Source organism: Electrona antarctica (genome assembly GCF_951216825.1).
Source record: "Electrona antarctica genome assembly, chromosome: 14".
In the NCBI taxonomy this organism is placed as follows: Eukaryota; Metazoa; Chordata; class Actinopteri; order Myctophiformes; family Myctophidae; genus Electrona; species Electrona antarctica.
The window spans coordinates 12973104-13035416 of record NC_136795.1 but is presented as its reverse complement, the minus strand read 5'-3'; the positions used below and the strand labels follow the sequence as shown (position 1 = coordinate 13035416).

Genomic DNA, 62313 nt, shown 5'->3' with positions numbered 1-62313 from the left:
TTATAAGTCAGCTTACTGTGGAGACACATGCTGGAACTTTTTACTTTGAAATGTTTTGTAGTTTCGGAGTTATTAAATTAAACGCCCAATGCATTCTCAATGGCAATAGCACAAACTTTGGCATGCTACTAGTCCTACATACTTACACCTAGAAACCCCATTCAAACCTATTTAGGTTCATCTTATGGTGGCCATGTTTGCCTGAAAAGGAATCTTTGAAATGTTTCATAGTTTTAGAAATATAGTGCTTTCAAATTTGAGAAATGTACAATGGGGCTCAATGGCAGATATTGGCACGTCAAAAAAGCACTTTCACCTAGAAACTCCATTCACACTTTTTATAAATCAGCTTACTGTGGAGACACATGCTGGAACTTTTTACTTTGAAATGTTTTGTAGTTTCGGAGTTATTTAACTTAAACGCCCAATGCATTCTCAATGGCAATAGCACACACTTTGGCATGCTACTAGTCCTACTTACTTACACCTAGAAACCCCATTCAAACCTATTTAGGTTCATCTCATAGTGGCCATGTTTGCCTGAAAAGGAATCTTTGAAATGTTTCATAGTTTTAGAAATATAGTGCTTTCAAATTTGAGAAATGTACAATGGGGCTCAATGGCAGATATTGGCACGTCAAAAAAGCACTTTCACCTAGAAACTCCATTCACACTTTTTATAAATCAGCTTACTGTGGAGACACATGCTGGAACTTTTTACTTTGAAATGTTTTGTAGTTTCGGAGTTATTTAACTTAAACGCCCAATGCATTCTCAATGGCAATAGCACAAACTTTGGCATGCTACTAGTCCTACATACTTACACCTAGAAACCCCATTCAAACCTATTTAGGTTCATCTTATGGTGGCCATGTTTGCCTGAAAAGGAATCTTTGAAATGTTTCATAGTTTTAGAAATATAGTGCTTTCAAATTTGAGAAGTTTACAATGGGGCTCAATGGCAGATATTGGCACGTCAAAAAAGCACTTTCACCTAGAAACTTCATTCACACTTTTTATAAGTCAGCTTACTGTGGAGACACATGCTGGAACTTTTTACTTTGAAATGTTTTGGAGTTTCGGAGTTATTTAACTTAAACGCCCAATGCATTCTCAATGGCAATAGCACAAACTTTGGCATGCTACTAGTCCTACATACTTACACCTAGAAACCCCATTCAAACCTATTTAGGTTCATCTTATGGTGGCCATGTTTGCCTGAAAAGGAATTTTTGAAATGTTTCATAGTTTTAGAAATATAGTGCTTTAAAATTTGAGAAATGTACAATGGGGCTCAATGGCAGATATTGGCACGTCAAAAAAGCACTTTCACCTAGAAACTCCATTCACACTTTTTATAAGTCAGCTTACTGTGGAGACACATGCTGGAACTTTTTACTTTGAAATGTTTTGTAGTTTCGGAGTTATTTAACTTAAACGCCCAATGCATTCTCAATGGCAATAGCACAAACTTTGGCATGCTACTAGTCCTACATACTTACACCTAGAAACCCCATTCAAACCTATTTAGGTTCATCTTATGGTGGCCATGTTTGCCTGAAAAGGAATCTTTGAAATGTTTCATAGTTTTAGAAATATAGTGCTTTCAAATTTGAGAAATGTACAATGGGGCTCAATGGCAGATATTGGCACGTCAAAAAAGCACTTTCACCTAGAAATTCCATTCACACTTTTTATAAGTCAGCTTACTGTGGAGACACATGCTGGAACTTTTTACTTTGAAATGTTTTGTAGTTTCGGAGTTATTAAATTAAACGCCCAATGCATTCTCAATGGCAATAGCACAAACTTTGGCATGCTACTAGTCCTACATACTTACACCTAGAAACCCCATTCAAACCTATTTAGGTTCATCTTATGGTGGCCATGTTTGCCTGAAAAGGAATCTTTGAAATGTTTCATAGTTTTAGAAATATAGTGCTTTCAAATTTGAGAAATGTACAATGGGGCTCAATGGCAGATATTGGCACGTCAAAAAAGCACTTTCACCTAGAAACTCCATTCACACTTTTTATAAATCAGCTTACCGTGGAGACACATGCTGGAACTTTTTACTTTGAAATGTTTTGTAGTTTCGGAGTTATTTAACTTAAACGCCCAATGCATTCTCAATGGCAATAGCACACACTTTGGCATGCTACTAGTCCTACATACTTACACCTAGAAACCCCATTCAAACCTATTTAGGTTCATCTTATAGTGGCCATGTTTGCCTGAAAAGGAATCTTTGAAATGTTTCATAGTTTTAGAAATATAGTGCTTTCAAATTTGAGAAATGTACAATGGGGCTCAATGGCAGATATTGGCACGTCAAAAAAGCACTTTCACCTAGAAACTCCATTCACACTTTTTATAAGTCAGCTTACTGTGGAGACACATGCTGGAACTTTTTACTTTGAAATGTTTTGTAGTTTCGGAGTTATTAAATTAAACGCCCAATGCATTCTCAATGGCAATAGCACAAACTTTGGCATGCTACTAGTCCTACATACTTACACCTAGAAACCCCATTCAAACCTATTTAGGTTCATCTTATGGTGGCCATGTTTGCCTGAAAAGGAATCTTTGAAATGTTTCATAGTTTTAGAAATATAGTGCTTTCAAATTTGAGAAATGTACAATGGGGCTCAATGGCAGATATTGGCACGTCAAAAAAGCACTTTCACCTAGAAACTCCATTCACACTTTTTATAAGTCAGCTTACTGTGGAGACACATGCTGGAACTTTTTACTTTGAAATGTTTTGTAGTTTCGGAGTTATTTAACTTAAACGCCCAATGCATTCTCAATGGCAATAGCACAAACTTTGGCATGCTACTAGTCCTACATACTTACACCTAGAAACCCCATTCAAACCTATTTAGGTTCATCTTATGGTGGCCATGTTTGCCTGAAAAGGAATCTTTGAAATGTTTCATAGTTTTAGAAATATAGTGCTTTCAAATTTGAGAAATGTACAATGGGGCTCAATGGCAGATATTGGCACGTCAAAAAAGCACTTTCACCTAGAAACTCCATTCACACTTTTTATAAGTCAGCTTACTGTGGAGACACATGCTGGAACTTTTTACTTTGAAATGTTTTGTAGTTTCGGAGTTATTTAACTTAAACGCCCAATGCATTCTCAATGGCAATAGCACAAACTTTGGCATGCTACTAGTCCTACATACTTACACCTAGAAACCCCATTCAAACCTATTTAGGTTCATCTTACGGTGGACATGTTTGCCTGAAAAGGAATCTTTGAAATGTTTCATAGTTTTAGAAATATAGTGCTTTCAAATTTGAGAAATGTACAATGGGGCTCAATGGCAGATATTGGCACGTCAAAAAAGCACTTTCACCTAGAAACTCCATTCACACTTTTTATAAGTCAGCTTACTGTGGAGACACATGCTGGAACTTTTTACTTTGAAATGTTTTGTAGTTTCGGAGTTATTAAATTAAACGCCCAATGCATTCTCAATGGCAATAGCACAAACTTTGGCATGCTACTAGTCCTACATACTTACACCTAGAAACCCCATTCAAACCTATTTAGGTTCATCTTATGGTGGCCATGTTTGCCTGAAAAGGAATCTTTGAAATGTTTCATAGTTTTAGAAATATAGTGCTTTCAAATTTGAGAAATGTACAATGGGGCTCAATGGCAGATATTGGCACGTCAAAAAAGCACTTTCACCTAGAAACTCCATTCACACTTTTTATAAATCAGCTTACTGTGGAGACACATGCTGGAACTTTTTACTTTGAAATGTTTTGTAGTTTCGGAGTTATTTAACTTAAACGCCCAATGCATTCTCAATGGCAATAGCACAAACTTTGGCATGCTACTAGTCCTACATACTTACACCTAGAAACCCCATTCAAACCTATTTAGGTTCATCTTATGGTGGCCATGTTTGCCTGAAAAGGAATCTTTGAAATGTTTCATAGTTTTAGAAATATAGTGCTTTCAAATTTGAGAAGTTTACAATGGGGCTCAATGGCAGATATTGGCACGTCAAAAAAGCACTTTCACCTAGAAACTTCATTCACACTTTTTATAAGTCAGCTTACTGTGGAGACACATGCTGGAACTTTTTACTTTGAAATGTTTTGGAGTTTCGGAGTTATTTAACTTAAACGCCCAATGCATTCTCAATGGCAATAGCACAAACTTTGGCATGCTACTAGTCCTACATACTTACACCTAGAAACCCCATTCAAACCTATTTAGGTTCATCTTATGGTGGCCATGTTTGCCTGAAAAGGAATTTTTGAAATGTTTCATAGTTTTAGAAATATAGTGCTTTAAAATTTGAGAAATGTACAATGGGGCTCAATGGCAGATATTGGCACGTCAAAAAAGCACTTTCACCTAGAAACTCCATTCACACTTTTTATAAGTCAGCTTACTGTGGAGACACATGCTGGAACTTTTTACTTTGAAATGTTTTGTAGTTTCGGAGTTATTTAACTTAAACGCCCAATGCATTCTCAATGGTAATAGCACAAACTTTGGCATGCTACTAGTCCTACATACTTACACCTAGAAACCCCATTCAAACCTATTTAGGTTCATCTTATGGTGGCCATGTTTGCCTGAAAAGGAATCTTTGAAATGTTTCATAGTTTTAGAAATATAGTGCTTTCAAATTTGAGAAATGTACAATGGGGCTCAATGGCAGATATTGGCACGTCAAAAAAGCACTTTCACCTAGAAATTCCATTCACACTTTTTATAAGTCAGCTTACTGTGGAGACACATGCTGGAACTTTTTACTTTGAAATGTTTTGTAGTTTCGGAGTTATTAAATTAAACGCCCAATGCATTCTCAATGGCAATAGCACAAACTTTGGCATGCTACTAGTCCTACATACTTACACCTAGAAACCCCATTCAAACCTATTTAGGTTCATCTTATGGTGGCCATGTTTGCCTGAAAAGGAATCTTTGAAATGTTTCATAGTTTTAGAAATATAGTGCTTTCAAATTTGAGAAATGTACAATGGGGCTCAATGGCAGATATTGGCACGTCAAAAAAGCACTTTCACCTAGAAACTCCATTCACACTTTTTATAAATCAGCTTACCGTGGAGACACATGCTGGAACTTTTTACTTTGAAATGTTTTGTAGTTTCGGAGTTATTTAACTTAAACGCCCAATGCATTCTCAATGGCAATAGCACACACTTTGGCATGCTACTAGTCCTACATACTTACACCTAGAAACCCCATTCAAACCTATTTAGGTTCATCTTATAGTGGCCATGTTTGCCTGAAAAGGAATCTTTGAAATGTTTCATAGTTTTAGAAATATAGTGCTTTCAAATTTGAGAAATGTACAATGGGGCTCAATGGCAGATATTGGCACGTCAAAAAAGCACTTTCACCTAGAAACTCCATTCACACTTTTTAAAAATCAGCTTACTGTGGAGACACATGCTGGAACTTTTTACTTTGAAATGTTTTGTAGTTTCGGAGTTATTTAACTTAAACGCCCAATGCATTCTCAATGGCAATAGCACAAACTTTGGCATGCTACTAGTCCTACATACTTACACCTAGAAACCCCATTCAAACCTATTTAGGTTCATCTTATGGTGGCCATGTTTGCCTGAAAAGGAATCTTTGAAATGTTTCATAGTTTTAGAAATATAGTGCTTTCAAATTTGAGAAATGTACAATGGGGCTCAATGGCAGATATTGGCACGTCAAAAAAGCACTTTCACCTAGAAACTCCATTCACACTTTTTATAAGTCAGCTTACTGTGGAGACACATGCTGGAACTTTTTACTTTGAAATGTTTTGGAGTTTCGGAGTTATTTAACTTAAACGCCCAATGCATTCTCAATGGCAATAGCACAAACTTTGGCATGCTACTAGTCCTACATACTTACACCTAGAAACCCCATTCAAACCTATTTAGGTTCATCTTATGGTGGCCATGTTTGCCTGAAAAGGAATCTTTGAAATGTTTCATAGTTTTAGAAATATAGTGCTTTCAAATTTGAGAAATGTACAATGGGGCTCAATGGCAGATATTGGCACGTCAAAAAAGCACTTTCACCTAGAAACTCCATTCACACTTTTTATAAGTCAGCTTACTGTGGAGACACATGCTGGAACTTTTTACTTTGAAATATTTTGTAGTTTCGGAGTTATTTAACTTAAACGCCCAATGCATTCTCAATGGCAATAGCACAAACTTTGGCATGCTACTAGTCCTACATACTTACACCTAGAAACCCCATACAAACCTATTTAGGTTCATCTTACGGTGGACATGTTTGCCTGAAAAGGAATCTTTGAAATGTTTCATAGTTTTAGAAATATAGTGCTTTCAAATTTGAGAAATGTACAATGGGGCTCAATGGCAGATATTGGCACGTCAAAAAAGCACTTTCACCTAGAAACTCCATTCACACTTTTTATAAGTCAGCTTACTGTGGAGACACATGCTGGAACTTTTTACTTTGAAATGTTTTGTAGTTTCGGAGTTATTAAATTAAACGCCCAATGCATTCTCAATGGCAATAGCACAAACTTTGGCATGCTACTAGTCCTACATACTTACACCTAGAAACCCCATTCAAACCTATTTAGGTTCATCTTATGGTGGCCATGTTTGCCTGAAAAGGAATCTTTGAAATGTTTCATAGTTTTAGAAATATAGTGCTTTCAAATTTGAGAAATGTACAATGGGGCTCAATGGCAGATATTGGCACGTCAAAAAAGCACTTTCACCTAGAAACTCCATTCACACTTTTTATAAGTCAGCTTACTGTGGAGACACATGCTGGAACTTTTTACTTTGAAATGTTTTGTAGTTTCGGAGTTATTTAACTTAAACGCCCAATGCATTCTCAATGGCAATAGCACAAACTTTGGCATGCTACTAGTCCTACATACTTACACCTAGAAACCCCATTCAAACATATTTAGGTTCATCTTATGGTGGCCATGTTTGCCTGAAAAGGAATCTTTGAAATGTTTCATAGTTTTAGAAATATAGTGCTTTCAAATTTGAGAAATGTACAATGGGGCTCAATGGCAGATATTGGCACGTCAAAAAAGCACTTTCACCTAGAAACTCCATTCACACTTTTTATAAGTCAGCTTACTGTGGAGACACATGCTGGAACTTTTTACTTTGAAATGTTTTGTAGTTTCGGAGTTATTTAACTTAAACGCCCAATGCATTCTCAATGGCAATAGCACAAACTTTGGCATGCTACTAGTCCTACATACTTACACCTAGAAACCCCATTCAAACCTATTTAGGTTCATCTTACGGTGGACATGTTTGCCTGAAAAGGAATCTTTGAAATGTTTCATAGTTTTAGAAATATAGTGCTTTCAAATTTGAGAAATGTACAATGGGGCTCAATGGCAGATATTGGCACGTCAAAAAAGCACTTTCACCTAGAAACTCCATTCACACTTTTTATAAGTCAGCTTACTGTGGAGACACATGCTGGAACTTTTTACTTTGAAATGTTTTGTAGTTTCGGAGTTATTAAATTAAACGCCCAATGCATTCTCAATGGCAATAGCACAAACTTTGGCATGCTACTAGTCCTACATACTTACACCTAGAAACCCCATTCAAACCTATTTAGGTTCATCTTATGGTGGCCATGTTTGCCTGAAAAGGAATCTTTGAAATGTTTCATAGTTTTAGAAATATAGTGCTTTCAAATTTGAGAAATGTACAATGGGGCTCAATGGCAGATATTGGCACGTCAAAAAAGCACTTTCACCTAGAAACTCCATTCACACTTTTTATAAATCAGCTTACTGTGGAGACACATGCTGGAACTTTTTACTTTGAAATGTTTTGTAGTTTCGGAGTTATTTAACTTAAACGCCCAATGCATTCTCAATGGCAATAGCACACACTTTGGCATGCTACTAGTCCTACTTACTTACACCTAGAAACCCCATTCAAACCTATTTAGGTTCATCTCATAGTGGCCATGTTTGCCTGAAAAGGAATCTTTGAAATGTTTCATAGTTTTAGAAATATAGTGCTTTCAAATTTGAGAAATGTACAATGGGGCTCAATGGCAGATATTGGCACGTCAAAAAAGCACTTTCACCTAGAAACTCCATTCACACTTTTTATAAATCAGCTTACTGTGGAGACACATGCTGGAACTTTTTACTTTGAAATGTTTTGTAGTTTCTGAGTTATTTAACTTAAACGCCCAATGCATTCTCAATGGCAATAGCACAAACTTTGGCATGCTACTAGTCCTACATACTTACACCTAGAAACCCCATTCAAACCTATTTAGGTTCATCTTATGGTGGCCATGTTTGCCTGAAAAGGAATCTTTGAAATGTTTCATAGTTTCGGAGTTATTTAACTTAAACCCCCAATGCATTCTCAATGGCAATAGCACAAACTTTGGCATGCTACTAGTCCTACATACTTACACCTAGAAACCCTATTCAAACCTATTTAGGTTCATCTTATGGTGGCCATGTTTGCCTGAAAAGGAATCTTTGAAATGTTTCATAGTTTTAGAAATATAGTGCTTTCAAATTTGAGAAATGTACAATGGGGCTCAATGGCAGATATTGGCACGTCAAAAAAGCACTTTCACCTAGAAACTCCATTCACACTTTTTATAAATCAGCTTACTGTGGAGACACATGCTGGAACCTTTTACTTTGAAATGTTTTGTAGTTTCGGAGTTATTTAACTTAAACGCCCAATGCATTCTCAATGGCAATAGCACAAACTTTGGCATGCTACTAGTCCTACATACTTACACCTAGAAACCCCATTCAAACCTATTTAGGTTCATCTTATGGTGGCCATGTTTGCCTGAAAAGGAATTTTTGAAATGTTTCATAGTTTTAGAAATATAGTGCTTTCAAATCTGATAAATTTACAATGGGGCTCAATGGCAGATATTGGCACGTCAAAAAAGCACTTTCACCTAGAAACTCCATTCACACTTTTTATAATTCAGCTTACTGTGGGCACACATGCTGGAACTTTTTACTTTGAAATGTTTTGTAGTTTCGGAGTTATTTAACTTAAACGCCCAATGCATTCTCAATGGAAATAGCACAAACTTTGGCATGCTACTAGTCCTACATACTTACACCTATAGAAACCGGTGGACAAGTTTGCCTGAAAAGGAATCTTTGAAATGTTTTAGAAATATAGTGCTTTCAAATTTGAGAAATTTATAATGGAGCTTCAATGGCAGATTTTGGCACATCAAATAACCACACTACTAATGCTCATTGCTCACACATCGATGGTTTATTTACAAACCCAACACGTTGTTTGAACTGTCAAGGTATCCTGTGGTGTCCCGTTTGACTAGCCCACTGCGCCATTGGTACCAGTCAATTCATACTGCATTTTTTTTGTTTTGAAGTTGTTCATCTAGAAATCGGTCTTGAAAGTAAAGACTTGAGTGGGGTTTGAACCCACAACCTCCAGATCATGTAGCCAATGACCTAACTCACTGACCTATGTGCTACCTGCAACAGCACCAGAGACGAAATGTTTTTATAATCGTCATGGGGGCCCCCTCAACAACTTGCATATGTTGAGCAATTTTCATTATTTGCATAATATGTGACAATACCATTAACAACCTATAGAAGACAAAACATTCAAAATGTCATCATGCTTTATGTAGCATGTGACGTGTCAAACTAGGGGGTTTTCATGATGCTGAATATATTCCAAGCATTAGTTACAAAAAAGGGTTAGTTACAAAAAAAAACACTCATTGGGCTCATTTTCAAATAATTGTAGTGGGGGAAAAGTACCAAATCATGTAATGGAAGTACTGACATTTTGAAATACTAAAGTAAAAAATAAATAAATAAACTCCTCAAAATTGTACTTAAGTACAGTACGTGAGTAAATGTACTTAGTTACTTTACACCACTGATGGTGAATCATACCCCTCTGCAGGGAAACTGTACGGAGGTGATCCATCTTACCACCAAGCCCAAAACTCCACATCTTGTTTGATGCTGTAAATTCCAGACAACAGTAAGACACAGGACATGCCCAGAAGGTCTTGAATGAGTGTTTTTACTTGTTATAAGCAAGCAAGAACATGTTATGCATCGTGGAGGACATTTTAGGATACAATCACCACCAGCATATTACCGGTATAGCATCGTTCTGAAAAAGCATACCATTATACACAGAAATCCTGAGTGTTTCAAGGGCAAGTTTTGCTATGTGAGCAACATATTTCTGGTTAAAATAGGAAACTGTTGCCAGTTGTTGGCAACCGTGTCCTAAAATCAATAATAAACACTGAAATGATATTGCAATAATATACCACAACTACACCACCTGCATCCATGATATAATCACAATATAACATATCCTCTCGTGTACTGTTGCTTAAATACTGTCCTTTTCTAGTAATCTATGTACTTACTTTTAAATACTACATATTAAGCAGACATACATAAATCCAAGTTCAGATTCAGCCCCCAAAAATAGACTGATTTGATTCCGACAGCTGATCTCTGAATACAGTCGGGATGGAGTTTTACCCCAGTGGAGTGAGCAGCACACTCAGCCACAGAAACAGAAAAAATATTGCAGATGAGGTATGTCCAAGATAATTTGGCTCGGATCTCTAAATAGCCAATGCCCTGATATCTGAGGTCTTGCACAGTTACAATAGAAAAGTGTATTGATTGAGATGACTAAAGTCACCATTTTGCTCTCTGACAACATATTTTCTGATAAGAGTCATCTGAAGAGATTATAAGAATGACATATTACTCACAATCTCGATTGTTCTTTAGTACTGTATTTGCATTCACCAAGTCTAGCCTGAGAAATATATGGATTTCTACATTGTTATGCTCTTTAGGGAAAGAAACATTTTAAGTCAGGGAGAAATCTTCTGAAAAGCCTTTTACGATTACAGTTATATACAGACTGAGGCATTGGTGCAATGTTTTTTTTGTGTGTACTTTTCGTATACTTGTCATAACTGCAGTGAAAGCATTCTGATTAAAATGTCAATGTCATAAATATTATCTGAACCAGTACTTGACCATAATAATTACATATAGATCTGGGATACAGTGACAAAAAACTAATATCAAAATAAATAGCAACAAATAATCTCTAAACATATATCAAAATAAATAAAACAAACAATTGGAACTGTGATTCAGTCATATAAAAGTGCAACACCCATACTCTAACCCTAACCCATGTCCCACTGGCACATGGCTAGTACTAAGCTGTATTGTCGATAAGACTTGAAACACATGAAAACACCAAATATTCAGTGTTCATCTTTTGTCTGGTAGCTAATTACCTTTGACTGTTGAACCAATTATTGCCATCCAACACAAAGAAATACATTCCAGCTCTTGAGGAATTACGGTTAAAGAACGACTAGTTTATGCCCCATCGTGCAATGGTGTTGCCTGCCGAGTGAACGGCTGAGTATTGCAGACCTACAAGACCACAACGCATCGAACGCGAGACGTTGCAAGCTTGTAGGTCAGATATTCTCAGTGCTAGACACCGTCACGCGGCAAAGTATGAATCAGGCTTAACGCTTCAGTCTTTAGCATACCAAGTTACTAAATAGCTCTGGTCTTTCAGTGTATTAACTTGACAAAGCGGTCCATTCATTTCTGTTTGCATAACATACAAACAACATGCAATGTGGATTTTTTCTTTCCCCATAAGCAAGCACCAAGTGGTCCGAGTTTTAACTGTTTAGAAAAATCTGAACACTTGTACTCCGGCTGAGCCTGTGACATGACATGAATAATCTGAACACATATAGTACATACAGTATATACACATCTTACTGTATAACTATCCTTTTTAGAATACTGCACATAAATACACAATACGAGTCATTGGGTCTGAGGCATTTTAGGATTTCTAATTACCAATAATTAGTACCTCTTAGCTGCATGGTAATATACTGTAGATTAGAAGGACTTACACATACTACCTTAGGTCCATCAATCCTCGAGTCTGCATTTCTGCCTAAACAATAACCCCTGGCCTGGACATGTATTTTGTAGAGGTTTTGTGCACTGCAGACATTAACACTGGGACATACGTTTTATCTCTCAACTCATGAGGAGAGACTATCAAATTACTGCTGAAACTTTACAGGACTACACGTTGAGTAGTTTTACCAGAACACCCAGCTAGCTCTGTACTTCCTGTACAACGCATGATAAACAAGTTGTAGAGACTCTAGAATTTGGCTGATTTAAACCATTCAGCTGACTCTAATAACAGAGTTTGAACAACACTAATGTTTGGATTAAGGTAGATAAAGAATATAACGGAAGGAAATTAGGAAGAGCTCAATGATGAAAGCAATGATGTAAGCATTTGAGCTTCTCAAGATGATGAGAGATAACAAGTGGACTGCATTATGTATAAGGGGCACAGACATAAAGATCACTGCACCGTCTGGATTCTATGTTTGGATCCAAGTAACCTCCAAATGATCTTTGGTCAAAACATTTGGTCAAGGAAGGACCAAAAGCAGAGCAAACCCCATACCAGCTCATGCAGTCCTTTGGCAGAGCCCTCAAATTCAATGTCCCTGAGTGGAGTGCGAGTTCTCACTCAGGTCGTCTTTGGTCTTCTGGATGCAGGTAAAGATTTCCTTGAAGAGAGCTTTGTATTCTGGCTGCTGCCCATCCTCCACGACACCCAAGCCTCTGCGGCGGATTCGATTGCCAACGTAGGGACTGATGGCCGTCTGAACGGCCTTGTGGTTCATCTCATCTCCTCCCTGCTGGCACCGCCGCAGAAGCTCCTCGTATTTTACCTGAAACATGACAAAAATGTACATATAAGCCTGTTGTATGTTTAACTGATAAGGATAATTCATGGAATAAGTACAAAGTAAAGAGTAATACGATGTCAAGCCTATAGCTTGAATGTCCTTTTCGTAATAAAGATATATATATATATATATATATATATATATATATATATATAGTTTTATGTTCAAATTAAGTCTTATGAAAGTAAGCTCTAGATTGCAGCTTTAACTAACCACTACACAAGCTAAGAATACACCACCTGCAGTGCGCTGTACTGGGCATCCACTTCATTGAGCAGAGAGATTCCCCTTTGTTTTACCGCCTCTGCTCGTCTGATGCACATCTGCTCGTGGCCACGCCGAAGGTCATCTGTATAGGTCCTCCTCACAGGGATGTCACTGCTACGCCTCTGCTGGATGTACGTCCCTGACTCCACTGCTTCTTTCTCCACCTTCTCCTCCTCCTCCTCCTCCTCCACACTCTGCTTGAGTTTCTCCTCAGAGGAAAAGAAGACCGTATCAGGTAGCAGAAGCTTGTCCGGCCTCCTGGCACTGTGGGGTGGGGGGAGGACAGCAGCATGTTACTTTGATGGCCAATAACTATTACATAATACATGTTATGGGTGCATTCTAAATGATGTTACCAGTAGAGGGTATGCGCATGCATAAAGTGAGTGGAAAATCGAGTGACAAAGTGAGTGGCAAAGTAGCGTTGTTTAATGTTGTTTAATGCAATCAGATAAGACATTAATGTTTGGATGTCAAGGCCAGAAAGTAGGTTTTTTTGCCACTCAGTAGGCATTCCTGCATAACTTCTGGGTATGATGATGATGTCATGCGCATAGTCGCATACCCTCTATTGGAAAAAAATAAAATCAACTAAATTATCACAAATAAAATAGAAAAAGATGTCTGTAGTACTAGCTCAGGTGTCACCTGCTCGTAAAATCGGCATGCCACAGAAGACGGAGTTCCTCCACTTCGGCCTCCAGCTCCCTCTGCCTGGCCTGGCAGCCCTCCAGAGCGTCCAGCCTCTGCTCCAGAGTCCCGTTCTCACTGGCAGTCAACTCCGTCTCGCGCTCCGCCGCCTCCCTGCGACTCCGTTCTGCAGCCACCTGCTTCTGAAGGGTCTGGATGGAGCGCTGAAGGATGGCATGCACCTCCTCTGGGTCTTGGTGTTCCTCTCGGTCGTAGGAAGACACCTGCGGAGACCAGGGTCGATCCACTCGCAGGCTTTCATAGTCTAGGTACCTGAGACGAGGAAGGTGGACAGAAATGTGTCACTTCAGAAAGGGGTGACACTATATGGCTATAATTGGGACTTTAATGACCATCAGTCCTTGACTTTGATTGTGTCCTTGACACAACCCATCTCATCGGGCGGGGTAAGATATTGATCCTTCCCATCCATTTTAATGAAACTCTGCCCATACATTCTCTATTTTCGTCACCACGACCTTGGACCATTTCTCGGTAGAATCATTCCCACCAAGTCTCATGAAAAGCCACCTCTCCATTTGCAATAACAACCAATCAATAATAATAATCAATAAAATAAATAATCAATCAATTTATTTGACAATGGTGGCTTACTTTACTTTGTTTAATAATAATAATAATAATAATAATAAAACTTTATTTGTATAGCACCTTTCATGACATGAAATGCAGCTCAAAGTGCTTTACAGAGCAATTGAGAAAGAAAGAAAAGAAAAGCAAGGCATAAACATTAAAAAAACAAGAGCAGTAATGCAATACAGTGAGGACATGAATAACAAAAAATTAAAAGATCAATTAAAAGCAAGAGTGTAGAAGTGGGTCTTGAGCTGTGCTTAAAAATGTCTACAGAGGCTGCCTGTCGAAGGTACAGTGGGAGTTTGTTCCACGCCGTCGGCCCATAGAAGCAAAATGCTGCTTCCCCCGTATTTTTTTGTTGCCATTTTTTAGGCAAAGCGAGCAGGCCAGCAGTGGAAGACCTTAGGGGGCGGTTTGGGACATATTTAGGCAGGAAGGTGCGAGACCATTGAGAGCTTTATAAACTACCCGTTGTGAGATATTGCCCTGAGCGCATTTTTAATTCACTAATAAATTCATTATTAATCATTAATGTGTAAAATCGAAAATTATTACGGCGGTGTTTCTGACAGACACACATTCAGACATTCAGACATTGTCAGAATTATAGTATGATGATGATTATAGTATGATATAGTATGATGATGATGATGATTATAGTATGATGATGATGATTATAGTATGATGATGATGATAGTATGATAAGTCAAATAATTTTAAAATCAATCCTAAAAACAACCGGAAGCCAGGGCAGAGAAGCTAAAACTGGAGTAATATGTTCTCTCATCTTAGTTTTAGTTAAAACTCTGGCTGCTGCATTTTGGACAAGTTGTAATCTGTCAGTTGTTTTCTTAGGCAGTCCAGAAAAAAGTGCATTGCGGTAATCAAGCTGAGAAAAAACAAAGGCGTGGATTAGCGTTTTTGCATTGTCCAATGGCTCTGATTCGTGCAATATTTCTAAGGTGAAAAAAGGCAATCTTGGTAACATGATTAATGTGTGAATTAAAATTCAATTCAGAATCACCAATGTCTATCTCACTTCACACTGCAACACGGTTTCAGAATAAATAGAGGTAGACTGAAACCACAACTTTTAAATATGTTTTAACACTGACTATAAGGGACTAGGGAGGATTAATCCACTCTTCGCTGTGGATTATATCTAAAATCTCTAAATCAGAATATGTTGGCTAGCTTTGGGTACCGTAACCAGAGGATGTCCAATATAATATGGGACCTAAGTCACCAGTGCACCGTCTATAGATAGGTATGTATAGGTATCAGGTGCTACCAACAGAGGAGTTGGCCCAGACAACCATTAGTTGCGACCGTAGGCAAACCCTGGATAGCCATACAGCATACATGGAGAAGAGTGGATCATCACGTAGATCTGCATACATGGAGCCGGCCAGCAACTCTACATCTGACCTCAAATCTCAAACCCTTAGATCTCCATATATGGAGCTGACCTGTTCTGACATTCCATATGTTGATCCTACCCCACCCGTCCTTCCTCTTCGATGTCTCCCTTTTGACTGATACCTGTCCATTCAAACTCTAGCCGGGCCCGCCCCAATGTTATTAGTGCAGCCACTCCCGGCACCGGCGAAAACTAGAGTTCTCAACAAGCCAGAAAATTAAGGCCCGGCCCTATACCTGGGCCCTCATCAAACCCTGTACACTCAAGACACTGCCCCCGCTGCCACCCTTAGATCTTCATATATGGAGCTGACCTGTTTTGACATTCCATATGTTGATCTGACCTCATCAAACCCTGTACACTCTCCATATATGGTCAGTACAGAATTCATTCCATATGTTGATCTGACCCCCCCATGCCAAAGCACCAACGCTCACCCAGCAGTCTGCCGTCACACGGGCGGATGCGTGCATGCGACCTCGCCCTAAATGATGTATGTCATTTTTATGATTTAATTATAGGTGAAAATGTTAAAGACTAGGGTGAAGTGTCAAGGGGACATTACCATGTTACTTCTGGCACAAGACAAAATTACATTCAAATTCAAATGAACGTTGGGTCTTCATTAGTGCAACAAACAAACTATGAAAAGCAGCCGCATGTAAAAGCCACATTCCCATCCGAGAAACACAGGGTTACAAAACTTTCAGGGCAACTTCCTGTGTTTATCTGTTGCTATTGTTTTGGCATGCCATGTCATTTCCTTCTGGAGAATAGTGTCCCTTTACACATACTTGAAATTAGTATCTGCGAGGACACAATGGTATTTTTACTGCATACAAACACAAACCTGTCATGGTTTAAGTCATAGAGCTCCTTGAGACAAGACACACTCTGTGCTCCGAGGCTGCGTCTCTGCTCGACCAGTTCTCGTCTGTTCCGCTCTTTCTGGGCACTCTTCAGTTCCTCCACCTGGGTCTGCAGGTCCTCCATGTGGGTCTGCAGTGCATCAATGGTCTCTGTCAGACTAGAACCATGAGAAGAGAATAATGAATGTGGTGTAGAAGCCAGTGCATAAAATGTGGTGTGGAAGTAGAGCATTAAAACATACGTGAACATAGTAGGATCACAGGAATATAGGGCTGCAACTATTGATTATTTTCTCAAAGATTATTCTATCGATTAATCTTGAGATTAATTGAAAAGATTTTTTTTCTCCAAAATATATTTTATATATCAACAAATCTACATGAAGAAATTGCAATTAATCTTCTAAATCTATTGACTTATTTTTCATATAACTAATAGCAAAACTAGCTGGTCTACAACCTCACAATGTGTCACATCACAACATGTTTGTACTTTTACAGCAAGAAATCATAATTTATAATTTGATTGATAAGATGCATATTGACCAATAGATTTGAGCAAAAATAAACTGACCTATGGATTTTCTGCTGGGAAAGGCGGTTGTCCTGAACCAGTCTGTGGTTGCCCTGCTCTAAATCCCTGGCTGCCATATCCAGCTGCTCATACACCTTGGCATGCTGGTCATTCATCTGCCGTAGCAAGTCCACCTGCTTTGTCAGGTACTGTTGGAGAGGAGAGACACGAAGTGAAGGTAGAGTTAAATATGCGCTCAAGATGGGTAAAGGAAACAAGAGCCATTTCTCACCAAAACCTGACCATCCATGGAATTTCCAGTGTTGAGGGCCTTTTGAACTTCTGAGAACACTAGGAATTACCAGAAGATTACACTATGTCCTGTGAGATATTCCCCTTCCCTCCCTCCATATAAAGCTTATCAATGCTGTGAATTATTCACAGCATTTAGCTTTAATATTAACTATAACTGTTAGAGTACGCTTCAAGAAAAACTGTTGGCTATAATTTGAGGAACATTATTTGAAGTTGTAAATTTAACTTTGAACACCAAGCTCTCACCATTAACATTAAGAGAATATTGATTCTTGCTCAAGACAAGTACAGAGACAAAATGAAAAGTCTTGATGGGACGATAATAGCAATATGATCACAGTGGCTAGAGCAGAGCCTGACTAGACCTTGAAATTGAGATAATAACGTATCATGTGCTAAGCATGCTTTTTCATTTCTGGCAGACATTGTATTTGTTATCCATGGTCAAGGCCAGGGCACTTTATTTATTTATTTATGAAGCACAGCCATACGTCAATCATTGCATCAAGAATTACATCTACCGTACATTTGCGGAAAGTGTGTAATATTATACTTTGTTGTACAACCATGTTGCTTGCTGAAAATAATTGATTTTCAACTGAAAAGCATGCTGCACTTTTCATTGGAAAATCAGTTACTTACTACTTTCGGGAACTGTCACAGTTCAATTGTACATGAAAGTATAAATTAGCCTTAGTCAGAGACTGACAGCAGACACTATAGACAAGCGGTCAGCAGAATACAGGGGATTAGCTTATTAAGTACTCAAGCCACTGGAAGACACACTGTAGTGTCAACAGATAAGGCTCTTATATGCTGACCTGAATGTATGCGTGTCCTGCAACTGTAATAGGCAATGTCGGTCTGTTTATATGCCAAATGACATATGCAGACATCATAATGTCAAGGCACACTGTATGGTGGGGTCTAATGAGTCAAAGCTAAATATCTATACACACTTTATGATGGTGTCTGATGAGTCAACACAAAATAATATGGTGGTTGGTGTTACTACATTTAGCTTGTTTGTACAGTATGTTTCTCTAAATAAAAAAACACTGGTAAACTCTGTAAGTGAACCACGATCATATTAAAACCTTGAATTAGGTTCCACATGAATATGGTAATACTTTATTATGTGAAAAAAGTAATGGGACTTGAAATGTATTAAAGTTTTTCAACATTTAGCAGTCCCTGTGAGGCAAAATTGGTTTAACCAGACGAACTGTGCTAGACTGATTAAATCACAGTGTCTTCGTGATTGCATTCACTTAATTTCTTAAAAACAAAAAGTCGCTGCCGGTGTCGGGAGTAAGACTTTCAAATTATTCCATTTGGACTATTCTAAGTGGGGCTCTCATTTTAAACTCAAGTAAGTCATATTTAAAAAATAACAGTAATTTAAGTGTCTATGGTCAGCGGTTGGTCCGATAACAGTAATTTACTTACAGACCGAGCTGTGAGTGTGAGTAAAGAGTACAGTATGTTATGTCAGGCACACAAGACCAGTGGGTTGTTTCCACAAATGTGGTGGATTGGAACAGTAAATAGTATCTAAATACCCTTCACTCAGTCGTCATTAAGAATAGTTTTAGTACTGTTTTAACCTCTATCTCCTGCAGCTGTTCCTGGTTAGTGCCATACAGCCCCTGCAGAGCCTGCTCCAACTCATGGTTTCTGTCCAGGAGAGTTTTCCCCAGCTCAGCTGCGAGATGGAGATCTGTAAACACACAGGAAATCAATGTGCACACATTGCAGCGATATAACCACATGCTTGTAAACAGTAGGTCACAGACATGTTTGCCTGTTCTTTACACATTAACTGTATGTGACACACACACACACACACACACACACACACACACACACACACACACACACACACACACACACACACACACACACACACACACACACACACACACACACACACACACACACACACACACACACACACACACACACACACACACACACACACACACACACACACACACACACACACACACTTCTCTGTCCAACCTAATCTGTTACTTGTCAAACAAGTTGCGTTTGCTGAGTGTTTAAAACAGGAAGGAACAAAGTCATGTTATATCAAGTTAATTTATGGCCCAGTGGGCATACTGAGTGAGAACGTCAGATCTAAAGTTGCCAGTAGTGTTACTGTGCAGTGTGCATGAATATCTCCTTATCCAGGACACAATCAACACATGGGAAAATTACAGCCTCAGGAAATCCTGGAAACAGCTGAGACTTCTCTGGATTATGTCTTTCCTTAACCCATGACCGGTCTGTTTATCAAAGTATGTGTGTCAGTGTCACAAGAGTAGGCTACAGAATCGTGTATGTATTCTAGTTGTGTGGTGTATCTTTTTTTTTTGTCATACGTTTTAAATGTACTAAAAAAAGCAAAAGAACACTAAATATAATAGTTGACTGGCTCAATGAGTGGTTCAACGGGACGCCCATCTAAATTATTGATATTTTGGAATCATTTGGTCCAATTTGTATATTATATTTTTAAAATATTATATATTCTTTTACACATAGTGTAGAATAGATTGGGGTCCCAGATATTTAAAAAATAAAAAGAGGATCAAAAGGGCGCCTGATGCCCAAGACAGTGTCACAGACTCACAGACAGTGTCCCTAAAATGTAAAAGGTAGAGAATCTCTGCTATACAACAAGAGCCTCTTAACATACATAATCCAGCTCTATCTATCCCCACATCCTCCTGGCATCCACCCTACTCCAATTACCAATTCATAAATAATAGTTTTTGAAGTGATCATAAATAATAGTTTTTGAGGTGATAAATGACCGTTTTGATTTGCTAGTTAATACACACAGTTACACTACAATGCCAGTGGGTACAAACCACACCAGCTGACAAGTGTTTAGGGCGCGACCAACCCATACGCGGCAGCCCTTACCACGTTCAAGGTCCTGTTTCCCATACCAAGACTCTTCCCCATCAAAGCCTTCCTCCACAATCATGTCCGTTAGCATCGTTATTATCTATGATCCCGCTGGAGAGGAGACTGCAGCCGTCATGAAGTAAAACAACGGGTTACGGCCGGGACCCACAGACAGGTTGAACTAGTTGTTGTCCCGCGGCGTCCCACTCCCAGAGCGCTCAGCATAATGCTGCTCAACGCTCATCCATCCTCCGGCGGTGTGTTCTGTTCCCTTCTGCAGCAACGTGGCAAATACTGTCATCCACCCAGCCAGGGCACAACCAATATGACGTAGTCAAAACAGCTTGACCAATCACGGTGAAGTAGGCGGAACAAACGTTTTGTTTTTGTTTTAGTATTCTTAGAAACACCAAGGCAATACATTACAGTGCATGCATCTTTACAGTACAGTCAGAGTACATTATAAAAAAATATTTATATAAGCATAAAATGATCAGCACAGCCTGAGGAACTTCAGTGTACGATAATACATTAATAATAATATAACATAAATGACAGAAAATGAAAATAATTCCAAAATAAATAGAGTGGCTACAATGACAAAAATCCAGTCCATAGTTAAACTCGAGAGCTCATTAAATATTTCAAGTTCTTAATAAAAAGCCTAGTTTTATTCAATGTTAACCAGTGCAACCCGGTCTAGGGCCCGCCTACTGCACTGCTGTATCCGTTCATTTCCACTCACACATATATGCACGCACACAGACCTATTCCGTATCCGCTGATTAGCTGATATGTAACCTGGCAAAGCGAATTGAAAATGTTTATGTCCTGTAGTTCCGCCTATTTCCGCATATACACAGAGGAATGGAGTTTGACTGGACGCGGCGCTGCTAACTGATGTTAGACCTGATTATTGTAAGTTATTACACATTTAAAACCTGATTTGTGACAGCAGTCGTCATGAAGGTCTTATGTGGTTATGCCATTGTAATTGTAATTGTAATTATGCTATTGTAATTATGCGAAATGAACCGATACTGAAGATGCAACAGCTGAAAGTACGCGACTACTGTTAATGTGTATTCTAGTTGTCCAGCAGTCCTATACATAATATTGTACTTCGATTTTGGCGCTGGTATGTCACTGCCATCTGGGATTTCTCAACTAATTTAATTCATTTTGTTGCAGCCGTGTGGAATCGTTCCAGTATAGTCTACATAATTCTACTTTGGTGTAACCGATTCGGACCATCACCATGACCGTGGAGAAACCAGGCCCAGGTGCACGCACCTACGGACGGCTTCAGCATCACCTGGTGAACTTCGGAATCCACCCTGCAGCAGTGTCCTACTCAATGACCACTCTTGGAGCTGGCATGATTAACAGTATCTTCAGCTTCTATTATGTCAAACTCTTCCTCAACAAATACAAAATATCAGAGGGAGCATTTCAACAGTCACAAGTGAGTACACACACATTCATATGTTCATTTAACACAGAGTGCACAAATGGATAAATTAACACACATGTGTGCATATTAGGGAAATACTATGTGTGCTCATTCTCAAAATGTCTTGAAATACAAATATGGACACACCTGGATGCTTCATTTTGGTATCTCACAGATCGTATACATGGTGTGGAATGCAGTGAATGACCCTCTGTTCGGTTACCTGCAAGACAACTCCCGTGTTCCCTGCTGCTCACAGCGACGCCTCTCCATCCTATACGGAGCTCCCCTCTACTCCCTGGCCTTTCTGCTGGCCTGGTTCCCATGGCGGACATACGCCCCCAATGACTGGATGAGCGGCCTCCACTTGACGGTGGCGCTCTGCGCGTTTGATGGCATGTTGACATTTGTGCTGTTGGCACAGTGCGCCCTGTTCGCTGAAATCTCCAGCCACCACCAGAGTCGCCTACGACTCATCAAGTACAACCAAGTAAGCAAGCGAGCAAAGCCCCCTCCTTGTTTTCTTGCACCAAATGTCTTTGCCCAAAAGAGGCAATCTGCAAGCTCACAAGATGTTGTGTTGCGACACGTTGTAAGCTTGTAGATCTTTTTTTTTACTGAATGTTTGCCTATCATGCCACGCCCCGAATAGGAATGCTAGAGTTCAAGTGGTTAAAGATGTCATTAACTCTGCTTGATATTTCTCTGTACATTTTAGAATCTAGTGTCTAGCCCATGCATTCTCCTTCTGTTCTTCATTCTCAGGTGGCATCCCTCATTGGTTCCTCCAGTGTGCTATTCTGTGGTCTCCTCTCCAACAACATGGATGATTTCCCAGCCTTCCAATGGTTTACTGTGCTGGTAGCCATCCTGGCCTGTGGCTGCATGCTCTATACAGGCGTCCACAGTGAAAGTCGCTTTGATAACAAAGGATCCACTGGGTCTGATGACAAGGCTTCTGGTGAATCAGCGCTCTCCTTCTCTGCCGTAATGTCTATGTCGAAGCAAATCTTGACCAACAGGGACTTCCAGCTCTTTGTGGTCATGAACTTTTTCCAGGTCTTCATGGTGGCTTTCTGCAATAACTTCACCATGATATATGCTGAGCATCTAATTCCCCATGATGCACTGCCATCTTTGGCTAAGAGTATTATGTATGGAGCTGGATTCATTTGCCCACAGGTATTGTGCAGCATAGCCCTACTGTAGTTTTTCGATGATATTATTAAATGTTGTTCAAGTGCTATTTGAAATGTACAGATTTGTCACTGGGCATGCATTTGGAAATATCTGTGACTCACTTCATCATGTAACCCTTTTCTCAACCCTAGATATTAGTCCTCTCTCTCCAAAATCTTCTCCATAGTGTTGGCTACTACAAGATGATTCTTTTCACCTTCTACGTGGAGGCAGGAATGGCTGTGGTAATGCTGGCTCTGGGTCCTCACTACTATTATATACTAGCATTCTTCCTCATTGCTAACATGTAAGAGACTACACCATTTCTACTGAATGGTATATTGCAGTGTTTTACCTATTACAGTTACAATTTATAATTCAGTGTTTAATTTTTCTTTAATGACTATGCCATGAGGTTTACTTTATATCACATGTTGTAAGAAATCAATATATCTGCTCTCCCTTGTATTCTCTATACAGGGTCATTACTCAGGCGACCTTCAGTCTATTCTGTCTACCTCTGGCTGACATAATTGACTCAGACCTGCAGAGGAACAAGCGCAGGTAAAAAAAAACAAAAACAAGAGGGGGAAAAAGACAGATAATGTCCTTGGTATGTCAGTACACTGTGTAGTCCAGTGCTGATTTTCACTCGAATCCGCTGAGTCATCCAACACAAATGGAGCATACCGTTTGGTTTGACCCCTTATTGGCAAAGGTATTACTCCAGGGGCACCTAAAGCTTGAAGTTGTGTGGGCTGGGCACCTCTGGTGCATGACAAATACAGTATCTATCTATCTATCTATACTTGCGTGCCTGTGTGACGTGCCAAAAAAAGTTGATCTACAAGCTCGTAGCTTGTAGATCTGTGTATTTTCAGTGTGTGACACCAGCGAGCAGTTAAGTATAAATTAAGCATAAAATACAAAAGGTCAATAGGCTGCACTAAATTTGTTTAGATGTCAACATGAAATCCAAAGGTCTGAGGAAGATCCTTGGTGTATCAAACTGAATAAAGTTCTAGTTCTTTGTTCCTTCATGGTTTCTTTCCAATGTACCCTGCAAAAACCTTTTTTAGGCAAGTGTGCAGTGTTATTTTTTAAACATCAAATCACTTAAAATACAGTAATGATCATATTTGGCAGTCATTGGTAATTTAATTGAACTGTTATTTAAATAGCAATATTTTAATGTGATTATTTTGGTTTCGTCTCTGTAGTTCTCCCCTCTCCTCTATGGTGTTTGGAACAAATGCACTTTTCACTAAACCTGCCCAATCTCTGGCACCTATGATGGTGGTTAGTATTCTCAACCAGTATGGCTATGAAGAGCTAAAGGATGCAAGCAGCAATTCAAATCAAAGGTAAAGACTACATCTCAATGGCAGTCTGCTGAACTAACTGGTCTAACTGCTGTTTGGGAGACTATACAATTGAGAATATTGGGCGCAAACATCCAGGATTAGTGTCACCTCATTCTATATGTAACTGTATTGTTAGCCTATTTATATAGATCCTAAGTCGACTTTGTCCAGCTGTTTAGTTGTTTTTGCCTCCTATTGTTGGAAAAATAAACATTTGAGCACTGAGGAAATAATTCTTGAAAATAGCAACACGGCATGATCAGGTTTATAAATGATATTATTGGGTGTGTTTAATTTATAAAAAATAGAAGGGAACCCCCCTCATCTGCTCTAAAAGTTTATTATTGACGACGTTTCGAGCCAAGGCTCGAAACGTCGTCAATGAGTGTGCGATTTCCCTTCTCGTTGTCACTTTTGAACCCAGCACCTCCACTAAGTTATGTGCGTATTTTACTATAGTTTCTGTGTGTTCAATCTATATAAATGAACATTTGAATTTTGAATGAGAAAATAATAAAACAGTGGATTGGATGAATATAAATTTAACTGCCATAGGAAAAACAAAAAGGGTTGACCAGAAATTAAATATTGACAACCACAAAAATGTGTTTATCGCTAAATAAAAATATAACTACACTTTCACCACTGCATGTTGATATTCAACATACAAATATTTGGTCCACATCAATTAAGTACACATTCATATTATTCATTCTCCTTCTCAGTGCACTGGAAGACCTGCATGGGGCCATGTTCTACTTGGTGTGTCTGGTGCCCATGTGTGTTGCTGTTCTACAAGCCCTGGCCTGGAAGCCATTCTCCATACGCAACAGTCATACAGTTGACACAAAGTATATGGACGGCTAACTTTGACAACCTGTCAGTCCAACATTCCAAGGAATGATTCTGTTGGGTTTGGTGTTGGGGTTTGTTAGTTTAGTGTTGAACACAAAGATAAGATGGACAGTTCTTTGTGTGTTGTTTTGAGGACTGAGAAAAACTGTCAAGTGAAAGTTGAAGTTTTCTTTTAATGAGTAATAGCTCATCAACCTGTCATGCCTCTTAACAATCAGTGCACTGACAACTGAACTACTGTAGGTGATTTGATTGTAAAAGTGTGACTCACCAAGATGTCTTAACAGGCAGACAGATTGAAGTCTGATTGCCTCACGTTACTTTAAAGTGTGCCAGTTTGCATAATGGTAGTCGTACAGAGCCAGACGATTAGATATCTCAGACTACTAACACGTCTGTCAATATGGGCCAACAGCGGCTGCTAACAAACCTATACCCACTGATTTGGAAAGCAAATCATAGCACTGTCCCTGTATGAAGAACCACCATACATTGAATTTAACCCATAAACACCTGAGGCTGATTCTGCGAATGTCTTGTAAATCCTAAAGGCCAAACCGCACCAATGCAATCCTTGCAACTACCATTGTAATGGTTGCAAGGAGTTGCATGGTGAATCATTGGTGTGGTCTGGGTTTTCTGAAAGAACTTATGTTGCTATATCAGTGGTGCTTAAACCTTTTCATGTCAAGGACCGCTGAAATGATTTATGAATTTGGTCCCGGACCCAGTAACAAAAACAATTATGAAGATAAAGTACGTATACATAGATCCAAAGATGTGCACAAATGTTTCAAAAATAGCAGATTTGTAAATGTACTATTTTTGAATAGCCAAAGTATAAAATAAGCTGAAGTGGTTAAAAGATTGTGATGCAAAATGAGGTAAAATGACAGATTCTTTCCCGGTTAAATGTCACCAAAGATCAGTAGGCACTGGGCAGTGGCAGATAATGTCTGATCGTCTAGCTAGCACAATGGGGACTACACCCTGCACTCGTACTGTATATAGTGGGACTTTTTTATTTGGGACTGTATTTTAGGGTACATACAGAATACTGTAAGCACTTCCATTGTGCCTTTCTCCTGTTATGGCAATTGATGTGCCATTTGTTGTGATGATACACTTTAAGTACAATAAAGGGACCAGGTGTAACAGGACATTTATTGTATTTTTATACTGATTTATTACAAAAATCATGTAAGTTTATATTGCACACATATCAATCTATCTACTGTATAGTACTGTACAGTGTATAAAAGGAATGAGTGTCTTTGACACAGGAAGAGTTTACAGTAAGGTAAGGCATTAACATCTCAATTTATTTGGATCCAGTTTAACTTAAGAATTAGGGAATTAGGAACCAATGTCATTCTATATTCTTGCTTGGCAGTTACAGGTTTTGATAGATGTCATCAGTTGCAGAGTTTGACTGTGGATCTTCTGCCTGTAATGAGATTAGTTACCAAATAAAATGGTAAGCTGTTTACATTGCAAGTTCTGAGAAACTAAGCATTGCTACAGAGACGTTTCCTATATGTGTCCTATGTCTTACATAGGGAAACCACAGAATTCTGTAATAACATTTCACCTTGCTCTGAGAGGGGCCTCTCTTGTCCTTTTGATGGTGGGTGCACCGTAAGTTCCTTGTGCTAAACTCTTGCACCACAGCACGGAACTGCATTCTTGTCGTTGAATCATGCTGTATTAATAGGACAAAATCAATTCGGTATAAACACTCTCAACCTTGAAGTTGTTTTTTAAGAAATAATGATTGTAACAAATTCTGTGATTTGTGTCACATGCCACGAATATACAAAAAAGGTTTTGAATGGTGATTTTCTTTGAGACTTCCTCTTTTTTTCTTCTTCAGCGGGTTTTCCATAATTTGATAAAAGGAAAGTTACAAACAAGTGTTAAACCACCACAAACCTGGTCAACTGTTCTTCCTGACCCTCTACTACATATGACATGGCCATTCTGAAATATGGAGAACAGGTTATCTTCAATAACAAGTGTATACATGCAGTAGATTGACTGTTTTCCATAATTTCACATTTGGAAGGTCTTGTTTGAATATGTATTACAGTGGCAGATCATGAAAAAGCCATATAGCATGAAGAAACAAACTGTTAGTTTACCTTCTTGTGAAAAATAAGTATGATTACTGCCAGGCTGTAGACGGTCAAGAGGGTAAACGGTAGCCATATTAACATGGATAGCACCATTGATGTACCTTCTGTTAAAAAACAAAACAAATTGAATGAATAAAAACAGTTCAGCCAAATAATCTTATTTGGCCGCCCCAATGCCAATGCTCAGTTACTAATATTTAATTTGACCGGTGATTCCTTGATTCATCTTCATTCTATTTGAAAGCAGACCCCCCCCCCCCCCCCCTAATACTAATAATATACTAAAGTCACAAGACTGATGACATCATAATATCAACATAAAACTTTTTCATGCTAGTCAGAAAAGACCTTTGTGACACCCTCAGTTAAATTAACACATACTTACTTTGTAGTCAAAATGTTATAAATGAGTGCATCCAAGTACATAATGTCAGGTGTGGTCTATAACCATGATTATTTACGCTTGTCTGTCAAAAGGTATATCGTTTTTTTTTAATCCACTGTTGTTATTGTGTTATTTATGTTCAATATGCTTGAAATCTACAACACACACATTATAGCTAACCATAAAGGTAGTTATAATGTATGTAGATGTACAGGTATGCAAATGTCAGTGAGTGTGAAATTCAGAATGTTGAAATATTCAAATTAAATGCAATTGTTTCTTCTTTCTTTTTTGTATTTACTACTTCTCCTTTGTGTTCAGCTTTAACTGTTTTCTTTGTCTTTTACATTAATACGCTTACCCCTCACTGTTAGAGTAGTGCCAGATCCTATCAGCTGTGCTCCTGGTTCATGTTTTCCATTGAGCACTGCAACACAGTAGTATATGCCACTTTCATTGACATTAAGCGATTGGATGTTTAGCGATGCTCCGACTCCGTCCAGTCTGTACTTGGGAGTACTGGTAGTATTGGTAGTCAAGTGGAGTTGGTGATGGGAGTGTTGTTTGAAAACAAACCACTGGAACTGAAAGCCAGCACTTTGACAGGCCGAACTGAACTTGCAAGGAAGAGAAACAGATTGTCCACTGTTCCGCCACATCTTATCTGGCTGTTCCAGTGACTGGCACCTCTCTGTGTTCAACTTCAGCACACTGTCTGGAAATAATGAATGGAGATACTGTTAAGTGTGAGAAGTATACATTAATGTTTATCATTCACATACACTATAAAATCATTTTAACATGTAACCAGATGTACGGGTCCATTTGGTTACATTTGTTCACTCAGAGATCATCATGTACAAATGGATGAATGAAAACTAAGGATTTTACTGTATACAACAATATTCTACTATGCGCTACATTCAAATATTATAGTGTAGTCTATAACATTTTCTTTCAAACACAAAGCAACAAGCAACATGCTTGTTGTTCCATATTGTCTAACCAGAATGTTACTATCTAATTTACATTATAAATCATTAGGTAATACATGTAATGCTAGATGGATTGTGAGTGTGAACGCAGTATAAGATACCTATCTTACCTGCTGCTGGGAGGCAGCTGAGCGAGAGAGAAAGCCAAACAGACCAGCTCATTGCTACAGTCTGACAGAATGTCAATGATCTCATGACTCGTTGCGTAGAGCTTTCTAAATAGTCAACAATTAGGAAGTCAGCATCCTGAAGTTCCCTAACAGTCACTTCCCTCTTTTTGCTTCTGTAACGTGTACTGTGACTGATTGCATAGCAACTTTTGTTACATAAAAATGTACAGTGTTATCTCTCTGTCTTTGTAATCCCTGATGCGATGATGTAGGGCTTGGCAATTAAAGGTATATTCAGTGATTTGACTTAATTCAAATATCACTTATTTTTTCTTTTTTTCTGGATAATCCTCCCTACTATAGAGTGTGCTGACCATATAAGGAGTTCCTCCCTGTCCCCAGTGAGCCCCTGGGGTCAAAAAACCCTAGTTTCAGTTTTGGTGGCGGGTGGCAAAACCTTCATCCAATGAGGATGAGTGGGGCCTTCCTCCAATCATGATCGAGTGGGGGCGGGCCTTGGTGCACGTGCTGTTGGCCTGTTGCACTTCCCCCCACTGTAGAGCGTGCATGTGCACATTTTGTTACCGGGGCGGACTGGGTGGTTTTCCAAATTACCCAAATCACTGAATGCTCCTTTAACTGAAAATATATCAAATCTCAAATTTCTCACCAGCACTGTTGGAGACAATAGCAGGCACTGCTTCCATCCCTTGGGCAACATATTTGACCTCTATGGTCAGAGACCATAGTGTTATACATGTATAGTACAGGTGTGGTCTCAACGTTTTGATTTCAAGATGTCCCAGTTTGATATTTATTAGGCCACAGACTCCAATTTGATGCCTTTTTTTAATTTAAAACTCTGACCCCAATCTACACTGTAAAATCCAGTGTTAATTTAACTCTCAGAGTTACGGACCCGTATTGGTCCATTTGGAATCCTGGTGGTCTCCAAACCCGTGCTAAGAACCAGTGCAGTGCATTGGACATTATGGGATGGCTCAAGACAGAAGACATAGTACAGCAACTTGCAATGGGCCCGGGGGGGCGGAAGTTCCAGACCTGCAGGCCCGATTCCGGCGAGCCGCCCCACATCCGAAACAGTTGAGAAATGACCACGTGGGGGTCCCTCTACTGTACTGTACTGTACCGTACCGTACCGTACCGTACTGTACTGTACTGTACTGTACTGTACTGTACTGTACTGTACTGTACTGTACTGTACTGTACTGTACTGTACTGTACTGTACTGTGCAGTCACTGTACTGTACTGGCACACCCGAAATCACCATATATACAGTTAATATGTGCATGTGTTTGTGTGTGGTGTGGTGAAAAACAACCATGCTGTTTTCGTGCTCAGACGCACCCCACCCACCCACCACATAGCTCCGTAAGGGAGTGGTTGCACCACTCAAAAAAGTGTAACTCCTTACCCTCCTTCAAAACCACCATAAAAGAGATCCTGTTTGAAATGTGTATAATAGTCCTGAAAGGTCCTCTAATAAGCCTAACACCAGAAATGACCCAATGTTTACTGTATGCTCATTTCTATAATGTTGATTAAATGTCTTGTTTATTATTGTCTTAAATTGAATACATAGGACCACAATCGATGGAAACAAGCCCCAAGGGCTTTTTGTGTTATCCTTTTAAAGGACCACTTCACTACTTTTCAACCTGTCCTGTAGGTCCTCACTAATAATGATGATAAAATGGCACCATTTATTTTTCAACTCAGTCTGTGTCTCATAGGAGGGCTGTGGTCAGTTCAGAAGCCGTCCATCAGTCACATCATCGATGGGGAATCCAAGCTAATAGAAACTGCAGGCTTTCTAGTCCTGGAAAGTTGCAATGCAAAAATGGAAGCCATCGCTCTAACGATAATAACAATCTAAACAGTTTTGTAAAAAAATATTGTTTAAAAATAAATCTGCCTAACGATGATGTCACTGGTGGACAGGTTTCTGAACTGCCCACAGACCTCCTATGAGACACAGACTGAGTAGAAAAAAATAGTGCCATTTTATCATGATTATTAGTGAGGAGCTATTATATGAAGATAGACAATCATTGTAAACCTCTGAATACTAATTGCAAACTGTTTTCAATAAGTATCCAATCAATCAATAAATCAATAGTATAACTGTTTAATAAACGGCTGAGAAACGATATAATCTAAAAGTTCAGATAAAGTTTTTAGTCTGTCTCCTTATAATATCAGAGTTACAAGTTACTACAGTAACAGCACGTTGTAGGCGTATCCATCCACGCTGTCACTCACCGCCTTCATCCAATCGAATCCCTTCTTTTTGTTTTCTCACGCCCCCTTCCACGTCGACTTGCAACTCGCCATATTTTCAATGTGATCATATGTAGTCTGATACTCTATGGATGTCTCCCACTGGCCCTGCTGCTGCGAGAAAGTTGTTGGAAAAACAGGACAAGACATTAACTGCTAGAAGTCGTGGTCGTTCCCCAGAGTGAGGAAGATTCACCACCAAAACACCAGCACGTTTCACATCACATCCACAAGAGACAAGACGCTTGTGTGTTTCTTTCTGCTTCGCAACAATGAACGTGTTCAGACTCACTGGAGATCTGTCTCATCTGGCTGCTATCATCATCCTGTTGCTCAAAATATGGAAGAGCAGGTCGTGTGCAGGTAAAGAAATGACTCTAGCTGTTACTAGTTGTGTTTTAACGTGGCGTGAGAGATCTTTTTAAAGGCTAGTTAGCATCTTAGCTAGTTTGACTGACTGAGATTTTGCGTTCATTCATTCATCCATGCGAACCGGAGGCTAGTGTAAGCGCGGTGAGAATGCATCATAGTAACAGTTGCGACACCGTGTTAATAACCAGGTGATGATGACGTATTAAAGCACCAATGTCATACTTTCTGACCATCATCAGTTCATCAATCCTCATATCGGCGCTCCGTTCATATTGGCTGTTTGACTTGTCAGGTCTGGCCTCTGACGTGGCGTTCTAGAAAGAGCTACGGAAGTAGCTAAACTATAGCTCATTTCATATAGTTTCATATACAGTAATATTGCTCCGTTAGCATATCTGTATAGTATCTCTTAAAGATGTTTTTGTGCAGTACTAGTACCGACATAAAAATGGCTCCTTCACACCACATCACACATCCGTGATCTCTGATGTCAACAATCTGAATCTGCCAAGTCGTGCCTGATGAATATACATTGTATAAACTAAAACACACCACTGGTGGTCAGCATTTCATGATCTCAGGCTCTTATCTTGTCTTTCATGTTAGTCTGATTCTGAACATGCAGTTGTCGTGCAAAGTCCGAATGTGAAACTGCAGCAGTGTCAGATAAAGGCATTTGCTGGCTTGTCAGAGCATGTAAATAGACTTCTGCAAGAGCACACTGGCATCTGCTGTTTCCATTAAAGCTAATGTGCATCAAGCCCCATGCAATACAGTAGTAATAACACTGCTATGCCAGTTCCATAAAACTTGTGACATGCTTATATTTGTGATGGACTAATTTAAAACGTGTGACTTTGCAATGATATGGTGGTTTAATATTAGTTTAATCCCCTGGCAGACTGGCATTCTCTGGCAACATCTGTTTAAACAATACACTGTCGTTGGTACAAACTAGTACCAAGCTGTGGAATGTACCATATGTCTTGGGAATATTCATTTGCACCTTCCAACAAGGGTCGGTAATGAGAGGAAGAATTGGTTTTAGGTTTTAGCATGTGATCAAATGATATACCTTGAGTATTAAGAGATCAACAATGGTCAATCTATCTATCTGCTGGTTTCTACTTTTAGTATTATCACCATCTAATTTGAAAATGTATATTTCTGTGCTCCAGGTATCTCTGGAAAAAGCCAGATCCTGTTTGCTTTGGTCTTCACCACTCGCTACCTGGATCTCCTCAGCTCCTACATCTCTCTCTACAACACAAGCATGAAGGTAAAGGATGTGCTGTGTCTCAACTCTTGACCAATGAAAATGTCTACAGACTTGTCCCCATGGTTCAGACTGGTCTTTTGATTGAACACATTGTGATGTGAATGTCCTTATTATTATGATATGGTTGTAGGGATGTTCGTCTGTTTTATGGTTCCTAAACACTAAACAGAACCGACTAACCGCTCCCTGTATCTATGAGATAATTGCCAAGCCAGGCATTTGTCCTTTAGGGCAGAGTTACTACTATAGATAATATATCTCAATCACACACTGCTCTCTCTCCCTGAATCCAGACGCTGACTGCTGTCTCCCAAATTACATGATAGTTGATTATTTATCAGATCGAGACTTCAGTGTATTATTCCTGGCTCCAGTATTATATAGCATACAGTACACATCACCAAGCCTTTTCTTTTTTTCTACGTACTGTACTTCTCATACCATTTCCATATTTAAGCATAACACTGTAGAATGAATAACATGAAGGCCTTCCATCCTCTACTCCTCATCAGGTGATCTACATTGGCGCTGCTTATGCCACAGTCTACCTGATCTACATGAAATTCAAGGCAACATATGACGGCAACCACGACAGCTTCAGAATCGAGTTCCTGGTTGTTCCCGTAGCGGGCCTCTCTGTTCTCATCAACCATGACTTTTCTCTGCTTGAGGTTGGTCCTCCGTTTGACCAAGGACATAAAGTCACTGAGTTTAACCCATTAACACAATGTAAACAAATAAGATCCAACTTTATTTATAGAGCACATTTAAAAAAAGATGTACAAGCTCCTGGCTTGGCACAAAGTGACACACTGTGAGCTTGTATATCTGCTATTTTTGAATAGCCAACGTAAAAATCTAAAATTACACAAATACTCTCCTGGTTTTAATGGGTTAATGCTTCAGTGAACTTGCCAGTATGAAAAGGCAGGGACTTTAATAGTGAAGGTTCAATGGTGTGTGTGCTCAACTTATTTAGACTGGGAACCCCTATACGTAACTACTGTATACCTTTCAATCCGGGAACCCCTTTTGGGGTTGTTTTTTCAGAAAACTTAGGTGAAGGTGTTTTTACAATGTGCCTCTGGTCTAAATGGGTTAACTAAATAATACTTGTTTGCGCACCTGTGTCACTCGCTCAAATTAGCAGATCTATTAGCTTACAATATGTTATGCTGTGTGACATGTTGCGAGTGTTTAGTTAACCCATTTTGACCTGAGATCAGATTCTAAAAATGTCTTCTACATCCTGACAGTTTTCTGAAAAAGCTATGTTTCTATGTCAGTCGTTTTTCGATTTTTCAAAAATAGCAGACCTACAAGCTCGTAGCGCGCCACTCGGTGGCGCGCTATGAGCTTGTAGATCTGCTATTTTTCAATAGCTAAAGCATAACATAATACTAACACCAAAAGGGGTTCCCGCCCATAAAGTATACATCAGGCCTAACTAACTCCCTCCCATTAGATCTTATGGACATTCTCCATCTACCTGGAGTCCGTGGCGATCCTGCCCCAACTTTTCATGATCAGCAAGACGGGCGAGGCAGAGACCATCACAACCCACTACCTGTTCTGCCTCGGCCTCTATCGAGCCCTTTATCTCTTCAACTGGATCTGGCGTTTCTATTTCGAGGGCTTCTTTGACATGATTGCCATCGTTGCCGGTGTGGTCCAGACTATCCTCTACTGCGACTTCTTCTACCTTTACGTTACCAAAGGTGGGTTTTTCTCCCTGCTTCTTGCATCCACCATTGCATTCGGCCCTGCATTGTTGCAATCAGCCTATTTACCTTCATCACAGTGGTGCGGAGGTAGTCTAATGTAGTACCATCTGTTTACATCTGAGAAAATTGGACACACAGCAGGCATGGGCATAGCATACACTATGCACTCATGACCATGTAGTGGTAGAAATGTCCGCAGAACTAACAATACTATTACTAGCCTACCGTACATTATAACAATATTCAGGCAACTTTGAAATTGAGACTATTATTTAAAGGATAATTCCACCCAAGCTGTTTTTTTAACCTCAAGTTGTAGACCTGCATCCATTTGTCACTGGAAAAAACACGCTGAACGTTCCATACCGATTTAGCGGATTTACCCTCTGTAGCGGCCCTTAGGCTAATTGTGCAAAAATGTATTTATTTTAATTTACATCTGTTCTAGATGCTGTGAAAAGTAAGTCCCATGGAGTGTTGTTGTTCTACGACATCCGCATAGTGTAGAACCATCCTAAGGCCCGCCTACAGTGTCACTTGTCCAAAAATATCCAATTTTCTAATTAACAGTGTCAGTGACGACGACTACGTGGGGGCTGCGGGGCTCGAGCCCCCTTGATGATTTTAGGGGATTTCTAGTTTTTTATATCACTCATTCTTGAGATGAGGGACAAAAGTGGAAAAAACATGTCCCACACATAAGAGCCTTATTTATGTTAAAAATAAATTAATTCATAAAAATAAAAGCACTTGCAAAGTTAAATGTAATACAGTTGTGTATTATTATGCCATTAATTTCATTATATATTTTTTCATATGCCATCTAAATTAGTTAAAAGCAGGCACTGTACCCAAAAAGGCCTGTATTTAGCCTGTCCCCAGCAAGTTGTCACAATTTCAAACTGCCAAAAAAGTGTCTAATACTGTCACAATCACATAAATATACATACTAAATGAAAGTAGATTGTCAACAACATAGCAAACAATATACACAGTTAATTTTAATTTATATTTTAAATTCAATATCTCATATCAAATGTGTGTCCCACGTCTCCGTCAACTCCGTCAGGTTTTTTGAAAGTCTTAAATTAATCAGAAAATATTGTCGACAGATTTAGCCTGAAGACTCCTTTTCCAAGTCCTGTTTATATTTGTTGCAACAGTGGAGCACCTGGTCTGACAAGCATTCAATTGTTTGATATTTTAAACAAACAATGTTGATATCAATGTGGTCACAGCTTTTACATGTCAACTCCGTCAGGACATTATTATGATCTTTGTTAAGAATTCCAAAATAATGTTTAGTATTTTAGTTTAGGGTTAGGTTTAGCTAACAACTGAAGAAAAAGTAAATGGATAAATTGTACTACAGAGGGTTAAGATGAAAACAAATGCCATTTTGTCAACTCCGTCAGACATCAACTCCATCAGGTTTTATGTCTGACGGAGTTGACATGTATCTGACGGAGTTGACAAAAGTGTTCCCAAAACAATAAAATTATAGTTTTTGAATAATGGGAAGTATTCTAATTTGGCAGACAGTTAGAGCATGCCTTAAGGAACATTTTTGGCTATAGGGCCATCACAGATTTGTCTCGTGGTGACCATGGCAGCCATCTTCCAAAATGGCCGCCACCTGATGTTATTTTACAATAACTCAAGTTCTACACCACCTAGGATCTTGATTCTGGTGACTAATCATACATTTTAAAAGATGAGGAATACAGTGGTACTATTTAGATTGGTGCTGTGACCATGCCAGCCATTGTTTTTCAAAATGGCCACCAACCTGCTGTTATTTTACTAATAATTGAAGTTATAGACCACCTAGGATCTTGATTCTGGTGACTAATCAATGTAATCATACATTTTAAAAGATGAGGAATACAGTGGTACTATTTAGATTTGTCCTGTGACCATGGAAGCCATTGTTTTTCAAAATGGCCACCAACCTGCTGTTATTTTACCAATAACTCAAGTTTTAGACCACCAAGGATCTTGGATCTGGCGACTAATCATTACATTTTCAAGGATGAACTTTCTCTGGGAGGGGTCAGGGCTTATTTCAGGTGCAGGTTGAGTTGCTACTGACAGGACATTACAGTAGGTGGGCTTTATGGCCTTTGACTTGTCCCTTTCAGGCACAGACGCACAGTTTGACTTCACTGGCCACTGCAGGGAACTGTGGGGGAGAAACTTTGGTCTCTTGACACCCCGATTAGGTTCAGGGGTTTTTTGGTAGAGACTTGCCTTTCATGACATCGTTGCTGCAGCAGTTGATCTCCTTACTGCGAGCGGTGGCACACTCTGGGTCTCTTGGGCGTATCTTGGTGGCCTCCTGCCAGTGTTTCTCCGTCCTCATGAGCTCTGTGTTCTGGGGCTCTTACATTGTCTTGGCTGGAGATTGCTTTTCTGCAGGGTCCAGCCCAGTCTTGTGCAGATGGCTGCTGGCCCACCTGGAGGCCCCAACCTCAATTGTTCGGTTGGTGTGATTAGGTGGGGTGGTCTTCCCCAATCAGGATGAGGGGTTTGACCCTTTCAAACCGTTGTAGCGGCAGTCTGGCCAAGTGTCTGAATTTAGTTGTGAGGCTAGATACAGGATACGATTGCTCACCCAGCCCCAGGTGACTTGAGGTGAAGGCTCCTTTGATTTGGTAACATTGCTTTGGTTGACATGCTGGGGACACAGAGAACGACACTGATGCCTTCAGTGTCTGCACATCCTGCCTGATAGTTCTGAAGGCAGATCTTCAGGTTTTCCGTTGAGGCAGAGTCTATCGCTCACTGTTCACCTCAAGCAGGACTTCAAGGTGTTTGCCTTTGCACAGGCTATATGGCTCGGACTCGTGCTTCAACCACTCCGAGAACTCCAACAGGGTGTTGGTTGCTCCTGGGCCGCAGAGCATTGTGCGGCGGAATTCAACTCTTATCTCTGGTGGCAGCTTGTTGAGGAGTCGTGCAACTTGTGAGCCGCATCTAAGTGCTGTGTCTCCCTCTGGGCCTAGGGTTGTTAGCATGCCTACCAGCGACTGTACTTGAAGCGCAAACTTCTCAAAGGCCACCCCATCGCCTCGACAGATGTTGGCTGCCTCCAAGACACTTGCTATTTTCCGTAACACTAATTCGTGGGGCTGTCCAAACTTGTTGTTTAGGTGTCACCCGGGTCTCTGTTGGTGAAGTCGGGTCTATAGCGGTCTAGAACATTATTAGAACGTTATTTAGTATGGGGATATTAATAAAATCTGGTAATAAATTCCTTACCAAGAATTTTCTTCACCAATGTGTTTGGAAGGGTGTCTACTAACATATCCCACATTGCTTTATATTCAACCACCCTAGGGGAACTTTTGACAGCTGCTGAAAGTTGGGGTACCATCAACAACCAATATAAGGCAAAATGTTCATTATGCTTATAGCATGTGACATGTCAAACTAGGGGGTTTTCATGATTCTGAATGCATTCCAAGCATTAGCTATGCACGAAAAACACTAATTGGGCTGAAAACGCCCATAGCCGTCATCACAAATGTGATTAGGTCAGCACATTTGGGCACATTTGGGCAAGTGGATATGGCCGAATTTAGCCCAAGGAGTTTGACCCCTAGTTTGGCCATAGACCCCCTAGTTTGGCCATAGCCACTTGCCCAAATGTGCCCAAATGTGCTTACCTCATCACATCTGTGATGATGGCTATGGTCGTTTTTAGCCCAAGGAGTGTTTTTCGTGCAAAACTAATGCTTGGAATGGATTCAGAATCATGAAAACCCCCTCGTTTGACATGCCACATGCTACTTAAAGCATAATGAAAATTAGAACATTTAGCCTTATATTGGTTGTTGATGGTACCCAACTTTCAGCAGCTGTCAAAAATTCCCCTAGGGTGGTTCAATAGAAACCAATGTGGGATATGTTAGTAGACACCTTTACAAACAAGAAAATTCTTGGTAAGAAATGTATTCCCAGATTTGACATTCTGATAATATTCCCTGACTAATTGGTAAAATAATAGCAGGTCCGCCATTTTTGAAAATGGCTGCCATTGTCACAGGATAAATCTAAATAGTACTACTGTATTCCTCATCCTTGACAATGTAGTATTAGTCACCAGAATCAAGATCCTAGGTGGTGTAGAACTTGAGTTATTGGGAAATAACAGAAAGTTGGCGGCCATTTTGAAAAATGTCTACCATGGTCACAGGACAAATCTAAATAGTACCAATGTATCCCACATCCTTGAAAATGTATGATTAGTCACCAGAATCAAGATCCTAGGTGGTGTAGAACTTGAGTTATTGTAAAGTAACAGCAGGTGGCGGCCATTTTGAAAAATGGCTGCCATGGTCACATGGCAAATCTAAATAGTACCACTGTATTCCCCATCCTTGAAAATGTGGGATTAGTTACCAGAATCAAGATCCTAGGTGGTCTAGAACCTAAATCAGTTCAACTTGTCAACTCCGTCAGATGTCCGTCAACTCCGTCATACGTTGGTCACATGATGTTTTTGTTAATTTCCAAAGAAATAGATGATTCAATGTCAAATATTTTGTGCTTATGTATTGAAACACCAACTGAAATACTACTTAATGATGCTTTTTAATTTTTTTAACATGTTTTTTATGTTATAATATTGAAAGTAAAGGTTGAAAATGAAGGATTTGAGAAATGGGATATTTCATAATAGTGTGATATTGGAATAAAACAATATTAAATTAATTGTATTACTTAACTTGACTACTAAAAGCCATTATAAGATAACTGAGGACTTTATAGTATTGTTGAAATTATCAAATTAAAATAAAAGGGATTTTAGTGTGTCTGACGGAGTTGACATAAATCAGTTATAAAGTGCATAAATGTCCCATTTTAGAAATAAATGTTATGCGAAAAACCTGTTCCTTCTCAAGATTGGTAGTTGAAAAAGGTTTTGTCCCTTATCTCAAGAATGAGTGATATATATATATATATATATATTCGCCTCGGTTCGGCCCGTTTGTGCCGCATCAGGTCGCGCCCGTTCGCGCAATTCTCGTCTTGCATTGACTGTGTATACAATCGCGCCGCTCTAACCATCCAAGTCTGGCACCTTAACACGTCTGTTTTACTCACTGTCCGTGGTGGGGGGTGCGTGCTGCGTGTTAAAAAATAAATAGGCTACTCATCTTTGTGTTCTGTTTCACCTTATTACTGAGTGACCGTCACAGGGAAAGGGGGCGGGGAGGCGGGGCGGCACGGGCCACCTTGAGGATTATGAAAACTATTCGTCCCAGAACAGTGTGTTGCATCGTGATTCGTGACACAGTTGTGCAATTGGTATAAATATAAAAAATAATTGGGGTATAAATGCAACTTTAATCACATTAACTGTGTTTCAAATCTTTGCATCTCTGGATCAGTCCTGAAAGGCAAGAAGCTGAGCCTGCCAGCGTAAGAGCTACAGGACGATGTGGTGACTCCCAGATGACTCAGGACGCGTGGACGTGACATCATGGAATCCCGCCGAACCAGCGTAAGATGCCTGAGACAGTGCCAATGGAGGGGAGAGGAAGGAGAGGGGGTAAAAACACTAGTCTTCTTGATGAGTATTGATGGAACTGGTAAACACCAACAAGCTCCAGAACTGAACAAAGATCATCCCAGGTCAACACTCAACCTTTGGATTTCTGTGTTCAACGTCTCGCCTTAAAACTTGTTTTCATTGCTGTTCAAATAGGAGAAAAGCTTTTTTCTACATCTGAGGTGTAAACGCTTTTTTTTTCTCTTCCTTTTTTGTATGACAAAACACACATTGTCACAAATTATGTTTGACTTCAAGAAAAGTAGCTTGTTGAACTCAGTTATGAAATGCACAAATGTACAGTCTTATTAAAAGAGTGGGATAAATATTGTATGAGTGCCTGATAACGCTTTATGTCCATTTTCCTCAGACAGTATTTTGCTTTATTTAAAAGAAAATTGTGTAGTAGGGCTATACCTATTTTATTTTAGGGGTAGTGGCTCCTGAACTTTTAAGTATCATACCCATAATGCATTGTGTGAACAGCCAGAACTGTAAAAAATAGATGGGGCATTACGTTATGGATGGTTAACTTTAGGTATATTGTACATTTCTAAAAATAATGATGGTGTTGGAGACGGTTAAATTTAGATATGGGTTTGGTGTGGTTAAGGTAAGGATATGGGTTGCGTTGGGGTTTTGCCAATGAGATTTCATGACCGTTAACTCCTGGATTCAGAGCTTGTAAGAATTAGATACTGGTTGAGGAGCCACAACCTTGATTTTGTTGTCTAAACGGAATTGTTTGCATAATGCATATTCAGTTTTGTTACCCTTAATATTATTTTGATATATAATTTGTACCCTCTTTTAAACCTATCCATAATGGCCTACAGCTGTTCACTGATACTTTTTCTTTTTTGCCTCATTATACTGTATAGATGTAAACAAAAACACCAAATTGAAATACAGGAGCAATATAGGCGGCAACTCATTTTGTACCTAGTTTAGAACCACAGCCTTTCTCCCTGCCATAGCTCCACAACAGTGAAGTGAATAGCCTGTGGACTATAGGAACATGTTTTAGTATCATGACCAATCAGCAATGTAAAAGTTGAAACACTGCATTTAACAAGAGCACAGTAACGGTGAATAATCACTAAGTATGATTAGTTTGTAAAACTAAAGCGTAGGTGCTGGGATGTTAAGACTCCCAACAAAATGGAATTGTAACATGTCATTTGACCATATTAAGTAAAGGCTTACTTAAATGTTCATTTAATCTGACATTGAAGTTACATGTCTCAGACAGCATATGGCGATAGTGTTCATGGTTTTTATTGGGTAGACTTTAGTTAAATGTAAAGATCTCATTTTAAAATTGATTTTTAACACTGCTTTCAGAGAAATTATTTTAACTAGTCATTCCTTAAGGAATCGGATTATTTCAACACTTGGACATGTCTGATTTTGTGCATGATATCACCTCCATTAAAGATTTTTTTTGAAAATCCTCTGACTTGTGTTTATAATGCAGGAATACTAGAGGCATTGATAGCAGTTTTGTACTTTTATTTATATAAGATGACAATTGAAAATGTTTACATGCTCTAACGTGTTAAAATATGTATTATGGGTATAAAGGATTCCATTCTGTACAATTAATTCAAATTTGTATTAGTGCATCTTACACTGCTCAATTCAAATTGGTAGTGTCTTACAATGCTCAAGCAGAAGTACTTCGTCAAATTAACACCTTTATAATGTCACGTGTAAATGCAAGTAAAATTAGAATTTGGTGGTCTATTGTAGGGTATGAGGAAAAAAAGAATCATGCACACTGTCTTCACTTGAGTTTAGATTTTATTGAGCAATGTTTCGGTCGTCAGACCTTCGGACGACCGAAACGTTGCTCAATAAAATCTGATGAAGGTCTGACGACCGAAACGTTGCTCAATAAAATCTAAACTCGAGTGAAGACAGTGCGGGATTCTTTTTTTCTCTACTTCTCAGTTCCAGTTATCCGACGCACCTGTCCATTGTAGGTGTGCAGAAAGACTTTTTCTTATACTATTGTAGGGTATAAAACATTCAGTTCCAATTATCTTTGAAGGTGAGCATGGAGTGCTTTAGTATATTCTGCCAAGAACCCCCACTCCCTCCAACTGCTGGAAATGAGCCATCTGTTCACAAGATGTACTTTAATATCTTTGGTGTCAAAAAGGTTGACCTTCCTAGCTCAGATTCCCAGCAATGTATGTACACTTATCAAATAAAGCCATGAGCCAAACTGATAAGTAAACATGTTTTATTTATTTAAAAATGTCAGGACAGATACAGATAATATGAAAGCTAGCTTTTTTTAAATGTAGAAAATAAATGAAGATTGGCAGTATGATTGGTTAGCTGTGTACTGTTATTCCCAATGCAGTACAACAGTGGTTGGTGGAGGTCAAAAGTGAGCCAAAGAACAAGATTGGACTAGTTACCCATTTAAGCCCTATGTTAGACTTCCTTGTCCTATGATTACGTGCAGTGTAAATAGCAGATCATAACGCGTCACATTGCAAGTATTGAGCCTGTAGATTTGATTGGCTATTTATGTTTTGCTATTGTTGAAAATGTGTCTGTGCCAGTTTCAAAGTGGTTAATTAAAATTGATTTATTTTTATTTATTTTATAATACTTTGATATAATGAGAAGCTAGCAGATGGCCTAGTGGTAAGAAATTGTGTGTGTGTGTGTGTGTGTGTGTGTGTGTGTGTGTGTGTGTGTGTGTGTGTGTGTGTGTGTGTGTGTGTGTGTGTGTGTGTGTGTGTGTGCATGAGTGCGTGCGTGTGCCAGCCAGAGGCCGACCCTGCACTTTGACCTCCACACAAAGTGGTGAAGGCAGAACAATCAACCTTCTCCCTAATAAGAAAATAATTAAAACTGTATCTTGCTCACAGACCTTGATGTTACACACACACACACACCCCCACACACACACACACACACACACACACACACACACACACACACACACACACACACACACACACACACACACACACACACACACACACACACAGTCTCTAGCCACTACTTGAATGTACTCTTGATCAGTCATGTATACATTGTGTGATATATAATTATTTTGTTTATTATTTTGGTGTCAGCGTGTTGGCACAGGAAATATAATGTACTTTAAATAATACTGAATAACCATACTATAGTATGGTCCATACTATAGTAGTATGGACCATACTATAGTCACTCACTCACGCACGCACGCACGCACGCACGCACGCACGCACGCACGCACACACTTTCCCACCATGCAGTAGGATGGGACAGAGGGGCTATGCTTGATTGACGTTTTCCAAGTGTAACAACAGAAATTGAACTCACTGGAAGTGTTGATAACAGAACAGCGGATGTTGGAGAACAAGGTCTGGCCAGAGAACATACAGTACAGCAGGGTGACAGATTGTACTACCAACAAGAACACTGGCCATAGTAACCCCCCTGCACAAGAAAGGGAGCAAATTAAACTATTTCCATTCTAAGCTCCATCTCGAAAGTGATGGAAAAAATAGTCTATGAACAGGTTGAAAAGTATCTTGCCACAAAAAAATGAATGCACGAATTCCAATCTGGCTTAATTCAGAACATCCCACTCTACTGACACATGCCTCCTGTATTTGAGCTACCACATCAAACAAGAGGTGGATGCTGGCAAATACTGCGGCATGGTCAAGCTGGACCTCCAAAAGGCTTTTGACAACTCCATACTGCCTAACAAGCTAAAAGCAATTGGTTTTGATAGCACATCAGTGAGCTGGATGCAATCCTACCTGGAGGGGAGAGAACAGATGGTGGAGGTGAATGGTACACTGTCCGCCCCCCTCCCAGTGAGCTGTGGCGTTCCACAAGGAAGTATACTAGGGACTTTACTGTTCCTAATACATGTAAAGCTGTAAACGACATGACATGAGCTTGTGACTGCAACTTGTTCCTGTTCGTAGATGACTCGGCACTGCTGGTCTCGGACAGGAACAAACTGCATGTTGAAAAGGCCCTCAGCTCTGAACTCGGTAGAATCTCGCTGATAACAAACTATCTTTACACCTGGGAAAAACTGAATCCATTCTCTTTGGATCAAATAATAATCTCAGCATGGCATATGGCTTCTTTGTTAGAGTGGGTGACAATATTATCACACGTAAATCTTTCTGGTGATAAAATGGCCACCAACGTAATCAAAAAAGTCAACCAAAGAACAAGATTCCTATACAGGATCTCCTCACTGGTCAACAAAAACACCCTGAAGACCCTAACAGGAGCCCTCGTACAAGGTTTCTTCGACTATGCATGCACCTCTTGGTACCACAGCACCTCAAAGTACCTTAAAACAAGGCTCCAGGGCCTGGGCCGTGGCTCAGCGGTCCAGGCACCTTGGCTGGTAATCCAGTCTGGCAGTGTGCCGCGGGTTCGACTCCCGATCACGATCCCTTTACTACATGTCACCCCCCATCTCTCTCCCCCATTTCCTGTCAGCCTATCTGTCCCTCCATACAAAAATATAAAAATAAAAAGGCGAAAGCCACAAAAATAAAACATAAAAAAACCAAGACTCCAGACTTCCCAAAACAAACTGGTCAGGCTACTACTTGGCCTCACTCCCCGAACCCACCTCACTCCTGCCCACTTTGATAGGCTGGAATGGCTTAGGGTTGACGACAGAGTGCAGCATCTTGCAATGGGTCTGGTCCACAAGATTCGATACACCACCAAGATACCCATGTACCTGTCTAAATACTTCCTTAATGTCAACAAAGTCCACACCCACAACACCAGAGGGAGTTCAACAAACCATGTGCAACCTAGATTCGGCACAAAAGGGACTAAATTCTTTTTGCTCCTATGCCACCAAAATGTGGAACGCCCTACCAACAGTCATTATGACATGCGAATCCCTTGACTCCTTCAAAACCACTCTCAAAGGGCACCTACGGACGGCTGCAATTCGAAACTGGCCCCCATAAAATCTGAATCCCCGCCCACCCCTTTTCCCCCTCACTGTATGTATTTCCCCCCCTTTTTACCTCCTCTATGATGATTTCCTGTTTTTGGCTATAGTAGTGTATTTGTCTCTAAATGTTATGATGAATTGAACATGGTGGACCCTATTGTAAACAAGTGTAATGCTTTATGGTGTCATCCACAGTTAACAGTTTTGTATTGAGTTGTGCTTGAAATGTACTGTCTGTAATTCTCCAATCTGTTAATAAATACTTCAATCAATCAATCAATCAATCAATCAATCTAGTAACAGCAAATATAGAGATAACCAGATTGGTAGTTCTGAAACGGTAAGCATGACATGTTCCTGTTTATAATAGGATGATTATTTCTAATAGGACTATAGTGTCAAGCTGCTCTGACACCATGATCTTGTCAGACAGAGACGGGCCAGCTTAGTATCTTCTGCACAGGGGGGGGGGGGGAGGTTTACAAATGACCCCTTTGCAATCTCCCCCCACAACTAACACACCTGTGTGATTGGGACTACCACTACAATTCAACAGGTGCTGCATCTCATATTTGTATCGACCCATGTTGCACATATCAACCTCTATAAGCCTCTATATAGGCCATATTAGGTTGAGGTTAGAGATTGAGGAAACAAGTAAAAAGGAGTTTAATTCCAATTTCAAACTCAAGTCCTCACGGCCCACAAGGAGATTATGGACAGTGCACTAACCAGCCTCTTTTATTTTAAGAATATTTATGTCATTAACATGTTATGTTAATGTTAACTGTCAATAGTCAGTGTTGTGCATCAACTGCACAGAAATAAAAACCTAGTTTGTGCAGTTGTTCTCTTGAGAACCAGCAGAGGGCGTTCCCACATTGAAGCATTGAGCATCTCTTGTTGTACACTAGTATATTATTCAGTACCAGTGGCATGCAAATATCTCATATCTGTTCCTGAAGACGGAGATCTGCACTATATACTAAATATATAATACATTTCTCAAATGCAGATCTCATTTAAGAGTACGATCTTAAACATTTAGCTTTAACTCTGTTTCAACAATATTATTCAATATATGAGGCACATAACTTATTCTTCTTTGTCTCGGGGAGAACAGTGTGATTAATGGCAAGATTTGGTGAGAGACTGGGAGTCTGTTAAAGGACTACTTCACCATTTTCAACCTATCTTCATATAATTGGTGGTCCTGACTCCTCACTAATGTTCATGATAAAATGCCACCATTTGTTGTCTCCACCAGGCCGAAGGCATGGGGAGAGAGTATGTTTTGCACTCCGTCCGTGTGTGTGTCCGTCCGTCTGTGTACAGCTAATCTCCGGCACCGTTAACCCGGTCGATGCCGAACTTTGCACACATGCCCCCTAGATGCCAATGAACCTCTGCCCCAAACTTTCCAGAACGGCCACCAGGAGGCCGACTTTTGTAAAACACATTTCTTTTTATATTACTCCTCCATATTTTGTCCAAAAATTCCGCAAATCGTTACACAGTATCTCTATAGTCATGTGCTCAAGACAGATCTGTCCGATATTTCATATTCCATCTCGATTGGCTAACATTGGCGTTCAAAATTTGAAACAATTCTTTTAACAAAAAGCCTCAAATCATGAACACAGCGTGCAATTTATGTAAAATATTTCACAGACGTTCCTACTAGGCTGAGGAATATATCCCACCCATTTCACATTGGCCTGTTATAGCGCCACCAACAGGTGGATTTTTGCAAAACACATTTTTGGAACAAAATGCCTCAAATCATCCAATTTCCATCCAAGGTGTAAGAAGAAATGGCACCCTTTTCACATTGGCTTATTATAGCACCACCAGGAGGCCACAACCTGACCTGCCCTGGTGGAGACCTGTGCCCCGAGGGGCACTTTTTCATCGGAGGGTTGTGGGCAAAGTGTTAGACACAAATGACAAAATGTACCCTTGACTTTACTCTTATTTAATCACATTTAATGTACATTTTGATTGATTGATTGATTGATTGATTGATTGATTGATTGATTGATTGATTGACAGACAAATGTATGAACAGTTTGTAGAATGGATACAGTTCAATGAAAGTACAGGTCAATACAAAATAGAAGGAAAGAGGATAAAACCAGAAAAAGCAAAGACTTGTTTACATAAGAGTCCTCCATAAGAATAAGAACATTCATACCCATTTCAGAGCTAACAATCTCCCTGGTGATGGTCTACTTGTTAAGTAGTGTTCTTGTTGGTAGAAGAGCTGTCACTCTGCTGCATGTACTCTGTGGCCTGAGCTTGTTCTCCATCATGGGCTGTTCTGCCTTCAGTGCCTGTTATCAACACTTCAATAGGTGTTGAATCTCTGCTACACATGATGGACAAAAGTAATACACACAGACATACACATACAGTTGGAGGCCATCGATATTGTCCTTTTCTTTTTGCTGAGGTTTGCGTGATCTGCGCAAAAGGACAGTTAACCCATTTTGGGCGGGAACCCCTTTTGGTGTTTTAAACATTATGTTATAATTTAGCTATTGAAAAATAGCAGATCTACAAGCTCGTAGCGCGCCACCGAGTGGCGCGCTACGAGCTTGTAGGTCTGCTAAGGATTTTTTAAAATTTTGAGGTCAGGCCTAAATGGGTCAAATGATAAGGGACAATATCGGTGGCACCCAACTGTAGGCCTTTTACATTGAGGCAACAACCTGCCTGTCACATGCAGAAGCTTATTATATCACATCCCCTGACTCATCTTCATGTGCTACTTCAAAGAGGAGGAGAACAGAGGGGAGAGGGGGCAGGGGGGTAATTGTGAGATGAAGAGAGTGTAAGTGGCACAAGAAAAGAACAACAATTCTGCACCACATCATCTAATTTCTTAATTTCCCTTTGTGTCCTGCCCTTATCTGTAATGTTTGCATTGTGGTGTTAATATGGCAACACAAGGTGTAATAATAAACAAGCTTAGAATCTAGGCATCCGTGAAGTAGATATATTGTACGTGTCCGCTGACAGAGAATCACAGGAGAATTCCTTCCTGCTCTTCTTTTCTGTTAATCTTAATCTCCCTTCCACTCCACGTGATCTGTTCAGACACAAATGGGAATTTGCCAACAGCTCATCAATCATACAACTGCTAAAATCTGCTGGACTGCTGTGCACGTGCAACCTGCAGAAAGTGAGACACTAAAGTGAGACACTAAAGTACATTAGTGATACATGGACACAATTAGAATATCAATGCACAGGCCATTTCAGACCAGACCAGAGTGACACAACAAAGGATTAGCCATAAACTATAGTGTAACAGTATGATTTTAGTTTTTGGAACCCACAATTGGAACCCACAAATCACGAGCATCACCTTGACAGTCGACTGTTGTTGTCAATGTCAACTGATGCAATTGCATGGATGAATAGGAACGACCACAACCATGGACTTGAAATTCCATGTTTAAATGCAGTCTATTACAGCCTAAGAACCTACCAACATCCAACTGGTTCATCGTTCAGACAGGTTACCTTGGGCTGCTTGAGGACAGGACATATATAGACGCCTTGAAGCCTGCAGGAACAACAGCCTGGGAGATGGAGAGGTTAAACATATTACATAAGGACCTGCAGCCTCACAGATGTTCTGTGTCCATCCATCACTTCTGCTTGGAGGAGAGAGACTAAAAAACAAAACAATGACATAATGCATGTCATCATGGTCATTAGAGGGGGCTCTAGTGCAGATTTACCTCAAGTGTATTCCAACCCTTGTGTGATTCGGTTGCATAAAGACCCGCCTTCGCCTGCATCTGATTGGCCTCCCGACACTGCCCGTCTTTGCTCCGTGGTTACCAGACTGTCCTCTGAGGTGGAAAGTCTGGTGACACTGATGCGAGGTTACTCCGTGGTGGGAAATAAATATTGCTCGGTGTTGGCATTGCCTTGTGGGGTAATAATTTACTATTCTGTGCCTATCTGGTTGTAACTCTGAGAATGTACAACATTTGGTTCCATTTCCGCTGTGCATACGATACAGGACCCATCCCCCTCTTTATCAGCTATATGATTGCAGCCATGCTGATACTCATACAGCATCAACATGTGCGCAGAGTTGGTAATCATGCTCATGCTCAACAGGCCGCCCGCACAGGTCAAACCTAAATTATGCACAATGTTTACTGATGCAGGTGTTGCCTCCAAGATGTTGGCCTCGGAGGAGACAATTGCCTGCTCCAATATGTTTTCATTCAGCTGTGAACAGTTTTGCAGTTGGATTGTTGTCAAAGCTACATGCACCACATTCTCTGATTTAAGAAAATGTATCTAAAGGTGATTTTCACTTAGCTTTGCAAGTTCATGGAATATTACAATAAATCCAATTACTGGTAGGCCTACACAATTTCTGTTCCCTAGAATGCAAATCAATGCCTTTCACATTCGTGAGATTCAGAAGTGTCTTTTCTGCTTTTAGCAGGATAAGGATTCTTCTGCACACACTTTGTTTGAAAACCTCAGGTGCTCTAAATCCCTTCTCAAGGGATTCCTGGTTGTAAAGATCAAAAGCTGCAACGTGTCTCTGAAAGTCCACTGTTTCTGTTGGGCAGTAACTTCGCTGTAAGTAGCTAAGCTAATAGCATATCTACTTTCTGTATTGTAGCTTGTGGTTAGCTTCACTGCTTTCAAGTAGTTTTCGACCCACCATGTAGCTGCGTGGGCAATTTGACAAAAGCTATAAATCCTACACTACATTTTCAGTGGCACATCAACATAAACAGATCAACATCAACATAAACAGATAACTTTTAATTAAGTGTGGTTCGTATATGTACATGTTCTCCATCTCCATTCATTCGTAGTTTAGGCTACACCCATTTATATATCACTCAATCTATTAATCATGTAACCAACCACGACTTATTTTGAAATAGCTTTTAGTGTAGCTCAGTTACTTAAAAACGAGTAGCTTATAAGTAGAAAAGCAAAGCTTATAGCTAGCAAAGCCCCCCTGGGATCCAGCCTGATTCACTACATTCAAGCACAACAAGGTGCAAAACACAAATCCATCAAGCAGTGGAGCTGAGAAATAGCAGTACATCTCCCCCCTGCTCCGCTCCCTGCACTGGCTCCCGGTCGCTGCCCGCACAGAATACAAAACTCTGATGTTGGCATTTAAAGCAACCAAAGGTATGGCTCCCCCATATCTTGCCAGCATGATTGAACCCTACAAACCCTCCCGCGCACTCAGATCAGCCAACGCAGGGAAGCTGGAAGTACCCTCACTAAAAACGCCGGGACAACGCTCCACACGTCCCAAACTCTTCTCCCTTCTGGCCCCAAAACTGTGGAATGCACTTCCCGTTGCAATCAGAACTGCAGCATCACTCCCGATCTTCCGCCGTAGTCTGAAAACCCACCTTTTCAGACTCCATCATGGCCCATAGCACTTACCCTACCCCCTTAGACAGCACTTCTTAGACTTATATAGCATTTGAAACAGACTTATAGCATGTCATGTAGACAGCACAATAAGTGCATTGTATGTAGTCATAGCACTTCATAGTATATATGTACAGCATAGTATAGCACATATGTGTAGTTTATATGTATAGTGTCATTATATAGATATGTTCTAGTTATAGTTTATATGTATAGTGTCATTATATAGATATGTTCTAGTCACGCTCTTAGCTTACGCATGTTTCGCGATAAATGCATTTTGTTACATATGTGATGTATTCCCATGCTTTTTGTTCTTGCCTATTGTAAGTCGCTCTGGATTAAGAGCGTCTGCTAAATGCCTAAATTGTAAATTGTAAATTGTAATCTAATGAAGACTATGAAAAACAACACAATGTGACATTTTGCTGAGAATGTGCATTTTAAAAACACATTTTAATATGTGTTTTTCCTAGTTCAGTGCTACACTGCTGCAAACCCACTGACCCGACTTCTGCATATCATACATCACTATTCATATCATATCTTTTTTTCTCACAAAATAAAATCCGCCAAATGTAGTGAATCAGGCTGGATCCCATCTTAACACAATGCACCAACCTCACAGAGACACATTCCTAAACATACCTGGCAATACAAAGTATTCTGATTCTCTTAAGACCCAGCAGAGGAAAATCCCAGATGAGATGAGAGCATGAAATAATAAATAAAAAGAATGGACATTAATTTCTGTTGTGAGATCTTATAAGCTCTCATTCCACACACCACTGTAACATTACATCTTATTGTGCATGGCAACTCAATCAAAGTTAGTAATTAGGCGTCTTTCTAATGCCGACCAAGTTCAGCCCCATTTAAATCATGACATTTAAATCTATGAGGCACCCAACTGCAACATCTTGGGGCAAATCAATCAGTGTGATCTGTTCTGGACTTTGCCAGGAAGAGGAAGAAAGAGACACCCAAGGGAGTAGTGATGACAACTTATTGGGCCTTTAGTAGCTACCGGCTATTCTAATTAATCACACTGTTTTGTATTGAGTAACAGGGCAAGGTTTGGTGAGAGAGGGAAACACAGTCTCGCCGCTCACCTCCTCAAACTGTTAAACACGCTGAACTCTGTGAACCAAGTTAGCATCTAGACTTGTGCGTGTTTGTGTGGGTATGCTGGCAGGTTCTAAGGTTAGATTGGAATAGATTACTGTATATGCTACCAGACAAGGCATGACCACTGCCTGTCATCATTGGCCGGACGTTTGCTTTCCTCATGGACCTACCTGGATTATACCAGTAAAGCAACATGGATAAACTTAACTCTTGCTGATAATCTGCACCTTAATCGCATGCACTAATACCCCTCTCATGCACTAATGTCATGACCAGCTGCTATATACTCATGCACCTGATTTCTAAACCTCATGTTGTACATAATGTTTGAATGGACATATGTAAGTAGATAACTTGTTTTTTATTCCTTCTTTTTTGTCATGTGAAACCTGACTAATGAAAGTTCATGAAATGTAAGCGACCTAGTCATCAATGGGAGTTGCCACCATACCGCCTAAGCCAATGGTAGCCACCTAAACGCCGCCTAAGCCAATGGGAGCCGCCTAAACGCCGCCAGCAAATCGCATAGTAGCGACCTAGTCATGATTGGCTGCCTCCTTTTGATTGATTGATTGAAGAATTTATTAACAGTTTGCAGAATTACAGTACATTTCAAGCACAAACTCAATACAAAGGCTGTTAACTGTGAGTGGACGACCCAATTAAGCATTACACTTGTTTCCAATAGGGTCCACCATGTTCAAATCATCAAAACATTTAGAGACGTACAAATAGACACTTCTATAGACAGAACAGGAATTCATCATAAAGGAGGTAAAAAGGGAAAAGAAATATATACAGTGAGGGGAAAAAGGGGGGGGGGGCGGTGGGGGGGGGGGATTCAGAATTTACGGGGGCCAGTTTCGAATTGCAGCCATCCGTAGGTGCCCTTTGAGAGCGGTTTTGAAGGAGTCAAGGGATTCGCATGTCTTAATGACAGTTGGTAGGGCGTTCCACATTTTGGTGGCATAGGAGCGAAAAGAATTTAGTCCCTTGTTTGTGCCGAATCTGGGTTGTACATGGTTCGTTGCACTCCCTCTGGTGTTGTGGGTGTGGTCTTCGTTAACATTAAGGAAGTATCTAGACAGGTACATGGGTATCTTGGTGGTGTATCGAATCTTGTGGACCAGACCCATTGCAAGATGCTGTACTCTGTCGTCGACCCTAAGCCATTCCAGCCTGTCGAAGTGGGCAGGGGTGAGGTGGGTTCGGGGGGCTAGATCAAGTAGGAGCCTGACCAGTTTGTTTTGGGAAGTCTGGAGCCTGGTTTTAAGGGCCTTTGAGGTGCTGTGGTACCAGGAGGTGCATGCATAGTCAAAGAAACCCTGTACAAGGGCTCCTGTTAAGGTCTTCAAGGTGTTTTTGTTGACCAGTGAGGAGATCCTGTAGAGGAATCTTGTTCTATGGTTGACTTTTTTGATTACGTTGGTGGCCATTTTATCACCGGAAAGATTAGCCTCCAGGATGGAACCTAGGTAGGTAATTTCATCTTTACGTGTGATAACATTGTGTGATAAGATTGTCCTAAGCTATGACACGCATACGGCGGAAGTCTGCAATGTCTATGGTTGAGAGACCACACTCTCAACCATAGATATATATAAACACAGCAGCGGAGCGGACTCTGCGGAGAGCCTGATGTTATGAGCAAACTGGAGAGCAGGAAAGATGCACAACGGAGACAGCGTTTGTTTCACCTGACAAATATGACTATGTCATATTTCTTGTTTTCCTTCTCATGCCTCGCTCTTCTTCTCTTTTTGGAAACAATCAAAAATGAGCTTGCACACAAATGAATTTCACCCTCTGTTTTACACCTGTAAACCTGTGATGTGACAAGATTTTCTGATTCTCTCTCTCTCTCTCTCTGTCTGTCTCTTTGATGTTGCACAGGACCACGGGGCCCACGTGTTGCAGTCACAGGAGAACAAAATGTCTGCACTGTTAGGTGTCAAGCCTAATTTATACCCCATCATAAGACGCCATGATGACGCCTGCTCAAAGTTATTTTCAACATTTGAAACGGCAACAGAATAGTCTTAATTGTTATTTTGCTTGCTAAAGGGGGGGGGGGGGGGATTTGGTTCCGATCCCCTAGCTGGGGAGTGCGGGGGGCAGACTTTTGTCCGGTCACATACCATAGGACCGACATGCGGAAAACGATCGGATTAAGGTTGGCGAACATGCGTTAAGGTTGGCGAACATACGTTAAGGTTGGCGAACATACGTTAAGGTTGGCGAACATACGTTAAGGTTGGCGAACATACGTTAAGGTTGGCGAACATGCGTTAAGGTTGGCGAACATGTGCTGCTCCGTGCTTGTGGTTATGGTTAGGTTAGGGTATGGTTGTCGTTGTCGGACCAATAGTATGTCGGACCAAATACCTGCACCCGGGGAGAGCGAGAGCCTCAAAGCCAGCTCCCCAGAGGTTAGTAAAGGGCATGGTGGACTAGCCTCGCATAGCCAGCCTTCATCTGCCTTTGCAATGCACATTGCCCCAGGCAGATTAAGTCTGGTCCCTCTCAATTGTGGGAGGACTTCATGGCCAAAGTGGTGACGAGCCAACCAGATTCATCTAAAACCAGGCTATAACCAACCAACGCCCAGTATTCAAATATGGGGCGGGACATTGCAAAAAAAAGAATTAAATACTGAGAAGGACAAGACTAATATCCACGCAGTGATATTAGTATCGCTACACGAAGCTAATGGTGGACAGCGGGCTCAGTACCCCTGCAGCCAGAAACTGAAATCCCATGACCATTAACACCCCCACCACCACAGCCTGCTCACCATATAGCCCCTTGAAGGCATACCTTTTCAGTTGCTCTGAAAATGCTCTTCTAGCCTGACACACACACACACGCACAAAATCTTCTTTACTGTATGTGTAATATAAAACTATGCATAGGCTATACTCATCCTAATAAATGCACAAATTCCATCCCTTGATGACTTTAGTTCATCGTGCATTTCTTTGCAATCATTCACAATATTTGTTATCCTTTCTCGTTCTCATTTAATATTATAATGGATTAGCAACTACAGGGAAATCCATCAGTATGACTGTAATCTATTATCTAAGTAAATTTTTGAATTAATTTGATGCAAAATCAATAAAACATTTATGAATAGTGATGTATGATATATGCAGAAGTCGGGTCAGTGGGTTTGCAGCAGTGTAGCACTGAACTAGGAAAAACACTCTAAATATTAAAATGCACATTCTCAGCAAAATGTCACATTGTGTTGTTTTTCATATAGTCTTCATTAGATGTACTGCTATTTCTCAGCTCCACTGCTTGATGGATTTGTGTTTTGCACCTTGTTGTGTTTTTACATTTTGACATACTATTTGATTCATGATTAATGCTCAAAACTGACACAGAATCAGTGACATGCAGCCCTTGGAATAAAAATAATAGAAATGTGGGGTGGGGGGATCGGTTTGTCAGTATGCCTAGAGGTGGTCACTATAGAAAGCCGATGGTAGGTAATACCTCTCATCCATCACATGGTATTCCTTTGAGAGGGTCTGACCTGACAGAGATCTCTGGACTAGATGAGGATGAAGCTTGGTTTATAATTTGCCGTACGCCAAAATATAGCCGATCTACAAGCTTATACATCTGTTATTTTTGGTGGATCTGAGAGGATAATCGGGAGGGATGGCAATTAAGTCAGGAGTCGGACTATAACAGCAGTTTGTGTCTCGTTAGAATTGTAGTCATCCTTCTCAATTTTTTTGCCTTCCCATCGCTTCCAAAATGTGGCCCCTAGGGGCATAGGCGGGGCCTGCTCTACACCAAACGCCATGCATCAGAGCCAGACTGTCAACTGCACGGCTTGCTCATTAAACCCTTGCTTGGCTGTTATGAGCTGAGGCGAGGACAGAATTTATGCAGTCGTTTCGGGTTTTGTGGGAAAAAAAAAAAAAGAGCATTCGATCCCTCATGTGAGTAAATATACGGGCTGTGAGTTACCGCAGTGCATAACATACTAGAGAAACCTGTCAAACTGCTGTGTACGTTTTGTGTGTCTTTAAATGTGTCTTTAAATCTTTAAATCTTTCCTGATGCATATGATAAACAATTGGTTAGTCTTTTCATTATGGAAAGGATCTATTTAAAACACTTTGGATAAAAGCACTATATAAATGCACCATTTAACACACACACACACACACACACACACACACACACACACACACACACACACACACACACACACACACACACACACACACACACACACACACACACACACACACACACACACACACACACACACACACACGTTTGAAGCAGAAACCAGCCTGATTTTGTGCTCTATTGTGAAGGCCCTGTGTTCATCAAAGGAGAGGTGCTGAATGCTAGAGAATACATTAACCATGCAGGGACGTATTCACCTCCAGACGCATCAAAGGTTACGTATCATTCATGAATGTCTTTTGATCTCATTGCTCATGAGGGGTGGTTAAAAAAATACATTTTATCCAATAGCGCAGAAGTTGTCCAGTCAAGTAGAATAATTAAGTGTTTGGCATAAACAAGTTTGGCAATTTATGAGTTATTGGATTGTTACTGAGTGAGTGATTTTAATAGAACTGGAGTTATTGCAAATGGAGGCACTATAGAACCTCTTGTTCTCACAGAGTTCAATCAACTCATTCACATAAAAGATTCTTAATTTTGTCACAATAGTCAGTTTGTATACCAGTAAGCGACCTCGCCCTAAAGGGCAAGGTTGCGTGCACGCATCCACCTGGGTGACAGCAGACTGCTGGGCGAGCGCTGGCGCTTTGGCATGGGGGGTCAGATCAACATATGGAATGAATTCTGTACTGGCCATGTGGAGCGTGTTTTGAGTGTACAGGGTTTGATGAGGTTAGATCAACATGGAATGTCAGAACAGGTCAGCTCCATATATGGAGATCTAAGGGTGGCAGCAGGGGCAGTGTCTTGAGTGTACAGGGTTTGATGAGAGCCCAGGTAGGGCCGGGCCTGTTGAGAACTCTAGTTTTCACCGGCTGCCGGGCGCGGCTGCATTAATAACTTTGGGGCAGGCCCGTCTAGAGTTTGAAATTTGAATGGACAGGTATCAGTCAAAAGGGAGACATCGAAGAGGAAGGATGGATGGGGATCAACATATGGAATGTCAGAACAGAATTATGGCTCAACCGATCCTTCTCATGTAGAGTTGTAAGTAAGTAAGTAAGTAAGTAAGTAAAGTAGTAGAGCACCTTTCACAGACAATCACTAGCCTGGGTTCCAGCCTGATTTGCTGCGTTCTGCGGGTCTGAAATGTCACTGGAACCCAGGCTAGACAATCACAGTCACAAAGTGCTTTAACAACAATTAAAGTAAAAGTTAATAATAGTCAATAAAAGTAAAACAAGTCAATAATAAAGTAAGACAGAAATAGAGTTAAAATAAAGCAATCAACATTTGACCAAGCCGGATATGGAAAGGTCTGTCTAAAAAGGTGAGTTTTTAACAGTCCTTTAAAAGTGTCCACAGAATCCACAGTTCTTAGGTGGAAGGGGAGCTCATTCCATAGCCTAGGGGCAAAACCTGCAAAGGCTCGATCACCTTTAGTTATTCATTTTGTCTGAGGAAAAAACAGCAAAGCCTGGAATGCGGATCTCAGTGACCTTCTGGGCACATATATGGTTGGAGCAGATCAGACAGATAAGGAGGTGCCTGGCCATGGAGGGCTCGGTGTGTAATAAGAATAATCTTTAAAATGTATTCTATAATTAACTGGGAGCCAGTGCAAGGAGGCAAGGACGGGTGTTATATAACAGGACCTCCTGGACCTGGTCAGTAACCTAGCAGCTGTATTCTGGACCAGTTGCAGGCGATTTAACGAGGTGTTAGACAGACAGGTAAAAAGAGAATTACAGAGTGGAGGTTGGAGAGCCTGGAGACCATCCTGACTGGACTATAGGTTTGGCTCAAATATGGATTCTGGTGTTTAAAACAGAAGGATGGTTGTCTCTGTCAACATTACCCTTCCTTGATAAAAAGAAACAATTGATAAAAACAAAATTGAAATAGGAAATGAATGGATAAAGCATACATTAAAGGTGTGGGAAGCAGTTAGGAAAACACTGTGGGGACCAGGGTCAGTTTCAAGGGCAATGCCAATAGTGGGTAATATTGATTTCTCTCCATCCATAAGTGATACTGGATTCAGTCGTTGGGCTGATAAGGGTCTTAAAACCATAAATCAGTTATTTGACGGAACGATTTTTAAATCCTTTGCTCAACTCCAGAGTCCAGACGCAATTTAAACTCCCTTCAAGTGATTTATTTAGGTATTTCCAAATAAGACATTATATCACAGATCATAGAGAGAGAGAGCTGGTTAGTAAAAACCCAAACGAAATTGAGGTATACTTCATTGGTATTGCAGAAAAAACAATCCCAACTAAAAAACATTGGAGTTACATATTAAGGATACTTTTACTGATTGCTAAGAAAATGATAACAGTAAATTGGAGGGAGATAAAACCACCTACTATAACCCAATGGAAACAGAGACTGAAGCAGGTTTATATAATGGAAGAAATGACTGCAAGGTTACAATTAAAAATGGAAAGTTTCATACTTAGATGGACTTCTGTGATTTCTTTTTTGACAGAAGGAAGGTCGCTATAGTAATGGGTGTGGTAAAACCATCCCACTGTAGAGGAATCCTGAGAGAATCAGAGTCCAGCTGGACTATGACCGAGGGGAGGTGTCCTTCTATAACCCTGAAGACGTGACTCACATCTACACTCATAAAGACACTTTCACTGATAAACTTAAACTCTAGCCATATTTCTCTGTTGGAGAGGCTGGTGATGCTAAAACCACTGATATCAAAGTCTGCTAACGAGTTACTAGATTATGTGTATGGTTTTAAGTTACTGTCATAAACACTTACTTGTATCTACATTACGACATAACATGTATTAATAATAAAACAAGAATGATGAGTCATAACTGCCAGGTGCAGAAAGCTCTTGTTTATGAAGACTACAGTATAATCAGTTTGTGTGTCGCAGCCTCTGCCTATCAGCCATCTACCTATGGCTTCGCGTTTCGCCGTTCAGAGTATGGGTTTTATGGGTAAGTCTCCCATTGGCTTAGAGGCATAAGCTTAGAGACGAGGCAGCCAATAATAAAAAAGTGTCTACTATACGGTCGCTACTAGAGGTAGTAGTGAATGTAGGCCAGGATCAGGATGCTTTTCAAGCACATGGCAAAAGAGTTGAAAAAGAAGGGGACCTCTCTCTCTCTCCCTCTCAATATATATGATATATTACGAACACGCGAACACATGCACGGCACGCACGCACGCACGCACGCACGCACGCACGCACGCACGCACGCACGCACGCACGCACGCACGCACGCACGCACGCACGCACGCACGCACGCACGCACGCACGCACGCACGCACACTCTCAGCCACCCAATCAAAGCAACATCAGACAGGCCCATCCATCTTTATTACTGCAATGACACAGGTATGACCTGGCACGCACGCACGCACGCACGCACGCACGCACGCACGCACGCACGCACGCACGCAAGCACACACACAGGCTACAGGTAAAAAGGTAGCAGACAGACTACTGTACATAAACCCAGAAGATCAAATGAACAGCGTTCAGCCACAAACAGCCTCAGTGTAACCCTAATGTAATTGATTTAACTGTGACTGTAGTGTATACAGTACATGTAACCATAAAGAGTAAGGCTATAATGTGTACAGTCTGAGTTATAATGGATAAATTATCATAGAGGATTCTATTGATATCACAAATACCAATCGCCCCAAAACACAGAAGCCCTGCGGCTGCAAATCCCATGACCTCGGAGCGGATCTCTACCTGGTACAGTATTTCTAAACGTATAACCTCAGTAAACTATGCCTAAACCTAACCTTATTCCTAACCTTGATCTTGTTAAAACGGTGCCATAACCTAACCCTATTCCTAAACTTAACCCCAGTAAAACTATGCCTATAATCCTGAATTTATTTCTAATCTTATCCTCAGTAAAACAAATGCAAGAATACAAGAACTGCCCCATGCAGTGTGCAGTCCTTTGGGGTTCCGGTTACCCTTACTCACATTTTGTTCAGCCTTATGGGTGTCATTTACATTCTGCTGACTGTGCGGAAAAACAAAAACAAAACAACAGTTCCGTTATTTTATGTGGAGAAGGGTTAATTGTTGCTGTGAACTGTGTGCATTATGATTGGATGCCTGTGGATTTGAGTGTAACTGGGGGAAGATTAGCATTTCAGCAAGTTTTCAGCACAGAGGATTGAGTGCCATGCCTTATACCTTTTTGTGGTGTGGTGTGTGTGTGTGTGTGTGTGTGTGTGTGTGTGTGTGTGTGTGTGTGTGTGTGTGACTGTGTGTGTGTGTGTGTGTGTGTGTGTTATACACACCCTTGTCTCTCACATATCCTGGTGTTGAAGTGATGAGTGAGTCAGCTGTCAAGAATTAATTGGGTAATGAACACACACACACACACACACACACACACACACACACACACACACACACACACACACACACACACACACACACACACACACACACACACACACACACACACACACACACACACACACACACACACACACACACACACACACACACACACACACAATCCTCTCTCTTGTTCTATTCTCCTAACAGCCAACAGCTAATTATGTTCTGCGGAACGAGACCAATTCAAAACCATGTAACCATAGTTACTATATTATGCTCTGTGTACATAGCAAAATAAGCATAATTATGTTGTGGAAATGTACCAAAATAAAGTAGATGCATAAAGACTAAGGTCTTACTCGCTTAAAAGTGTGGGAGTGTTGTCTCCTGTTATATAATCTCTTTGATTAATGTGAGTTTCCTCGCACGGCACCTCCCACTGCTTTTCAGGTGCTTCATCGTCATCCTTCCTCACCCAGGAGTCAGCCCAGCTCCTTATCCAGACATCAGTCATATCAAAACTTGACTATTGCAACTCTCTCCTTACTGGCCTACCGGTATGCGCACTTAAGCCTCTCCAATTGATCCAGAATGCCGCAGCTCGCTTGGTCTTCAACCAGCCTAAACACGTCTCCCTCCTTCTCCGCTCCCTCCATTGGCTCCCGGTCGCTGCCCGCACAGTGTACAAAACTCTGATGCTGCAGGCCTTCAAAGCAACCAAGGTATGGCACCCCTATATGTTGCAAGTCTGGTCGGACCCTACAAACCCTCCCATGTGCTCAGATCAGCCAACGCAGGGAAGCTGGAAGTACATTCACTAAAACGCTGTGACAAACTCCCGTCCCAAACTCTTCTCCCTTCTGTCTCCAAAACTATATGGAATGCACTTCCCATTGCAATCAGAACTGTAGACTCACTCCCGATCTTCCGCCGTAGTCTGAAAACCCACCTCTTCAGATTCCATCTTAGCCTGCAGCACTTGCCCTAGCCTTGACGACTTTACAGGCATATACAAAGGCTCAACTTATGTAACTTAGATAGTATGTTATGTAGACATATAGTACTCTATAGTGTATACGCAGTTTCATTATATTCCACTGTCTGCTAAATGCCTAAATTGTAATTGTAATCTGATGTTCATGTGTGAGTGGGCCCTTAGCCCATAGACATAGAAAAATACATACCTCAAGACTCAAGTAATTCGCCGCTGCAGTTCAATATTCCAATATGGCGGAGGCACAGCACGCTGGCAGTGACTACAGGCCAATCACAGTGTGTCTTTTCAGGGACTTGGAAGTGATATGTCACTGAGGAGGAAGTGATGATTCTGAGAAGTCCCGGAAAAGACGTGCTGTGATTAGCCAGTAGTCACTTTGAGTGGCAGCGTGCTGTGCCTCCGCCATATTGGAGCTAAAAAGTGCAGCTGCCATATGATACACATTTACACGTAGGAGGCGTCTACCTTTCTATGTCTATGCCTATACGCAGTGGTGGATAGGTAGCCTACCACTGCGACACCCAATCGCCATTGGACTAGACTCATTTTACATTACTATACCTGTGCCTGTAACGACTCACTGAGTCAAGGGTGGTTATTTTAAATAAGGCAAGGGTGTTTAATGCCAAAAGTTTTATTCCAGTATGGAAGTGGCATACAAGTTAGTGAAAGACAAATGTAAATGTGAAGTGCTACAAAGTGCTAATACAGTGAGCAGGGCTGCAGGAACCTAAAGCAAAGAAATAATCAAAATATCCTAATACTCTATCCTAACAAAAACCCTCCCAAATCTGACTACCTATCTGATACCTTAATTAAAATGAAAGAAAACCTAACTACCTAACTACCCTATACTTCTACCTAACTCGAACAAAAATACACAGTGAGGAACTGCCCTGGATCACGTACACAATAAGCACTTTAATAATGTTATGTAGCAACGCTTGCAAATGTGGTTTTACTCCATGGATGAAAGGGGTTAAGACATTGGGCTATATCTTGTGCCACCCCTTAACCCTTATCCCTAAACTTATTTGCCATTTTTTACTATTTTAAAAAACCTTTTAAAATAGTTCAAATAGCTGATCTATAAGCTCACAACGTGTAGATGTAGATCGGCTAGTTGAACTATTTTAAAATGATTTGCAAATAAGTTTA

The 62313-nt window shown here is 40.4% G+C and overlaps 4 protein-coding genes across 4 annotated transcripts; 2 read left to right on the top strand and 2 right to left on the bottom strand.

Moving 5' to 3' along the window:
* Positions 1 to 10056: 10056 nt before the first annotated feature.
* On the bottom strand, positions 10057 to 20739 carry cdr2a (cerebellar degeneration-related protein 2a). The gene is made up of 7 exons (XM_079520369.1): positions 20451 to 20739; positions 19124 to 19236; positions 17262 to 17410; positions 16669 to 16845; positions 13760 to 14074; positions 13084 to 13375; positions 10057 to 12826 (listed from the first exon to the last, which is right to left on the bottom strand). The coding sequence occupies exons 1-7, from the start codon at positions 20524 to 20526 to the stop codon at positions 12590 to 12592; spliced, it is 1359 nt and encodes a 452-aa protein (XP_079376495.1). The 5' UTR covers positions 20527 to 20739; the 3' UTR covers positions 10057 to 12589.
* Positions 20740 to 21267: 528 nt separating this feature from the next.
* On the top strand, positions 21268 to 26446 carry mfsd13al (major facilitator superfamily domain containing 13a-like). Its single transcript, XM_079520453.1, has 8 exons — positions 21268 to 21353; positions 21627 to 21900; positions 22064 to 22378; positions 22654 to 23070; positions 23220 to 23374; positions 23548 to 23631; positions 24288 to 24431; positions 25157 to 26446. Exons 2-8 carry the CDS (start codon positions 21694 to 21696, stop codon positions 25296 to 25298), a joined length of 1464 nt encoding a protein of 487 aa, XP_079376579.1. The 5' UTR covers positions 21268 to 21353; positions 21627 to 21693; the 3' UTR covers positions 25299 to 26446.
* On the bottom strand, positions 25913 to 28963 carry LOC306936830 (immunoglobulin superfamily member 6; the record flags this gene model as incomplete). Its single annotated transcript, XM_079520454.1, has 6 exons — positions 25913 to 26733; positions 26878 to 26988; positions 27219 to 27266; positions 27428 to 27525; positions 28168 to 28521; positions 28912 to 28963. 6 exons carry the CDS (start codon positions 28961 to 28963, stop codon positions 26680 to 26682), a joined length of 717 nt encoding a protein of 238 aa, XP_079376580.1. The 3' UTR covers positions 25913 to 26679.
* Positions 28964 to 31250: 2287 nt separating this feature from the next.
* Positions 31251 to 41598, top strand: LOC306936831 (ER lumen protein-retaining receptor 2-like). Its single transcript, XM_079520455.1, has 5 exons — positions 31251 to 31576; positions 32764 to 32864; positions 33377 to 33535; positions 34330 to 34582; positions 39985 to 41598. The coding sequence occupies exons 1-5, from the start codon at positions 31486 to 31488 to the stop codon at positions 40017 to 40019; spliced, it is 639 nt and encodes a 212-aa protein (XP_079376581.1). The 5' UTR covers positions 31251 to 31485; the 3' UTR covers positions 40020 to 41598.
* The last annotated feature ends 20715 nt before the right edge of the window (positions 41599 to 62313 follow it).

What these genes read in the sequence shown, in the direction of transcription:
- cdr2a (XM_079520369.1), bottom strand. Translation starts at nt 20,526, where the DNA reads ATGCTAACGGACATGATTGTGGAGGAAGGCTTTGATGGGGAAGAGTCT. An exon ending in GAAACAGGACCTTGAACGTG is followed by an intron (nt 19,237 to 20,450) that starts GTAAGGGCTGCC and finishes GTGTGTTTACAG; the next exon opens with ATCTCCATCTCGCAGCTGAG. An exon ending in CCCAGTACAGCGCACTGCAG is followed by an intron (nt 12,827 to 13,083) that starts GTGGTGTATTCT and finishes GTCATGTTTCAG; the next exon opens with GTAAAATACGAGGAGCTTCT.
- mfsd13al (XM_079520453.1), top strand. Translation starts at nt 21,694, where the DNA reads ATGACCGTGGAGAAACCAGGCCCAGGTGCACGCACCTACGGACGGCTT. An exon ending in GACTCATCAAGTACAACCAA is followed by an intron (nt 22,379 to 22,653) that starts GTAAGCAAGCGA and finishes CTTCATTCTCAG; the next exon opens with GTGGCATCCCTCATTGGTTC. An exon ending in TTCTTCCTCATTGCTAACAT is followed by an intron (nt 23,375 to 23,547) that starts GTAAGAGACTAC and finishes TTCTCTATACAG; the next exon opens with GGTCATTACTCAGGCGACCT.
- LOC306936831 (XM_079520455.1), top strand. Translation starts at nt 31,486, where the DNA reads ATGAACGTGTTCAGACTCACTGGAGATCTGTCTCATCTGGCTGCTATC. An exon ending in GAAGAGCAGGTCGTGTGCAG is followed by an intron (nt 31,577 to 32,763) that starts GTAAAGAAATGA and finishes TCTGTGCTCCAG; the next exon opens with GTATCTCTGGAAAAAGCCAG. An exon ending in CTACCTTTACGTTACCAAAG is followed by an intron (nt 34,583 to 39,984) that starts GTGGGTTTTTCT and finishes TCTCTGGATCAG; the next exon opens with TCCTGAAAGGCAAGAAGCTG.